Here is a 72,089-nt window from a genome sequence, read left to right on the forward strand (position 1 = left end):
TTAAAAAGAAAACGTTTCTACTATTTGCCTTTATTTTGGATATTATCTATTGGCATTCCTGCTTCCTGCTCTGCACTATATAATTGTTAGACATGTTTGTGCAAAATGTGCTCATTTGAAGCTATTTTCATTAGAGATGAGCTTCGTTTTTTTCTACTGGGTCGTTTTTTGAGTCGGATGCTTCGGGGTAAAGTTCGTTTTCCCTCGGTTAGTTTTTTGGGAAAACTAAATGGGGAAAAACGAAACAGGCCCAAAAAATGACGCGGGAAAACGAAACTCAAAAAAACCCACTCCAAGCATTAAAATTCACTTTAAATCATTAAATACAACCCCCCCCCCCCCCACCACCACCACCACCACCACCATCCCGATCCCTCCCCAAGACTTACTAACATCCCTGGTGGTCCAGCGGGGTCCCGTGAGGGATTTCTCTCTCCATGCCATCTGACTTTTGGGCCTGCCTCGATCAAAATGGTGCCGATAGCCTTTGCCCATACATGTCACAGGGGCTACCGGTGCCATTGGTCAGCCCCTGTCACATGGCCATTGGCGCCATCTTGTGCTCCTACCATGTGACGGGGCTGACCAATGACACCGGTAGCCCCTGTGACATAGTATGGGCAAAGGCTATTGGCGCCATTTTGATCTGGCAGCTGAGGCCAGAGTGCAGGAGATCGCTCCTGGACCCTCCCCCCCCCCCCCCCACAAGACTTGCCAAAATCCAGCAGGGGTCTGGGAGCAACCTCCTGTACTTGGACCGTCGGCGCCTGTAATCACATGGTAGGAGCACAAGATGGCACTGGCCGTCCATTGCTCCTACCATGTGACAGGGGCTAACCAATGGCACCGGTAGCCCCTGTGACATAGTATGGGCAAAGGCTATCGGCGCCATTTTGATCGAGGCAGGCTCGAAAGTCAGACGGCACGGAGGGAGAAATCCCTCTGGGACCCCGGACCACCAGGGATGTTAGTAAGTCTTGGGGAGGGATCGAGATGGGGGGGGGGGGGGGGGTTGTATTACAATGAATTTTACTGCTTGGGGTGGTTTTTTGTACAAACCCGAAAAACTAATTTTCCTCGTAGTTCGGGGAAAATCAGTCTCGGGGTTCGGGGCCCCCGACCCATGACGAATTAGGTAATTTCGTTGTAATTGCCTAATTCGTGATAAACAAATGCACATCTCTAATTTTCATAATTAGATTTTGAAAGGCTATGAGTATTTAATTTATTATCAGAAGAGGATATATTGGTTTTCCTTGTTTCAGAATTAAAAAGCATTCCTAGAGGAGTTAATTACTAGTGTTAAAGTTTAGAACTTGAAAGGACACCAGCAGTTAAGGGTTAACAACAGAGAGAAAGGGGGGTGAGTGAGGGAATTCTACCAGGAGAAAACAAACTAAGGAGAAAAAAAACTCCAGTCAATGAATTAATCTTTTAGTTTAAATAGCAGATTGGTGAAGAATTTAAAGGTACTAAGAATAATAATAACCTTGATTTAGCAAGAATATTTAATTTTGTTTACAGTGAATAAAAATCTGCATCTTGTCAGTACAGGGAATACAGAATTGAATGAGCTTTTTCTTTTTGGAAAGAGTTTTGTTTGTTTGAACAGAGCGTTACTACTGTAAGTTGTTTTGAAGGTACGAGTAAGTGAATCTGATGGAGTAGGTTATGACATGGTAATGTTAATTAAAAGGAAATGACTACTGAGAGAATTGAGGTCCCGGGGACACTGAAAAAGTTACGAGCATTCCTTGGCATGGTATAATTGGTGGGGGATGGTCTCAGCAGTCAGGGTTCTGGCTATTATAAAGCTTCCAAAGATTTGATCATCACACTGGCACACCTAAAGCACCCCCTAAGGCCTTTTCTTGCAAATCCAAATTGATTTTATCAAATTGTTTATGAATTGCCTTTATGTCAAAAATTACAAGTATGCACTAATAATGATTTGCTGTTCCTCAGAGTAGAGGAGGCTTTCCCAGTAGTGAAGGCAGATATCTCTGTAACTAAGATTCTGCTGTGAGAATTTGTTCCAAGGTTAAAAACTAAAAGTGGTATTATTTCACACCACAACTTGTGGTAGTGCCTCCTAGAAGCATAACAATAGAAACAAGAAAGTAGCCTCTTGACCGCAAATTGCTGAATTAAGGCATATCAGAATGTTTAGTTTCAAGGAAAACTGTAATGTCACTTTAAAATTTCACTTTAACCATTACATTAATCGTGTCATATGCCAGATTTTATATTTTCCAGATTGATAGCCTTCCTGCCATGGGAGATGTAACGCTTGAAGATGACATTTTTCCGTTTGATTTCTTTTCATTTTTTTAACAGATCTATTTTTATTTCTGACTTTTGTTTTATTCTGGATCGATCCAAACACTTCCAAACACTTTTTGGTCTAATTCTCGAGCTCAAATGTGTTAATTGTTGTTTTGTCTTTTGTGTTTTTTATGTCATGACATCTGAAGGATGCAATGAATGAATTTATGTGTCAGTTCAGTGAAATATATGTTTCTATGTAATGTCTGAACACTTAAGTTGTTTGTGGTTCTGACTATTGCATGTTACCTAATAATAAAGAGGGAATATTATAGTAATAGTATATATGTAGGGATTAATAGATCAGGAAGTTATGGCCATGATGGAATCTTCTGTTTAATTTGAATTTGTTTTGCCCTTAATAATAGGTTTTGATTCGTAGCATACACATCTCACTTAAGAATGAATTAAGAGGCTCTGTGTCGATATCAAAGAAATGCACCATACTGAGAGAACTGATTACTCCATGTGTCATTGATTTCAGAAATCATCCCATCCTTTGCCACAGAAGCCATCTTGCACCCTTCATTATATGAACTGAAATATTCACACTTCTTGCCTGATTTTCTCTTTGTCTTGTTCTATACTTTACTTAGTTGCTGCTTTTCCTTTATTTTATGAGGCAGTGTACCCTTATTTGACATGTGATTACTGACTGTATTATTTGTACCCCTCATCCTAAGGCCATTTCCCATATCCCTGCTATCACTTTACCAGTGCTGCTATATCACATACTAGGATTTAATACCTGTGACCAACATAATATTTCCCAGGATCCATTAGCGGGAAAAACATGAACACAATATTTGGGTAATATTGCACATCCCCACACACTGCTGGTTTACCTAGAAATGGTTATCTTTGTCTTAGTAATGTTATTTCCCTGAGTCCAATTTCTTGCAACTATACCTGTTACATACACAATAGCACATGGGCTATACAGAAAGAAACCCCATCACTGACTTTCTAAAGAAATGTAATTGTTCAACCACCACTTCCTTTTCCATGACCTTTAGTCCACTCTGTGTAACGTGTATTGACTTTATCAGAAACTGCACACCTAGCTACAGAAACCCAGTACACCCATACCTTCAATTCCACATACATTGCTTGCACAATCTCTAGGCCTGAACTCAACTCCTCTCCCGTTCCCTGTATCCTACTAGGAGCATGATTTAATTCTCCATTTCTTTATGGTCCTTATAGCAGTATTAATTATTCTGTGATACAAAATTTTACGAATCTTTATGTTGGACATTATTGGTTATGTGATGGAATAGTTTTCCTCAAACTCCTCATGTCATATGATTTTTGTGTATTGGTTACATTTAATTACTTTACCAGAATTGTTCCACTATAGAAACCTACTCATAACTGCTCCCGTAGAAGTGTTCCCTCACATGTTCCTGAAGAACAAGCAATTCAGCTTTCATTAGATTATATTAACTCTACTTATCCCTTAACAAAAACTAGGTTAGATGCACTTATACTTCTTGGTACCCCTTGCTCAACCTGCAGTAGCTGCTGAATTAGGCATGGCTATTAGGCGATTACAATCAGTATTACTTGTACTGACACATGAGCTAAGAATTGCATTAAGAGCTTTGCAGCAAACTGTTGATGAACTTACCATTGTTTCTACATATAATCGAAATGGTTTAGATTATATGCTTGCAGCACAAGGTGGCTTATGCACTATTTTAAATAGTTTAGAATGTTGTACAATCGTAGTTACTCGTTTTAATATTGCTCATAATGCTATGCAAAAGATACAAGAGACCACTACTCCACTTCCAAAACTACCGTTCTGTCCTACAATCAATTATCTTCTCTAAAATTGACTATTGCAATTCACTTTTACTCGGCCTTCCAGCAAACACCATTAAACCGTTACAGATGCTTCAGAACGCATCGGCCCAGATTTTGACTAAAACCAACAAAAGAGATCATATTACTCCCATCCTGATGAACCTGCACTGGCTCCCAATTAAATTCAGAATCACTTACAAAGTACTAACAACTATTCACAAAACCATTCACAATCTCATGCCATTGGAGCTCAACATCCCGTTTCAGCCACATTTACCCTCCAAACCAGTGAGATCCGCTTACAAAAATACCCTCTTGGCCCCACCCATTAAAACTTCCTTAAGTAAACGAGCTCTGTCCACCTCAGGCCCGGCTCAATGGAACTCTCTTCCCCCTGATCTAAGACAGGAACATTGCCACTGGACCTTCAAAAAGAGACTCAAAACTTGGCTGTTCGGCCAAGCCTTTCATCTATGCACGGGTTCTTCTTAGTATGTTTTTTCCTTCATACCAACAGTATAGCGCTTTGGGCAGCACCCCAACCTTGCAGATGATTCTCCTATTGTGTTCATATCCCTCACCCTAAGTTATTTCGCTATGCCCTCAGATCTTCTGCCAGCGATTTTCTGGCATCATGAAAGACCTCACTATTTAAATGTTGTTTTGATACCTATTCCATTGCTCCAAGTTATTTATTCCTTGTTAAATGTAAAAGCACTCGTATATGCTAGTTATTGTTATATTGTAAACCAAAGTGATATGTAATTTCTTACATGAATATCGGTATATAAAAGTGTTAAATAAATAAATAAATAAATAAATAAGATTTAGCTAGACTTCAAGTTAGTGATTTTGAAGGAGGCTTATCAGTGCCATGGTGGAACACTCTCTTCCTGGTTCTCTAGTTTGAGCAGTCATTTGCGAGGCCTTGTCAGTTTTGCCATTGGATTTATTGCCCTATGCTTACTATTATGTTTCTTTCTCCCATGCATTTGCTCATGCCTGCAGTGACTCTGACCAAAGATGCCTTTTACTCACAAGATTATTGTTTCTCAGAGCAACATTGTGCAAACTGAATATGCAGAGCCACGCGCTCCTGAAACAGAATCCCTTATGTAAACCAATGGTAAAAACAGTATGCTAGGCAATTACGGGTAAGATTTGGTTAGCCCACCACTAGGATGGGCAATGCTGGACAACCTAAGACAGCCAGATACAGGCCATCCGGTGTGAACAATTAGCACTAATTCTTCAAGAGGGGAATGAGAATAACCTGGATTAAATAATAGAAATGCTTTGCACAAGAAAATAATGTATTTTGTCTTTATGAGCAAGTAAAACAACCTTGGGTGAGAAACAGAAGCAGTTTGTGTAGAAACTTGCCGACATCTCAAGGCCTAGCTACTGAACAGGGGAAGAAGGGAGTGTACCAGATAACGGCATTTGACATCATTAGTTTTAGTAAAGTTTCAGTAACTTTCCACTCCAAATATGGGAGCCATCCCAGAAAGAAAAAAAAAGAAAAACGTTGTCAGCCATACATGTGTATAAGACAATAATGTATCTTGTAAAAACTGAGATTTGGAGCATGTCACTGTTAGACTGCTGTGCTGCTACCAAGAAAAACTGTTGTATCTTTTCTTGTTCCTTTGCTAATAAAGATTATTCATTAAGACAAAAGGCTGTTAATTATTCTTGAGAGCCAGCCTTCTGCCCGAGATGCGTAGGCTTTGGGATGTGAACTCCCTGAGTGCCTGTAGCCCTCAGGTAATGATTCTGTGAACTCCCTGCAAAGTCAGGTAATGATTTGAACTCCCTGAGTAACGTAGCCCTCAGGTTATGAACAATACATTTCTAAAAGGTAGCAAGATCATTTAATATTTTGGCAATTTGGGGTTGTTGGCCCCCATGGTATAGCACCATATATAATAGAAGGGACCTCTTCAGTTCCTGCTTAATCAAGTGTTATTATTAACATCCCCCTTTCCCCCACCCCCCCCCCCCCAAGTCTCACACATGTGAAAAGATGCAACTAGGTTGGTGGGCAGTCTTGGCCTGGGCCGACCATTGTATCTAAAATGCTGCCATCTCTTTGGTGCCGCTTCTATTCCGCTGTAAGGTTCGTGCCAATGCTGGGGTCCATGCCCTCCTGGGGACTTGGCTCCACCTCCCAGTCTGTCACTGGGGTCCACACTCTCCTGGGGGACCCGACTCCACCTCCTAGAATGATGCTGGGGTCACACCCTCGTGAGGGACTGCTCAATCTGCAGCTGGGGTCCCCTTCCACCTAGGAAATTGCTCCATGTGCTGTTGGGGTCCACAATCTCCTAGAATACCATTCAATCTGTCATTGGGGTCCCCTTGCTCCAGGGGGAACCAGGGTCAGCTTCCTTGGTTGGAGAGGTTTTTTTCTTAGTTTGGTTTTACAACTCCATTAGGCCCATGGCTTATTTAACATTCAGTGATTCAGGCCCTCCAGTCTCAGCTTTCAGTGATTTTAGCTCTGCTATGCTTATGGCCAATCATTCACTGTTACCCAGCCTGGATGGGTCACCTTCTCTCAGCCAAGACCCAGGCAGGACCATGGGAAAGAGAATATGTGCACATTGTTCCATCCTGCCTGGCTTTTTTTTTTCTGTTGTCTGAGAACTGGGTACCCAAGGGTCTGATTCCCCTTGTTAATCAGGGTGAGAATCTGTTTGCTTCCTAAGACTACATTTTTCTCACAAATCTCTCTCTCATTCAGAATTCTCCAGTGTAGGCCTTTTCCTGTCATAGTTCTGTAATTTGGATTTTTTGTTATCCTTTGATTTAAAGTGATATTTCACTGCAAGATACCAACAATAGCCCAGGGGGCAGTGACATGTGAACTCTCTGAGGATGTAACTCATCTATACAATGGTCATTTAAGCACCTTCACAGTAAAGAGTCTGGCAACCTTTTCAATCTCATTCTGGGTTTCCTGGGCTGGCGGCTCATGTTACATAGCTGCATTGTCCTCTTTTTTTTCTTCTGCAGGGGGGGAGGGGAGGTTTTAGAGGCAGTGCAAGAAAATCTCTCATGAATATTCAAGGATTATCCTGAAATCCTCACTGGTGGCCCTCGAAGACCAGAGTTGCCCATCCCTGCATTAGAGTAACAGAACAGCAAAGCAGCATACAACAAAACTCACACTCTAGTTTCAAATAATATTGCCTTGGACCCAGTTCCTTCATGGAAGCTTCTCTTGCCGGTAATTACCTTTTCCTCAATGGTGACTTTCCCAACCACCCTTCTCTCAAATAAGTCTAGTCAGCAACTCACCCATGGCCAGCTCCCTTGCACTGCCTTCATCTGGTGGCCCTTTCAGCTGCTCCCTTGGTGATGTCCCGCCTACAATCTCATCCTCCATCTCATAGAATTTTTTGAATTACTAAAGTCTTCTGTGGGCTGTAGTCTTCGAGATTAATACATGCAGCTTGTTTTAATTTAAAAAAAAAAAAAAGGCTTCCAAAGGTTTTGCCTTCAGAATCCTAAAAAGCAGCAAATAAATCAGTGGCCACCCTGGTTCTCAGGATATACAGAATGAACATGCAAGAGAGATTTGCACATGAGGCAGTAGGGTGCAAACCTATTTTATGCATATTCATGGTGGAGATCCTGAAAACCTGACTGGTAGGGCGATCACCTAGGGCCGGGCTGAGGCTGTAAGATGTGAACATAGATTACACATAAGATGAAAAAGCACGCCGACAGCTTTATTACCCTTAGAGCTTGCATATTTATTGAACAAATCCTACTAAAATAGCTAAAATACACTGAGTACTAATAGTGCATTATTAAAGATCACATTGTTACAAAAGCCTGCATTTTTCAGCAGTACACACTTGCTACTATACGTAAATGCCACAACTGCATGAATACTGTTTCATTGCTCCATTATATACAGCACAGTTAGTAATTCTTACCTACCAAAAAAGAAGGGGGCAGGGGTGTAGGGGCGAGGGAGAGAGAGAGAGAGGAAAAGAAATACAAGCAAACACATACACGCACACACACGTCACACATTCACATGTATGTGTGTACAGCAAAGGAAAGCAAGCAGGGAGGGGAAGGAAGTAAAGAGGCACGGCGCATGCATTGGTATTTAACAGTCAAAAAAGCTAGAACAGTTCAGAACAAGGCCTGCCCTGTAAAAGAAGAGCTAAAGACAAAGTTATATAAAAAAATCAAGGTGGGCTTTCAGATTGTGTCCAACACAACAGCATTTCATGAGCAGATAATGCCGTTGGGTTAAGGCTTTTTTTTTGTTCACTGAGAGCAAGGACAAAAGTGTAAAATTGTATCTTTAGCAGAAAATAACCTAGAAATATTTTGACTTTCAGACTCTTTTTGTGTGTGTGTGTGTTAAAAAAATGTTTTAAAAAGGAAATAGTCCTATCACGCCTAAAAAAAAAAAAAAGTATATATATATATATTCTGGCACAGATTTGAAGCACATTGGAAAACTTGCCCCTTAAAGAAGTTAACCTGTTCTGTCCCATACAGCTCCCTCCCTCCTACAAGGCTGTTGAAAAATTATTGCTTTGTTTGCTTTGTCAAACTTAGGCAGGTATGGGTACAAAAAGAGAGAGTGTTTTAAGTAAATTACAGTTTTGCGATTGCTCCCACTTTGACAATTGCTCGTTTCAGTTTCTACCCAGATAAAAATGTACTAAAATTTCTCACTTACTCTGTTAGCACTTACTCACCCTACTATACTGGTTAAGAAAGCCACACTGAAGACACAAGGAAAACAAGTCAGTCCCGTCTAAAGAACAACAATCAGGAAAAACAAAAAAGTACCAACACCTTCTTAGAACATGGAAATAAAAAATAAACTCCCCATCAGAGCTACCTTACCAAGGAGCATATGTGTAAAATTCCAAAATAGCACCATTCATCAGTGTCTCATATCCCGTGGCAGCATCTCAATCACTTACCACAAGGAAACAATGCGGTTCAAACAGCTACTTCTAAACATCAAAAGTGTACATGGATAAAATATAGAGATATACACAGACAATTGATGGAAATAAAACTACCAGGCTCGTTACATCTAAATGAAAACAAAAAATACAAAGGAGGGGGAATGGGGGACTCTCAGCCTCTGCAATGATACTGTTAAAGGAAGCGATTAGGGATTGTGGAAGTGGAAAGGCAGACGTTTCCCAGTAGCGCATGGGCTGTCGAATTGGATTAGTGGAAGACATTGTTGCGGTAGAAAGAGGCCACAAGGCCCACCTGTAAATGTTTGTAAACATGGATTCACAGTATGAAACTCACTTTATGTTCGGTCTGGTAAAAACTGATTTATGGTACTTTTTTTTTTTTGACCAACTGTAAATTCTCTAAAGCAAGGCTCAGAGTCCCATAGTTTTCTTACACTTCATGATTTACACTGAAACAAAATCTCAATATCTGATACCATGACCTCATCAACACCCATACACCAAATGCAATACAAATGGAAGAGTAATGATTAAAAAAAGGAGAGGTAATTGATTGTCAAGACATGGTGTCCATAGCCATTTTCCGGAGCCAGGGATGCAACTTCAGTCTCATTGTTCATCTTGTGATTCATCTCGGTGGAGATACGAAAAAGCTCCTATATGACAAAAAGACCAAAAAGGAAAGATGTTAAAAAGACTGCATGATTAGCAAACACAATATCACTTTGCATGACAGCGGCTCCAATAAACACTCATGGAGAAATGTTAGGAGTAAAGTAGAAAAGAGTAGAACTGAGACAAAAAAAAAAATTCTTATGTCTGTCTGGCAAGCTATGCAGGGGGATCATCTGGGGGGCTCACCAATAATGATAGGCATTTAGATCAGGCTGTGATGAAAGAATCAAACTAGCCTGGCTGCCAGGCTGCAAGTTCTGCATTAACTGCAGGTCCTCGTATAGCCAGGGATCTAGAAGGCTGGACGTTCAGCTCTTTGGACTGTTGCAGTTAGGTATGGAAGAGGTGGGAGCAGGAAAGAAATGAGTGAGGACCTTGAATGCTCTGCTACCCAAGGTAGTGGCGTCCAAAGGGAGAAAGCTGAAGAATGTCTTGGATAGGGAAAATCTTGCAGGGGGGGGGGGGGGGGTGTCCCTCTCTGTGGCTGGTGGCTGGGATGTAGCGTTAGCAGAGTGGACAGAATAACCGTGCAGACAAGATGAACCAGACGGCTTTTCCTTGCATCCATTTACTATGTTACTCGATGTTGTGTAACAATTTTTTGGTTAAATTTCGTCTTTTGCCTGAAAATGAAAGTCGGCCCTTAGTGAATTATTACATCAATACATACATTTAGGTCTGAGCAAGTTTAAACTTCCAGCAATTCTTTACTTCAGCCTTTTTACCTATATTGATACATTAGGTTTCATGTACTGAAAATGTGCAACGGAATAACCTGTTAGCACAACTTGCTCTTAGGAAGGGTCACTTTTCAAAGAGGGTCTGCGGGTAAGGGAATGCTTTACTTGCAGAAATGGCCCTTTAGAAAATTGTGCGACGGAAACACAAGTGACGTTACGCATGTACACACAGCATGCGTGCACTTTCATGTGCAGAGGGGAGAGGCGTTGCAGGGGCTAGGGTCTGGGCAGGGTTGCGACATCTGGATACACTTTCCGATTTTAAAAAAAGGATGTGTGCACTAAATAACAGTAACTGTGCGCGTGTGCACTAAATAACTGTAACTGTGTGCGTGTAGTTACGCTGGAATCATTTTCAACCGACTTGTGGGCTGTACGTTCGCTTTGAAAATTTGTGCAACTTGTGCCCACACATTTGCTGGCTAATTCATGCACGACATTACAAAATTACCCCAAAGAGGTGACATTAGTTACAATCCAAAAATATTGTTCTTGGCTGGTTTCTTGATTACAAAACTGCTTAATTTCTCATGTTATTTTTTTTAAATGTTTTCTCTCCCCACTATTTATGCTATTCACCTTCAGCAATGGGCTGCAAAGCAGATTTGAAATCCCACTTCACACCAACACTCCTTGTGACTTTGGGCAAGTCCCTTTATCTCCTGTTACCTCCGGTACCCACTTAGATTTTAAGCTCTTTTGGGAAGGGACTTACTGAACCAGAAAAAAAGAGTGTTGTAAACCGTCTTGCACTAAAATTGGAAAGGTGGTCTAGAAATACAAATCTATCTAATACTATTGTAGTCTAAAGGGGACATTTTCATAGCCATAGCTGTGATTTACAGGCATAAGTTTGCTGTATGCACGGAAGTGGATTTTCAGTTTCCTAAAAATACTCATGTAAGTTCGCAACATGCATAAATTTGGTTGTATAAAATAGGCGTTTCTGGGGGCAGGGGTGACTGTTTTGAATTTATAAAAGCAACCCAAATTTTCAAAAATTATGCATGAAAACATCATGTCCTTTACAGGGCTAATTTTGTTATGGCATGCATAAATTTGTGGGTTGTTATTCGCACAAATGACAGCAATTTTCAAAGCGAACTTAAGCATGTACATTCGCTTTAAAAACTATCCCGGCAAAGTTCCCTGCATAAGCTATATCTGCTAATTTGTCTGGGGAGTTTCTCCGAGAAAACCTATACCCACTCTCTTCAAAACTGAAAAGAAAGCATGTCAATCCAAATCCCGCCGAGACGCTGGCCCTCAGAGCCCCCCTCTCTACTATACACTTAAAATGACTCACATGCAGGGTGTATGCTTGTAAATGTTCCATGCCTATTGGGTGGGCAATTTTCAGAAAGGGTTATTTCTACAGGTATAGCACAATTTTACCTGCATAAGTCCCTTTGAAAATTACCCTCAAAGGAGTGAATTTTCAAAGCCAGTTTGTTCTGCATACACAATTCATCTTATAGGTTTTCCTGGTTTCTCTTAAGTCTCTCTGCAGGCATATAATCTTTGCTCTAATGGTCATCAGAGCTGCAGTGTGATTATTCTGAATTTCCTGACTGCATATTGCCTGTTTTGACTTTCCTTTAGTGTTCTCACTTCCCAATTGGTCCCTTTAATCCAAGGCTGGGACAGTTTGTTCCTTTGGAAGGACTTCTGCAGTTTCACAAAGGCTCTCAGCTAAGCTAGCTGCATCTTCTGATTTCACTGTCACAAACCCTGAAAGAAGTATTGCTCCTTATGAGTTGCAGTTACCAACTATCGATTCTCGTCATATTATAAATTCAACTAGATCGCACCAGAGAAACTCATCACAACTGTGATAATTCCAGAGAATCTGTGTAGTTACCCTGGACTCCATTTCATTGCAGTGAATGCTATGTTTATTCATTGTCATATTGAATATTTTGTAAGAACAGAGTCTATCTGGTTATTTAAGCTGGATCAAAAGTTATCTAGGTGTCTAGCAGCACAACAAAGAAAGAACTGTTGCGAGATCGGCACGTGTTTAAATGCTTAAAACATGGGTTCATGTGTGTTCATGGCTCATTATAAAACTGCTTGGGGTTTGTGCACATAAGTTCCTGATTTCGCACGTACTTTTATATGCACAAAAAGAGGCATTTCGTGGGTTGGAGTTGGGATTTATGTGCATACTTTTGATTTTAAACAAGCACACATGCAGATTCACATGGACACACTACAAAAAAGCAGATATAACTATATGTAGGTTGACTTTCTGCACATGCATAATTTTCATAGCAAACGTGCATAAATTTGCTTTGAAAATTGGTATAATGTATGCACATAGCAGCCACATAAGTTACCTGCTAAGATATAAATTTATGCTCCCCATTATATCCATTTTGTAGTGGGCAATGTTATGTGCTTGTATTTATCTACCCAACCCCCTGACATTCAAATTTATGCATGTATCTTGCTTGTATTTGAAAATCAGGCTGTATGCAGTTAGAACCACTGTTGAAAATACAGCTCTAGATGCACTGGAGTGATACCAGCTCTAGAGCTTGATGCTGATCAGCACAAAAGCTACTTACATTTTTAACAGTGAAGGTGGCTAGAGATGAGGAGCTTAAAAAAAATAAATTCTTAATGTCATTTTCAGGAATGAATATAGGAATAGAAAATAATCCTGTAATGATAATTTAAACATGTTGATAGACCAAGAACAGCTTTATTTAGGACAGTTCAAAAATAGCAACTTGCTCATTTTTTGATTTGAATGGTTCTTGCTTTGGTCCTGTTCCCAGATAGCCTCTTTTCTTCCCCTCCCCCCAATATAGGGGTAGATTTTAAAAAGAGCGTGCACGGCGTACATGTGCTCGCGCTACCCAGCATGCATACATGTATGCCCGATTTTATAACAGGTGTGCGTAGGCATGCGCATGTTATAAAATTTGGGGTCGGCGTGCGCAAGGGGGTGCACAATTGTGCACCTTGCGAGCGCCGAGCCTGCTCCGAGCCGCGCTGCCTCCCCCAGTTCCCTACCCCCCCACCCCACCTTCCCTTCCCCTACCTCCCCCCCCTACCTATTCATTTTTCTCTCCTTTATCACAAAACTTCCTTCAGCCCTGGGGCTGAAGGAAGTTGCACGTGCCGGCCAACTGCCGGCGCGTGATCCCCGACACGGCAGCAAATGGCCACAGTGCCAGGAGCCTCTGACCCCGCCCCTAGACCTCCCCACCCCTTTAGTAAAGCACCGGGACTTACACGCATCCCGGGGGTTTATGCGCGTCATCGGGCCTTTTGATAATAGGCTCGGCACGCGTAACCTTTTGAAAATCTGGCCCATATTGAATATCATACTGTGATAATTCTCTTACTTGTATTAACCTCATACTTACGTTGTGTCAAGGTAACACCTGTTTAAGCAGAACTAGCACAACAGCATCTAGATTTACTTAGACTCATAATGGTATGACTGGTCAAGGAGGAACATTCAAAACCTTCAAACACACAAAAATCTCAACCAGAAAAGGGAGAATTCTACTGATTTTAACTGCTAGCTGAAAGGATTTTTTTGTTTTGTCAGGGCTGCCAAGTGGTTCAGCAACCCTTTCTTTTACCAGGTATTCTTTAAAGCTAACATATAATACTGATTTTGAGATGATGCAGGTAAAAATATACATCCAATTTCTTTTAACAAAGATTTATTCTGGGCAATAAGATGTGTTACTGAAAAACAGAGCAGCCAGGGCACTGATGACATTTACATTTGCCCCATACAAACTGCAAGGTTTCCAGAAGTTTCTCTTTTTTTATGTGCATGGAAATAGCATTGAGATAAAAAAAAAATAGGGCCAGGGAGGCTTTTTAAGTTCTCTGTAGTCTTGAAACTGTGCATATAACAGCATCTTAGGACAGTTTTTATGTAGGGCCAAAAAAAGTTATTACAACTAACAAATTCAATTTTTCTCCAGGACCAATACAGCAACTAGAACTCCACATTAACAAAACAGGGCTCCAAATGCTTTAAGAGAAGTACACATTGTATGTAGGATATGAAAAAGTCTTGTTTTCTTTTCTCTGTCAAATAGGTCAGAACTGAAAAAAGGAACAAAGGCCAGATTAGCAAGTCATTTTGACTTTCAGCAAACACTGCATAAAATCAAATTGCATTCATGTGTTTAAAAACCACACTCATGAAATGAGGGTCTGTTGTTACTTTAGTTTCATTTATTTCAATGTTTTGGAAGTGGAGAAGAGGAGGAAAAATCTCTCTCCACTAATGTGATAAAATGGATTACAGTCCCCTGATAAAAGACAGTCACAAGGAGAATTGAAGTTTTCCTGGCATGAAGAGCAGGAATGATGTGATTTATGTGAGACTTTCCTATGAACTGTGCTTAAATAATTTTTTCTAAGAGCCATCCATTCCATAGCTTTCCCAATCTCTGTTCTGAGCAAACCCTGAGCCAGCTGTGTCAGTAGGCTTACACCAACACACATTCACACACCTACACAAGGCCTCTTCAAACTAAGAAAACTCAACGCAAAGTCAATGAGACGCTGATTTGTAGCTTGTGCATAGTTACAGAGTACAGGAGGGAAAACAGAAACCTACGCATGCATACAACACACACACAAGTTAAGATCTGGGCAAATCTTTCAAGGCATTGTGTTGAGCCATTCGTTTCAGCTGTAAAAACAATCATGCGATAAAAATCCCATGTGGCCCTACTAGCAGAGGAAATAGATTTTCCACAGAGGCTTGTATCTAAAATACTTCATTATTTGAAAATGCTCTAGAGCTGAAAACAGAATAAATTTGCTTACCTGTAAACAGGGTTCTCCACAGAGAGCAGGATGAATCAGTCATAATGTGAGGGCGACATCATCCAAGAGCGCCGACACAGACCCAAAATTCAGAACTCAGTAAAGACTTTAATGAGAATGCTTGAATGTTCCTGCTTGCACATACTGCCTTGTGGCCATACTATGTAAGAAAATTTCCTTCATCTTTTAAAGGAGGGGTTCTAATCTCCCTCCCCATTCTTCAGAGCTTAAGGAGGTAAAGAAATTTGTTTATAACTGGGCTCCCAATGTTATGGCTGCTGGCCGTAGCTTTCTGTGACTGGCGCCCGTCGTGGGGCCGCTTCCCTGGGCTCGGGCACGCTGGCTGTGGTGGCCAGCCGCCTCCAGGGCTCCTCTTCGCGGCCGCCCCAGCCGCCATGTGGGTAGGCCACATTCCAGGGCCCGCCGATAAGCTATCTGCTTCCTGTGCGGGCCCCTCCCCCGCTGGGCCTCCTTAAGCCCGCGTATCTCCCTGTCAAATTTAAAGGGTCCGTGGCAGGAAATTGCTGCGGCCCCTCCTGCTCACCGTACCTGTTCCTATTTAAGGCAAGGTCTGCCCCCCAGATCTTGCCTTGGCTTCTCGGCTTTCTGGTCTTGAATCCTGTTCCTCCGTGGAGGATATCTCCTGCACTCTGACCTGTCTGACGTTACCCAGAACCTAACCTTCGCTTAGAACCTTGACTCCGAAGACTGCCGCCTGTCCCTACTCTGTGCCTGGAAGTTCATCTAGGAGAATTGCCTCCTGTTCTGACCCATGCCTGGTCTCCTACTTCAAGTGTTGCGGCCTGCACCAGCTCTCGCTCTTCTCTGCACTCCAGCCTTTCATCCACTTCTGGCCCCAGGCCTGGTATCAATCCCAGCATCTCCTCTTCATTCAGAGACCCCACGAAAGTCCAGCCGGCCCCGGTACCCAAGGGCTCAACCTGAGGGGAACGTGGGCTGGTAGTAGTGAAGCTCCTGTGGGGTCTCTGCTTCATCCCAGCCTCGCCTTCCGACGGTGGGAACCTATGGGGGTTTCCTCCACAGATGGCGCCAACTCCACCTCGGGCTAGGGGTCCACCTTTCAGAATCATAACACCCAATAGGGGTGATCCTCTGTGCTGGAATTAGAGAGACATTCTCTTCAAAAGTCCAGATCAACTCATCCTCACTAAGGGCTACCTGAAAAGTCAAGGAGGAGCTTGGCTTTGTGACAGCTGCATCTACTATGGCAATGTTCTGCTCTGAGGTGCTCTGTGGCGCTTTCAAAAACTCCTGTCAAATGGTGCCTTAGTCCTGGATGGCACTGGTTGTGCCTCCTTCTGTACCATAGTGCCAGCAGCAAGACTTTTGGATTTATATGCCGAGATGCTCCACACTGACGCCACTGATGGTGCCTTGACATGCTGCGCCTACTGTGTAGATTGTGCCCTGGAATGTAAGCTCTATGCTGATGGAATGGGTATTACCCTTGTTGACCACAGGTCCGAGTAAATTAAATTGCTTGGCACAATGGGGATCTTTTGCACCATGAATAATGATGGTACCTCTGCCATTGAGGCTATCTCACCCCTTGGTGGAGCCCACTCTGGTGTAGCCATGCACCAATAGAACTGTTCTTTTCTTTGGCTCCAAGGGAGATGGCCCCAAAGGGGGACCCTTGCATTGTTTACACACTTATTGGCACCACGAGCTTCCATGCCATGCTCGATCCCTGACCTGAGAAGAACCCAGGAACTGGCATCACATGAGGGGAGAACGTTTATATGTTTCTGAGAATGTGAGGGGGAGATTCCCATCTTGATTTCCTCTGCTGAGAGTCTGAAGATGCCTCACTCCTAGATGAAGAGTGGCTCTGCTGTTCAGCTATATGCTGAGGCTTCGGGTTCTTACCTGCCAACATCTTCCTTAGGGCCTCCATTTTCTGCCGTGCAGGGTTGCTGTACCCTAGGGAACATCCGATCACAGCTGCAGCAGTTGGAGTCATTGTTCCAGCTCAGGCAGTGATAACAGATGGAATGCATATCTGTCATGGCAAACCTTGAAAATGCTGACCATGGACATCGTGGCCTTGGGATTTTCCCCATAGTCATCTAATTCTTCTTCTTCTTAAAAAAAAAAAAAAAAACCAAAACGTAAACAAGTAAAAGTTCTGCTTGAGAGGCTGCTAAGGCAGCAGCAGAAAATTTTGAAGCATCAAGACAGTAAAATGGTACGAAGACCAAAACCCAAAAAATTCTGAGAGAGAGATTGTGACACGTCCGTATGACAGTTTAGATGAAGGAAGACCAAGAGGCTTATGAGGCATTGTGCACGTGTAGGAATTCCTGTGTATGCTCCACCAAGTCTTTACTGAAATCTGGGAACTGGGTCCATGTCCGTGCCGACAGATGACATCACTCGTGTTATGGCTAATTCATGCCTATTTGTCAACAGAGAAACAGAATTCTCTTGCTGTCTAGAGAGATGAAGAACAGAGGCATTATATCAACCACAGATAAGCTTCTTGAGTAAAGGGAACAGATTAAAAATAAAGCCCTTTTCCCCAAAGTTGCCTCACCTTGAAGTATTCTACAGGATAAAGGTCAGGTCTTAAGAAGAAGCATTTGAATCTAATTGATGAAATTAGCTGCAACTTACAAATGCTCCCAGCAGACATACATACATAAACTATATAGTCTATACCTTCTGAAAAAAGAAAATATGTTAAAAAGAGACTTTTCCTGAAGTTTCTTTAGGTAGTGGGCAGCCAGCTGCCCTCCAGGTTCTCTTAGAAAGCTTTTAAATAGACAAGTCCCACCAAACGGTGAGAAGGCAACTAGGGAGTTAAAGAATTATCCTTATACTGCATCCAAACTTCAAAATCTGAGAAAACAATGAACCAAATGGATAGATTTTCTCTTTCTCAGTGCTACGCTTTGGTGTAATATCCCCATGGAGAACATTTCAATCAGGCTAGGCTAAAATGCCCTCTCTTATTTTTAACTTTGTTTATTAATATATTTTAAAGCATTAGAAATCTAGATGGCTTACATCCAATACAGGGACTTCTTCAAAAAAGGACATTTTCTCCATTCTGTGCCTATGGAAACAAAACTCTTTACTGAACAAGCACCAAAACCTCTTATAAAGAAAAACAAAAAAGTAGAACAGAACCTTAATAAGGATTTCCAAAAATTTGATACTTCCAAAGAGCCTACAAACTCTTGCGCATCCCGTCCGTGCTCGGCCCGCGCCCAGGCATGCTCACCTCACCAAGTCCTCCACGGATGCTGGGTCGTCCTCCCCTGCTACAGCGGCGAGCGCAACTAGAACTCGGCGTCCTGCGGCAGCGGTCAATGGGCCTTCCACTTCCAGCCAGGCCTCACGGCGGGGCTCGGCATCCTCCGTGGTGTCGGCCCCGCCCTTAGGCACGCGTGGACTGCCCAGCTCCTTAAAGGGCCGGGGCAGATCACAGCTCTGCAGCGCGCCCTGATTGAACGCTGCTTAAAAGGAAGTGCCTGCCTGCACTTCCTTGCCTTGGCAATCGGGTCAATCATGCTGTGATTTCTAGTTTGCCTCTGCGTTTCCAGTATTTGTTCCAGTCTCATTCCAGTCCTGTTCCAGCTTCCTTCTGTTCCAGCGTCCTTCTGTTCCTTTGTCTCCAGTACCTCTCGAACTGTCTTCTCGGTACTGACCTCTGCCTGTTCTTGACTACGTTGATCGCCGCCTGGATTTGACCTTTGCCTGTTTCCTCGACCACGTCTGCACGCTGCCTGGAACCGACCTCTGCCTGATCACTGACCACGTCTGACTGCTGCCTAGAACCTGACCTCTGCTTTGGCTGACTACGCTATCTTATCTCTGGGCTTGATCCTTGCTATACATTCAGAGACTCCTTTCTGGCCCTCTCTGGCACCCCGGATTCTAGCCTGAACATCGACCGCACAACCTTGATCGTGGTGGGCACACCCCTGAACTTTCTCTCAAGGAGATCCTGCAAGGCCCACCTAAGTTCTCCACACTAACGCCAGTGTCAGGGTAGGCGGTAAATTAGTAGGTTAAAGACGCGGCAAGATAGCAGGTTAAAAAGGCGATAGTCGGGGCGCACGTTACTGTATGGGAGGGAATAGCTAATCCGATCGTTTACATATCATATACATGCCGCGGGCGGAAAGGGAAACACGTCGAGTTAAAGAAGCGGTAAGGATCGGTAAAAACAGATAGTGAATCGCGGGTTAGACTTACGCGGCCAAATTGTGAGTACACAGCGGGTTAGAAACGGGGTAACTGCGGCCGCGCTTTACTGTATCGGCCTGATAGTAAATGATGGCAGACCCAAATGGTCTATCTAGTCAGGCCAGCAAGTTGCTTTGGATAGTAACTGCCGCTCAGTGCAAGTTACCCCATGCCTTCTCTTACGGGTAGTAACTGCTGCTCCGTGCAGTTACTTCCCTTACTGCTGTGAAGAAATGTTACACCTAAAGTTAACACAATTAATCCCATGTTTTCATTTCCATCCTCTAGCCACTGAGAGTTCTCTGTGTTTAGCCCATCCCATTTTGAATTCCATGATCTTTCTTGTCTTCACCACCTCTTTCAGGAGGGCATTCCATGCATCCACCACCCTTTCTGTAAAGAAATGCTTCCCGAAGTTGTTCCGAAGTCTTCCCCCTTGGAATGACTTTTGTATTATAATTGTCATTTTTTAAAGTAGATGCAACATAAGTTTATTATGAGCTTGGTACCTGACTACATGTATTCCCACATTCTTTGAAAAGCCTCCTTTTACCAATAAAGAGCATGTTACACATATTTACATAGGTGGAAAATGCCTGGCTGCCTAGGTGACTAAACTTTTATTCCTAGCATCTGCTGGTAGTTTCTCAACTACCAAACCACAGAGAGTAGAGCTTGGAAGGTGAGGTTACATTTATAGAAAGGAAAGAAGAAATCTAGAGAGAAGGCAAACAAATTGGAAGTACAAGAGAAAAAGAAGTTGAGGGAGGGACAAGAAGAAAAACTGATTAGTGAAAGGGGAACTTAAAGCAGTCAAAAATGAAAGAAAAAAAAAAAAAAAAAAGCAAAGTTCCGCTACACCCCTCCCACCTAAAAAACGCCAAAAAAAATCCCCATGCAAAATAAAAAAGCAAATAAAGAAAAAAAAATCCTAGTAAATTATATTTCATCAGAGCTGCTAAATATTCTCAAGCGCTTAAGTTTTCTAAATATTTTCACACCCCTGAACAGAATAGCAACAAAAATCTGCTTTAAAATCATCACCAATAACGATTTTCCATTAACATCTTGTGTTGCTCATGAAACATCTGGAAATTGATGAACCCTACTTCCTTCACACATCAAAACCCACTTTTTCAAGAAATTTAAAATACTCTCTTTAGTAGATAACACCAGAAATGTGATCCTGCTACAGGATTTAAAATGATCCATGGAATTCTTTTTGTTACTGGGGCCACATTTAATATTTCAAGATGCTCATGGCTCAAAATCATACACAAAAAAAAAGAGACGTGATTTTCTCATTTGAATGGCCGGAAAGATCCTCCTCCATATTTAAAAGGCAATCCAAGTTGCTACATCACAAGCAGATTGTGAGAAATTGCAAGACTGGAAGACTGGGCATCCAAACGGCAGATGAAATTTAATGTGGATAAGTGCAACGTGATGCACGTAAGGAAAAATAATCCAAACTGTAGTCACACATTAGGTCCCATATTAGGAGTCATCATCCAGGAAACAGATCTAAGCATTATCATGAATATATTGAAGTCCTCAGCTCTATCAGGCCGATAGAGTAAGGCGCGCTCGGCCGAGCACACCGTTTAATCTGCAATTGGCCGCGCATTTTCGACACGCGCCTATTACCCCTTATACAGAAAGGGGTTTAGCGCAACGAAAACATGCAACCAATCCCTTGCTCACTTTACGCTCAGAAATTAACGCCTACCCAACTCGGTAAAGTGTTCAGAAAAGCAGAAAATACTCACAAAGAGACAGAAACCCCAAACCACACAGGCAAGGAGACACAGACATACCACACCTATGCAGAAAAACATAAACACTGCACCCCTAGACAGAAGAGGAGGACCGGAAGGGCAGTAGCACCTCCTTATTAGCGCACCGCCTCATTTAAATACAGAATCACATGCCCAGGAGAAGTGCCCGGGTGCACGCCAGGAGAGCAGGTGCTCAACACGGCGTGCCTGCTCTCTCTCGTTTTTTATTGTATCGGCCCGAGTGTGTGATGGTAGTCAAAAAAGCAAACTCCATGCTAGGAATTACTAGGAGAATGTCATAATGCCTTTGTATTGCTCCATGGCGCAACCACACCTAGAATATTACTGTATGTGCTATTCTGGGTGCTGCATCACAAAAAAGGTTAGCAGAACTAGAAATGGTACAGCGAAGGGTGACCAAAATTATAAAGAGGGTGGAATGGCTTCCCTATGGGCAAATGCTAAAGAGGTTAGGGCTCTTCATCTTGGAGAAGAAATGACTGAGGGGAGATTTGATAGAAGACTCAATTGTTTCACTGAATTTGTTTTACAATTACATTTTTGGATGATAAAGTGGCATTACAGTGACTGAAGCATCAAGGAACAAGAGTCGCAAGAGATTCCAGTGCTACTCTTGAACTACAAATTTCATGTATTACAAGGAAACAGGTTTACTTCATAACACGCTCAATGCTGGAGGGAGCAATGCAACTTCTGCTTTCATGTTGCAGTAAAAAAAAAACCAGTTTTCAGGAATATAATATACAGTAATGATCCTCAAAATAAGTGCTGAGAAAAGTGAAGATATCCTTATCCCATCATAGAATACAGATCTCCTTCAGTATTAAGAACACAAAAGTGTTGCGCTTCTTGGCTGCGTATGCTCCGTGGCCTGGTCTGCTCACCTCTCCTGACCGTCCACGAGCTCAGGATTCCCTTCCCCTGCCAGTCCCGGCCATCCCTGTCACTCTCCTCGGCTCGCTCCGACTCTGGCAACGTCGCAGGCCTCACAGCGGAGCTCTCGCCAGGGCTCCACGTCCAGCGTCTCCTTGGCCCCGCCCATAGGCATGCATGTGGCCGACCTCCTTCAATTTAAAGGGCCAAGTGCGGGAAACCCGGCCGGGTCACTCAGTGATCACATCATCTCCGCCTAGTATATAGGCGATGCCCTGTCTCCCAGGACCTCGCCTTGGCAATTGGGTCGATCACTTTGTGATAGCAAGTTTGCCTTCCTGCGTTTCCTGTGTCTCCTCTTCCAGTTTCTTTGTTTCAACGTCTCCTGTGTCTTCTGTCCCAGCGTCTCCTGCTCCTTCGTCTCTCCATCCCTGGTAGTACCCTTCAGACTGATCTCACAGTACTGACCTCTGCTTGTTCTTCACTACTCCTTGATCGCTGCCTGCCCTGACCTCTGCCTGGTACACCATCTACTCTCGTCTGACACCTTGAACCCGACCTCCTGCTTGAGTTGAGTACGTCTGATCTGACCTCTGCTACCGACCCTGCCAGGCTGACCACTCTACTCCAAGACTCTGGCCTTGATTCTCGCTATACGCTCGGACACTCTGTTTTGGCCTCCTGCGACCTCTGGACTTCCTTGTCTGAGCACCGACCGCACACCCTTGTTGATGGTGGGCACTCCCTTGAACTTTCTCTCTAGGAGACCCTGCGAGGCCCACCTAAGACCAGGCGGCCCGGTAACCAAGGGTTCAACCTGAGGGATCCCCGGGTTGCTATTGGTGAAGCTCCAGCTAGCCTCTGTGTCCTCCTGTGCTCCGCCTCCTGGTGGCAGGCGCTCTCCGGGTCCAACCGGAGGGCCGTACCAATCCTGCACCAGGCCAGGGGTCCACCTCCAGCGCAACAAAAAGGAGTACACGTGCATATGTAGGTTTTAGAAATGTAAAAACTGAAAGCACCGACAAATGGAAAGGTGTCAATGCCAGAATATTTGTAGCCTGGCACACTACAGGAGCCTTCTGCACAGCACTGTACCATGAATCCCCCCCACCCCCAAAAAAAAAACCCAAACTCAAATCTTGATCTACATAAAATCCTTTGCTCTACTGTCCAGATGTGAGCAAGCAAGCCTTTACCTGGGGCTTCTTCCAGAATAGTATAAACTCGGGACAATGTACACAAAAATAGATGAAAAGAAATGCTTCACAGACATTCCCAGCGTAAGTGTACACACATTTCTCAATGGTTAGGCTGAATTAAAACGCCTCCAGCATTGCATCGGTATCTGTCCAGTTAACCCTTACTGGATCATTAGGAGTGGGGGGGGGGGGGGGGGCTTTCACTTCTAATCCTGGACATCTTTCATGACAAACTGTGACAATCTAAATATAACTGGGAGGTAATAGGGGATGATGACTCCCCCAATAAGAACAGAGCTAAAGTAATCAGTTTTATTTCATAAATCAAAAAGTTTCTACAATGAAAGAATTTAGATACCATTTCCACAATTTTAGCAGTATCTGCAGCAATAACCAAAATATGCTCTCTTTTTTTTGTTTTTAGTCAAACAGATGTGAGGCTTCAGTATCTGCAGCCTAGCTATTTTCTGGAAACAAAAGGCAGGTAAAATTAAGAGGAGAACATTAAAGGCAATGCTCATGTTTGTGAGGGTAACACTGCACTCAGGGAGTCTTCATTACAACGCAAACGCTTACAGAGGGGACATGAGGTCCGACAAGAATGCTGTGTTTTGTTTTTTTTTGATCCACACATATGCACAGACTGCAGAAGCTTGCTTTCATTCTGGGAGGAACTTCTCATTTGGACTTGGACATGCATTCATTTACATTTATTAAAATTTGTGAATCGCCTAACACAAAAAGGTCTAGGCTTGAATTCCATTCAAGCTTAGAAGGGCAGGTGGCTAACACACATGCAACATGAATGTGTTTCGAGGCTCAGGATTCCTCTGCCTCAAATCTCAGCTACAGCAGCCAGGTTATCAAATATGCACGGGAGGCTCCATATGTTAGCTGCCCTCACCTGGAATGTAACTGCAAATACAAAATGTAATACACATAATATACAGGTCATCTAAAATACCGAGACTAAAGATTCCCAGACTGAGCGCTACATGTATAAGTACACTTTAATCATGTAAATGGGCTTTTGAAAATTGCTACAATATACACTAATGAATTGTCAATGGGGCGGATTTTCAGACTCCGCGAATAGGCCTACTTTTGTTTGCGCTCCAGGCGCAAACAAAAGTACGCTGGATTTTAGTAGATACGCGCGGAGCCGCGCGTATCTGCTAAAAACCTGGATCGGCGCGCGCAAGGCTATCGATTTTGTATAGCCGGCGCGCGCCGAGCCGCGCAGCCTACTCCCGTTCCCTCCGAGGCCGCTCCGAAATCGGAGCGGCCTCGGAGGGAACTTCCTTTTGCCCTCCCCTCACCTTCCCCTCCCTAACCCACCCACCCGGCCCTGTCTAAGCCCCCCCCTTACCTTTGTCGGGGGATTTACGCCTCCCTCCCCGCGCGTCAGCGGGCCTCCTGCGCGCCGGGACGCGTCCTGGGGGCGGGTCCGGAGGGCGCGGCCACGCCCCCGGGCCGCCCTGGACCGTAACCACGCCTCCGGGTCCGCCCCCGAAACGCTCCCGGCACGCCCCCTAAACGCCGCGCGGTTCGGGCCCGCCCCCGACACGCCCCCCTCGGAGAACCCCGGGACTTACGCGAGTCCCGGGGCTCTGCGCGCGCCGGTGAGCCTATGTAAAATAGGCTCACCGGCGCGCAGGGCCCTGCTCGCCTAAATCCGCCCAGTTTTGGGCGGATTTAGGCGAGCAGGGCTCTGAAAATCCGCCCCAATATGTTTTACCAGTGTTAAGGGCACTTGATGCGGGTAAATGACTTTTCAAAATTACGATATGTTACATTTACATGTATAACTCCTTTGAAAATTCACCTATGATGCGCACAGCAGTTTCCTGTTCCCGCCTCCAGAGCCTCCTCTTTAGTCATTCTAGCCTCTGTAAAATCCCCAGGCTGAGTGAGACAGGGAGAGCGTGCACTGAGCACTGGATGTGACTTACTCTTGAGTGGTGGGAGCAGCAACAAGTGGAGGAGCTCTGGCAGCCAAGTTAATTAACTGAGCCACCTGCCCGCATCACACCAACTTCTCCCATCTCCTCCACTTGTTATTGGAGGGAGCAGGTCCACTGTGATGAGTTCATATGCATCTCTGTCCCCTAACTCTCTTTATTTTAAAAGTTGAAAGAGGGACTGATGGGGATTTCAGTGCTTCCCTAGCTCTGCTTTTGGCTATATGAGTCCTCTCTCTGTGTCCTCTCTGCCTGCTCTGTGGAGAGTGATGTGCCACCCAACATTTTTGATAAAGCAGGTGTATCTTGGGCTTGAAAAGTTGGGAAACATTGACTGGATAGCAGAAAAAGAAACACCTACAATCACAGGTCACAACGGTGCTACTTCTTGGCCACAACCTGCTCGTGGTCCATCGGCACCTCCCTTGTCTTCAGCCGCGAACGGGATGGGCTCCGTTCATGGCCTGCCATGTCTCCCTCCACTTCAACTGTAAGGGGGATGAGCTCCACTGGCGGCCCACCGGGGCCTTCCTCAACTTTGGCTGCAAACAGGATGCGCTCCGCTCGTGGCCCACCGGCACTTCCCTCATCTTCAGCTGCGAACGGGATGCGCTCCACTTGTGGCCTGCCTGGTAACTTAAAATTCTGTGCAAAAAACATACTGCACAAGAGGGGAATTCTGTGCCCCACAGTACTGCAGAATTCCTTCAGGATTAGGGGCTGGAGAAACTGCAGAGGTAGCATGCAGGGACTCAGGTGGGAAGAGAGTCCCAGTCATCATAAAACAATGACATAAAACCCCTGAGTGCAGGATTCTACAGGAAGCCATGGTTTGTTGTGCATTGCTGCAGTGACTGAATTGGAATGGAGACAGACAGAGGGAAAAAAAACCTCAGATAGTTGAGAATGAAGGCTCAGTGTACTATAGGCTAAAAGAGCAAGACAAAAAACCATCAAATCAAAAATAATGAATGTGGTTGCTATATGACAAACAGGCTGCTGATACTCCCTCAATGGTATGCGTACTTCAGTACTCTCACCTTGCGCCATCTACCATGTCGAAGTACTGGCATGTGTTAGCCTAGCATTCAGCTTTTTTGACTCCTCCTCTGATTGCCAATAAAAGAGGTAGGACTATCAGAGACTTTGTGGTGCAATCAGAACTACCTCCGCTCATTGCTCCTACCTTGCCTCTCCCCCAAGGCCACGGTCAGTGCGGCCAGTGGGGGGTTTGTGCTTTGAGCATTGCATGGGACCAGTGGGATCCATCCAGGCTCTGGGAAATTCATCAAGTTCATGAGTGCTACAAACTGCTTGTCTTTTTTTGTCATCTATTTCATACAATGTCCATGACAGTTGATTTACATTGGGACGTACAGAACAAAGTATAAAAACCAGGCTCACTGAACATAAAAGCTGTATCAAAACAAGCAAGATGCAAGCCCCTATGGTGACCCACTGTTTAGAAAATAATCACTCCTTTACAGATCTCAGATGGGGCATCCTCGAACAAACTGATGTTTTATCCAGGGGTACTAGGTTGAACCTACTTGAGCAATTTTGGATTTTCCATCTGAACTCTGTTTTCCCCCATGGACTGAACTTGGAAATTGAATGGAAGACATTAATTTAAAAATCTATTAACTAATTAAATCACGCCGGATTCTCCTTCCCTTTATATACAGCTTATATTACGTCTTTCAGGGACTTCCGGTTTGAATTTTGCGCCAAAATCACAGCGTTTTTGGTAAGGCTTGTTTTCCACTCCTGTGGGCATGAACATTGGACTCCTGTGTCTTTTCACTTTGTTAAATGATTAGAAAAGATATCTTTAGGCATTTCTTTTTGCAAACACAATAATTCGATAAGCTATTTTAAATTTATTTGAAATGATGACATTTTTACGGGATGTTTGTTTTCATTTTAGTAACGGACTTATGCTTACGATAATAATCATGTGAAAGAAGCAGGTTTTGAAACACAGCTCTGTGTCGGGGACTGTAGTTACTGTATAAGAGAAGCTAAGTATAAGCGCATTTTAACTTGCATTTAAAAAAGATAAAAATATGATGAAATTGTCTGCTGGCCTATGATTAATTATAAGGCAAATTAAAGTATAATTTGTTACTGGAAGTGCCTATTATAATTGGCCACTATTGATGGCATTAGAGTTGTGGTAAGGACTTCGTTGCTTTGTTTGAAATCAAAAATAAACACACAAGCCTTCTGCCCTATATCACAAAAAAACTCTTTCCTCTGACTATACTTTTCACATTTCTCTGCACGAACTGATTTATTTGCAAAACCAGGTCAATATTTGTAAGTTTTATGAAAGTGTCACCTATTTTTTAATCAGTACTAGTAATCCAATGACATTAGATTAAATGAGGAATGTTAATAAATACCACATATATTGTGCATACCTCAGGAAATCTTCCATCTCCTTGGCTGGTTACATATGGATCCTGATGGGACCAGATGGTTAACCATGGTTGACACGCCTATAGGAATATAAAAAGACTTGAATGGTTCCTGTGAGTAACCATGAAAAAGAAACTGCATATATCTTTTATCAAAGTTTTACAAACTGCACCCATCAAAAAAAACAAAAACCTCACACTAAACAAATTTTAAAAATGAATTGCCACTGCTGTTTTAATATTCAATATATTCAAGTATACTATTTAAAATAAGTTACAAAAAGCCCCAAGTCACTATAAAAAATATCTTTGGAGTGTGTCTTATAGTAACAGAAGAACCAACTATACATTTTGGAAACTAGTTTTATTTATAAGAATGCTTGATATGTCAAGATGAATTTCCATTCTTCAGCCTTTTTCTTCTGTTAAGTTTTGTGTTAACTTTCTCAGTATCTGACTTCACACTTTAAATTAAATGTTTTGAGGAAATATAAACATAACTTGAAGTTACATCCCAGTTTAGTTCTGTGCTTAATTTTTGGTACAGACAAATTTTTATAGAATTGAAGCCAGACACAATGAGTACTTTGGTGTATGTGAGCCAGAAACTCATAAAACATAATAAATCATCAATCATTCAAAAGAAATCAATATGCTTCATTTCAATGGACTAGAACAGGAGTTGGCAACTCCAGCACACAGGCCACATGGTGGCATGTGAACACATTTCTCCTGGCATGCTGTTCTGATGGAGCTACAAGGCTAATACCACAAGCATTTTGAAAATTAGCAGGCCAGCTGTGCTTGATCTCGTGATACACAAGATCGGCACAGCTGACTCAGGAGTTTTGAAAATGTTTGCGGTCAAAGCATCGGTGCCAGGCAGATGGCGCACCACAGAAGCAGGAGTTATTCAAAGGTGGGTGGAGAGGAAGAAATCCCTTTTATTAGGATATATTTGGAAGAGGGGCAGGGAGGGAATTCTCCAAGCCCCCGGCAGTAGGATTTGTTTGCTACCCCCTCCCCTCAAATCAATATCTCTTTGCCGATCCCTACACTAGAAGGTAATACATAAATCTACCCAAAAAAAAAGACTACCGTATCAATGCACTACATTTAGCATTTTACCATCGCTGAATGATGAATCCAGCGAAAACAGGGGGCGGGCCTGCGAAAGCCCGCAGCCTTCGCACCACCGCGGTGTCTTCGCTGCCAGCTTTCGCACCGAATAGCACCACCGTGAAAGGTGGTGCTATTGGGCGCGCCACTGGTGACGATAACGTTACTAATCTTATCACCGCCAGTGAAGACACTGCCGAGTCTGCCCCCTCGCCACCCCGACTCGAATTTGCATGCTATCGCACATGATACGGCTGTATCACGAGCGACAAGTTTTAGAAAATAATCCCGATAGTTAGATATAGATCACTCTGCAATTAAGGCTTTATAAAATGTACTACAGGAAAGGCCAAGGCACACTACCAGAAACCAGCCATACTAAGGAAAGCACTAACATTTAACAGATGCATTATAAACATTTTCTCAATGTACTATATATTTTTTTTAACACAACAGCAGAAAGCTGTACCAGAATCAAGAAGTATTAAGCATGGAAAGTTACATTAGCTATCATTTCAATAAAACAAATGTTCCTCGATAAATTAAAATCTGGCAGGCGATTTACAAAAACCTATGGTGGTTATATAGTGTGGTACAAATGAAGTTGCCTCAATATTTACTCAAATGCCTATTTTCTTATGAGCTCTATGGTGGAAAAAGCCCAAAGCACACCCTCTACTAATATGTGGCCAGGCACCAAATATGCTCTGCTTATCCAAATTACCAAGAAACAACATAAGCATGGAGAGTAGTCTTTTTTCGTAAAAGAAATTTAATTACAGTAGGGTAGCAATGGATCTTTTAACCCATAAAGTCTATCTAGGTGTGCCTACCTATTGTGTCATGGCAGAGCACAGTATCTCCAGTTTTCTCCTTCCCTTGATCTTACCACTGCCTTCTGTATCTGTCCCAAAAATTTTCTGTATGTCATTGTTTTAACTATCATCCTGGTAGGTGATTACAGGTGTATACAACCCTGAATAAAGTATTTCCTCCGAGCCTCTCTTCTTTCATACCATGGCCTTTTGTCTTTGAGCTCCTTTCTTATACCTCTTATCTGAAGGTTTTTCTCTATTATATTACTGTTATGGGTGTTTGGGAACATTATTGTATGGTTCTTCTTGGGATTATTTTGTTGCATTTTTTAAATTTTGTTACTTCATTACTTAAAACATATACACATACAATCTATTTTATACATACAACTATGATTTTACACGCACTAAAAATTTATGTGCGAAAAGTGATGAAATTAAACAAAATAAGTGCACATTCCTTCTACATTATTAGCCATCTTCCCTTTTCTCTTCTTTCTTCCAGAGAGTAGATTTTGGGCCCCTGGTTTGATTTTGAGAGTATAGTTTTTTATTGTATTTTTATTCTTTGTGTTATGTGATGTCTGATGAGTTACTGTCATATGTCTGCTTTTATTGTATTTTATTTCTTGGTTTTTAAAGAAATTGTATTATTGTTTAACTGTGTAAGCCATTTTGTGCTGACTTCGAAAGATGGGGGTATAAAATTCATCAAATAAAGCTTCTGTGTAGGGTTTAATTTGCAGGCCCTGTATTATTTTCATAGTCCTCTTCTGAACTGCTTCCATCCTTTCAATGCCCTTATAAATATGTAATCACTAGAATGAAATACTGAGATCTTATCATACAAGGGAAATATTACCCCCTTCTTGTTATTGATACCTTACCTTATGCATCCAAGGTGGCAAGTTTTACAATTTCTTGTTTGATACCTGTCAGGTCTTCTTCTCTTAACTTATAAGTGACTAATGGGTTTTTGCACTCCAAATGCATGATTTTTCTCTATTTTCCTCTGAAACACAGCTTCCAAGGTTTTGCCTATTCTTTACATTTTATCAAACCACTTTTAATTTTTTTTCTCCATCCCTCTCAATAGGTCTATTATGCTACAGAATGTGTGTCATCTACATACAGGCAAACTTCTCTCCTTGAAATAAAAAAGGATATTAGACACTCTATTTCAAAGAACTAACAAGGAGTACAGACTGTATGCTTAGACAGTATTGCAATTTCACAGACTTATCTTACAAGCAATCCTTTAAATAAAACTGCTGTGCCGATGATGCTGAAGAGCAGACATCCAAATGCATCAGCATATGAAAGTTTCACACGGGACCTGTGAAGAGACTGCATGTTCAATTTAATACACAGGGAACTCTTTATTGTTGCATAAAATACAGTAACATAGTAGACGATAGCAGATCAGGACCAGCTGGGCCATCCCGTGGGCCCACTTGTCTTCTTTTTTTTTGGTTTTCCATCACTTTGGGTTGATCAGCCCTTAAAATCGCCATACTTAAACCAATGCCAGATCCCAGCTCTCTGTGTCTTCTAATCACTCTCTCAACCCTGCTCCTATCACTGCCTCCAGCATGTTTACATTCCATTACAGCGCTGGCCTCCACCATCTCCACTGGTAAGCTATTACTCGCAGTTAAATTGCAAATCAAGGAGTCTTGTCTGTATATCAATCTGGCTACAGCCACTTCACAGATTCCTATATTAATTCACCTTGAGAAGAATTCAAGGGCAAGAAGACTGTTTGCTCAAAGTGTTTATCGACATAGCCTACAACACTAGAGAAAAAGAAAAGATGTGCTTACTGGTTGATGGATGCCAGTACCAGCATCCTGGCCCAATCATTCCTAAATGTCAGCTTCAAATCCCCAGCTAACTCCACTGTCAAATTCATATTCAGGCACCTTGTTGAGCAGCGTATTTTGGGTCGGGTAAATAAAAACTTTTAACTAAATACAAATAAATAAGAGTGAACCCTACCGAAAGTGTTCAGTATTCCATACTAGGCTGGCAAGGAAACACGACATTATTAGCATAAGTGGCAGAAATCCAGTCCTTAAAAACTGGTTAAAATACCATCTCCAGAACAGAAAGCAATGTCTAGAAGTGCCAAAATAACGTGAAGTCCAGTTTGGTACCTGGGACTCTACAAAGGTACATCAATCTGTGGCAGCAACTTTCCTCGAATCTACAAACCCACTAGACAACTCCAATCCGCAGACAAAAATTCATTCTCAATTGCAGGCCCTATCCTCTGGAATGAATACCAGAGTCGAAAGAATTTAAAAGAAATCTAAAAATATTCCTGTTTAAAAAGGCCTTTGATAATCCAAGGTAGAAGTCTGCTCCCTCTAAATATTGACGATCCAGGATATCGCAATGCCCTCTCACTCTCTTTTTAACCAATAGGCAGTGCTGTATATTTTTCTTGTATAGTATCTTTTAATTTGTGATGTATAATCTGCTGATTTTGTTTTACTTTGAATGTTATCTTGTGAACCACCCTGAGCAATTTTATTGTAGGGTGTGGCGTGGAAGACTTTTTAAATAAACAACTAAATAAATATTACTTTGGCATCACAGGTACACATGTTGTCCTGACAAAATTTCTTGAATCTAAATCTCAGATAAGGGCTAGCAGGGGTGGGAGAGGAAAACAGAGAGAAGCAGCGAAGAGAGTGAGAGAGAGAGAAATAAACATCAGAGATGCCTCTCTCTTTCAGACTCCTTCCTCCTCTGGAGCTTTTCCCATGCCATGACAGTGACAGAGGAGGCACCCAGTGGGAGGAAGGATGGGAAGGGACATGTCATGCTGTGGGCTGAGCCCTGCAGTCAGCTGCAGGGTTTGGAGCTACTGGAGGGGCGGGGTGAGGGGGGAATGCAGGGCAGGGCACTGGATGGTTGCCCCGATTCCTCCCTCCTCCCCCAAGGATGGCTCTGCATCCCTAGAGGGGGAAGAAAAAAAAAAAGCATTGGATAGAGGACTGTACCCAAAGACCATTTAAAAGTAGGAATTCTGCATAGTGGCTACATGCACAGGAGCTGTGCAAAGCAGGAATATCACTGCCAGTATCTAAATGGGGCAGTCTTCCTCTTAATAAAGCACTGTGGCAATCTTGAACATAAAATTAATAGATTAAGGCTACTTGTTTATTACAGACAGCAACAAGAGGAACGTTAAAGCAGCCAATATCATCCATGCACAAACTACTTCTGGGCATCAAAATGCATTCGTAATGCTTATACTTAAAAAAAAAATGCTTCAGATTATGAATAAGAACAAAAACCCCCCCAAAAAACAACTTTAATGGTCATCAGAAGAAAAACAAGGCTCCTACAACAAGAACAGAAGTGTTGTTCTTATAGCCCAATGCGCCTTTACATACAAGTGTCATGGATACATTTTAACCCTGAAGCCCATACACATAAACAAAAGGTGGAGCTGCCAGTCTCAAAGGGCCCCTTGTTGCTGTCTGTATGCACTTGGAGTCTTATCTCTACCTCGTATGTTTACGAACTTCTGAAAAACAGACTGCCTCTTGCTAGACAAAACATGCAAGCTCAAGAAAATTAGTATGAAGGCACTGTAAGAGCGGGGAGCAGGGGCGTATGCATCCTCGTGATGATTGTGAATTTGGACTCAGTTCAGTCACTAATGCACAGCTACACACAGAATATTTGACTACTGGAGCAAATTCTTAAACTTCAGAACTCAGAGTTGGGTCCGGTATACACTACTAGTATGGTCTCTGAACATATTGTACTGCAGTTAGTACTATCTGTGCTAATCTTTACTGTAGCAGTGTAACTTAGTACGTAAAGCTTTCGTTGTTTGGCCCTTTTTCAAGGATTACACCAATGCAATAGATAGGTCTCACTGCATTGAACATTAAAATGTTGCCTGATTAAGGGAAGCTTACTGTTTTGTGAAACCTAAAGCAAACTAAAGTAAAATGAAAAGCGCCAGTTACTTTATCAGGTCGGACCCATCCACTGGGGCATCCAAAATTGGTGCAAAGGGTCTTGCCAGAGAATTAGTGCTGCACATGACTTCCCAACATTGGCGTGATACACAGTGACAGTATGTTTCACTGTCATCTTTAGTACTTAATTGACACACTAGGTTATGGTCATCAAGAAGCCAAGGTGAATTTTCACTTCCTGGCCAAACTAGCACCACTCTCTTTTCTGGGTCAGCCATGTCAAAACTGCAAACTTGCTACCCGCCATGAAAATCAGCCCACTGCCACTCTGGCATCACCGCTGGTTACACCTTGCCATTTCATCAAGATGGGTGCCCCAGGTGATATATCATAATCACAAAGGTGAAGGCCAGGGTAAAGCAATTGCACTTTAAGTAGGAGACATGGGCAACAAACAACGCAGCTGTTTTATAATGTGACAGAGCGCTTGTTCCCCCCACAAGAGAAACTGGGAAGTGTATGAACTGTACCATTTCTGAAGAGCTGCAAAGATGCAATGTTTGGGTTAAAAAAAAAAAGAAGTTGTGAGGAACGGGTTAATCCTGTATCTTGATTAAAAGTATTCATCCAATAGAAAGCTCACAGCCACTACAGGGATATGGCCAAATTTCCCTTTATATTAATGGAATGTCAGTAGTGTTATCTGGTGAGAACTGCATAGATGTTCTCTATTACAAATGCAGAATTTAGAGGATCACAGAAATGCTGCATGGCTTATGTCGCTCATCAAGCTGGAAGCTGCCTGCCTCAAAGCGCCCACTCTGCCTGCTTCCGGGATGTCGACATCACAGGAACTTAAGAGATAGGAAATAAATGTCTGGCAGCGTGTACTAAAAGCCTGTTTCTTAGAAAGCAAGTTGGCAGTAGTGAGCAGCTAGAACTGCAGGAAGGTGGCAAGTTCTGTTCTGCTACCTTCTTCATAGTTTTCTCCCGGTCAAACACTAACTAGCCTCTCATGTTTTACCTTGGAATGGCTTGACAACTTTAACTTGTAATCCCCAGCCACAATGTGCTGTAATCTCCAGGTCTAGTACGGTCCAGTGGCTGTCACACCACTCGAAGCAATACAGGCAGGCAGTAACTTTATCACTCTTACAAGGTAGCATAGAAAGGTCTGGAAGGAGTCATCTTCCAGACCTAACTTGGCTAAGACTGCTATTGCATCAGCACGCTATCTTATGCAGCTGGATGTGCAGTAGGGTTCCAGGGCGGATGTGCTTAACAGGAGTCGCAGTCACTGCTGGGGTTATCATCTGCTGCTGCTCAGCCAAATGCACAACTGAAAGGCCTTCTGCCTGCCACTTTGGTAAATCTTCCACCTCCATTATCCTGCATCAGCTTTATTCTAGCACTGTCCAAGGGACTGGGATAGTCTCTCTGACATCATGTGTAACAAGGTCAGGAGTGATAATAATATCAACCAAATCCTGGCTACTTAAAAAAAAACAAACCAACTTTAGCCACTACTGACACGCAGGGCCATCCACAAGGGGTGGACAAGAAAGGCATGAGCCCAAGAAGGAAGCTGGGTGCTAAAACCAACGCTTGCCCAGGCCAAATCTGTCTAGCAACTGCCCTACTGACAGGCTCTGCCCTGTCATTTCACACACAGTGACTCCTTGAAGAAGGTGGCAATTATTTGTTTAAATCAGTACTATTCATATATTTAACAATCTGTATGCACCTCCGCACACTATTCTAAACTGGACCCCAGAGATAAAGATGCCAATCAAGTGATAACCTACTTGTCATTGTTTACAATGCGCACAGTTTCATCTTGCTAAATATCTAACAGCAGAAACCAAGTGTTACATTCACAGAATCAATTTCACCTCCATTTTAAAGTGCAGGAAGTGCGCTGAGATAGCATCAAAACATGGAGAGCAAAAGCCCTGACCCCTTTTGAGGTCAACGAAGTGGAAAGAGACCCGAGTGGCCCGAAATGTGGCAAAGCTGCCAATTATAACAACAAACCAAATTTCTTAAAACCATTTGGACCTTATGACATCATATGGATGACCTAGTTCTACATACAAGAATCATCAATTCAAGGTCAGTCCTGAAGAAGTGGCATACAGCAAACGTTACTGCCATTCCAAAGCCTAGTCGTTGACCAACTGCACTACTCTCAGGATACTATAAGTTGAGTGCATTATTCTACAACGTGTATTCCTGGAAGTAGAAGCCACCCTCAGCACTGACCAAGCTGGGTTTCTTAAGGGCCAGAGTGAATGTGATCAAGTTCTGGCACTTACAAACTGAAAATGGTCTTCAGAAGAAACAGATGACAGGTGTAGTGCTACTGGATCTCATCAGTATCTTCGATACCGTATGGCCTGCTGGCCTTCTTCTAAAGCTGGTCAAGACTACTTCCAGGCAGAGTTGTTATAGTCACTGAAACATTTCTCAATTGATTTCCACAGGGCTCAGCTATCACTTCACTACCACTCATCTGGAAGTCATCCCTGTTTAACTACACTGATGGCATCTGCTGTGCTACTCAAGCTTTATCATTTTGCTCTGTAGATCAAACACTGAATGAAAATATGACAAAGGAGATTATTACTGCACCTCATGGCAGCCCACCAAAGGTGTATCCACTGTTATCCACTTTCACTTTTTCCTGCTGAGTCATTTATTTGGTTTTGCCAACTGAACAAGGTTGTAGAGACCAGAAAGATGTTCTTTCCTTTGTTACTGTCAGTAGGAGAAAAGATGGATTTGAATCTTAATCTTCTAGTTCTAGGTAATACCTCTAAGTGTTTTGACACAGCATGTGAGAATTTTGTTAAACTTGCATCACGAGCAATGCTCAATCCTTGGTGAGGGTAATATTTTGTTGGAGAACATCCTTTGTACAATCACTGGTGTTGTCCATTTCTTATCAACTGGCTCTCACCAGGCCTCCACCACTTCCTGAGGACGGATGTGTGAACTGTTGCAGAAGAGGTTTGCAACTAATTCAATGAACTCTTGTGAGAAGTGAAACTATGTCAAATCTGTCCTTGATTTTTTTTTTCTTTATTTTATTAAGATTAGGACAGTGCTTCTCAACCCATTACTCGGGAAACAGCAAGTCAGTCTGGTTTTCAGGATACCCACAATGAATATGCATGAGATAGATTTGTATACAATAGAAGCAGTTCGTGCAAATCTATCCCATGTCTGTTCATTATGGATATCTTGAAAAAAATAAAATAACCAAAAAAAAAAAGAGAAAAGCAACAAAAAATAAAACTTTTTTTTTAATGGGTCCTAAAAGTTTTTCATTGGCACTTAAGTTTCCTAGTACATTTCCATTCCAGTTTAATTTCCATGGCTAATACCTTTTTTAAAAAGGTATTAAACAGGATAACTAAAATATGCAGCTCTTAACCCTGAAGGGTACAGCTTATGAAAGGTATAATATCCCACTTTTTTTTTTTTAAGAGGCTAGTGTACACGGCAGCTTAAAAATTTTATTTTTAGAGGTATGTGTGCTAGCACCTACGATCACTTGAAAGGGTGCAACAGAGACTGAGGCCAGATAAGGTCAGGCCAGGAGAGTTCCAGGCATAACTCTGGGAAAGGCAGACTAGAAAGAGGGTGTGGAGAAAAAGGAAAGGGGAGAGAGAGAAGTAGAACAAACAGGTTTGCTGACTGCTTTACTATATTGACTTTTTCTTGTTTCCTGAAATTTGAACATTGTGTCGACAAAAAAGGGGCACAAATGAAATATGGCAAGTTATAAAATCACCACCGGATTTGCCAGTGTGCTCTCCAGAGAAGTCAGAAAATGCCAGATTAATTACATTTGTATTACCTCTTAATTTGCTGAAGTCTGCACACCTGGAAGAAAGTAAACATTTTTCTAATTTTTGTTTCTAATTTTTTTTTTAACTGGGTGATTTATCTGGAGTGTGTACAATATACCATACTAGAACAGGGCAATCTGGGCTATCTCAGCCTCCTTTTTTCTTTTATCCATAACTTCTGTCACATACACTTTCCTGTTACTTTCCTCTTCTTCTTTACACATACCTGGTGGTTCTCTCTTGTGCAGCTGCAGGCCTCTTTGTCCCTTCCACTGGCGAGGGATGGAGGTCCTGCCAGCACTCTGGTTTCTCCAGTACTGCTGCAGGTGTCTCTGTCCTCTGCCATCAGGGGGTTGCAGCTCCGCCATCATCTGCAGCACCACTGCGGGTGTCTCCATCCATCATGCTGGCCTCTCCAGCGCCACTGCAGGTGCCTGTCTATCCTCTGCCAGTGTGGGGTATGGTCTCCACTGGCACTCTGGCATCTCCAGCGCCACCCTAGATCTCTCTCTCTCTCTCTCCTCTGCTGGCTGAGAGCAGGGGCCTGCCGGCACTGTGGCCTCTCCTCAGCTGCAGCTCCTAGGACTGTTCTCCTTCCCACTGTCAATCATAGCAATGCAGGGGTGAGGCACATTTCAGGGGTGGAGAGCAGAGGAGCTCATTCACCAATCACAGTGATGCAGAGGTGCTCATTTGCTTACCGGCAATGTGGACGCAGGGCAACAATCCTCTTTATTAGATTAGGTTGTAATTGTTTCCCCTCTCAGGGTGTCAACAGTTCAGATCGCTCTTTCCTCCTTCTGCTCCTCCCAAAAAATCAACAGTTGACTTGCATTCCACCTCCACACAATGCTGCTTCCTGGCTTGCATTACATAAACATTCTTTTCAAAGTGAAATGTAAAAAATAGCAGCATACAAACTATGGTTTCCACTGACATGTTCCAGTTTATATCAAGTGTTCCAGGATTGTCCCCTTTTCTGTTGCAACATAGTCAGTGCCCGGATTGATTCAAAGGGTGGTCACAGTACTGTTTATTACACCAAAATGGCATAAAGCAAAAGGTGTAAATGCAGGAATCTTCTTTTTTCATTAGGTGCCTGAAGAAAGCATCTTAAAGTGTATCTAGAACTTCTCTATGCCTAGCAGATATTATAGTAGATAGGCTCTAGCCACTTCCAACCAAGATATCCTAGTGATGCCTCTCGTGACTGAATCCACCTTCTTCCCTGTGCTGGAGCGTTCCATAATACTCCCATGTATGCTGAATTCCTCTCTCTTTTTCTTCAGGGGGTAACCCACAGTAATTCAGCTTCTCCTTGATCTCCCTAGATTTCAGTGGCTACTACTGTGTTCCTCCCAGCCCTTCCCCTGTCTCTTTTGAAGAGGTTCTAGTCTGGGATGGGCATATACCAATCCTGGCTTCCATTATACCAAGTCTTGATGAAAGTAACTACATGCAAGTCTGTCTCTGCCATAGCAGCCTTCGAGTCTGTGATTTTAATAAGACGAGCATTAATAGAGGCCGATGTAATAAGACCCGTGGCAAAATAGGCGGTAGTTTTGAGCGCGGGTTTTGATCACCACGCGCGGTTGAAGCTGCTGCTCCGCGGGATGTAAAAAAAAAAAATTATGCAAATGATTTCTGCACAGAAATCAGCACAGTCATGAAGAAATGCATGTACCTAAGCAGGGTAAGGGTCTATGTAATAAGCGGCTGCATCCGCACTGAAAAGCCACGCCAATAATCCACGCATAAAAGCGAACTTTCATATGTGGGTGACAACTGCATGGCAGCTAGATAGGTGCTCAGCTGGGCACCAATTGGGATGATCTGGTACCAACATAGGTGCTCAGCCGGCCATGAATCTGGACACTTGGGTGCTGAGATAGGCGCTTTGATGGCCATGTATCTGGCCATTCGGTTGCAGACAGGCGTTAATCTGGATGCTCGGGGTGCTGAGATGGATGCTCCCAATGGCCGCATATGTGGCCGCTCAGTTGCGGAGATAGGCGGTCAGCTGGGTGCAAATCTGGGGGCTTGGGCTCCCAGAAAGTTGCCTACATAATTGCCAGTATGGATGCTCAGGCACCCAGAAAAGCGCCTAGCTAATCACGAATCTGGCCGCGAACACGTGTCCCTATTCAGTAAAAGTATGACCCTGGAACTTATTTTTATTAATTTGAATAACTGTGTTACAGAAAAAAATGGCAAATAAATCACACCGCACGTCACCTGCCAAACCTTCTGCTGCTGTCATCATTTGGGGAACCCGCAGCATCAGGAACAGCTGGACACAATCCAAAATCTCCATCATCAAAATCACACCAGAGCTGCATGGACACACAACCACACCACACTAGTGCAAGCAATGGAATAAAATCCCCCCCCCCCCCCCCCCCGAGTCGGCGCTGACACTCAACTCGTACCCTGACCGTGCACTAAAATACCCATTCTAGCGTTTCTGCGTTGACTATGATTAGGTAATTGCCTCCTTTGCATGCCATTAGCATAAATCTGTGCAGGAAAAACCACGGGTCTGTAAGCACGTTCATATGCGGTTTTTCCCCCGAGCACAAAACCGTTACTACATTCCCGTATAGTGCTTTGCTTGGGAAATGCGCACACAAACGCACGTTCAGGTGCGCACAAACCCGCGACAGCTTCAGCGCACCTTATTACATCAGCCCCATAGAGTTTACTCTCCAAAATGATGCTCCTCCTCCCTATTTCCTTTTGTTATTTATTTATTTTTTATCTTTCCACTTACTATTTTGGCAACCATCTCTCGTCTACTTTTGCTTGCTCTCTAGTTAACTTTGGTGGTAATTAACTTTACAGCATTGGGTGGTGTACATGAACCCAATAACTCTCAAAGGTATTACCACAGGGTAATACAGGGGGGACATTTCAATAAACGATGCACTTTTTAAAAATTTGCATGTGGGTTAGCATTACTGTTGGGGGAATGCGGCAATATTACTAATTCACATGCAATTACTATATGTGTTAACAACTGTGGTACTTGGGCCTTATCCAGCACACGTGACAAGCCAAAGCCCATTAATACACAGGTGCCTTTGTCAGAGTGGATCAGTACAAGTGAGAAAAATAACTAACATCCTGGATCCTGCCGCCACTCAATCACAAAAGAAATTTCCACAATTTAATGACGGTACACCACAGCTGTACTCCACTATAATGTCTGAAGAGGAGCTAGGAGATGAACAACCTGCTGGAGAAGAAGAAAGGGGGTTATCTCCAGTCTCCCGCAAAAATAAAAGCACTGAAGTAGGTGTATGATTTCAATCAGCTCTAGGAAAAAGAAGAAAGACCATGCAAGATGAAGTTCCTTCCATGCCCCCTTGAACAGGTAACCATAAAATGGAGTAATGTATCTACACAGCCACATGCACATATAATTTAAATGATACTAAAGAAGTTTATTATGCATGTACTCATAAAAATGTAAAAAATTTTAAAATTACATTTTTAAAATACAATTTTTGGAATATTTTGTCGCTGCTGGCTCGTTAAGTTCTACATCTTTACCATTCTTGGGTTTTTTTTCTTGCTTCCCGTCTTCTTTTCAGTATTTATTTTGTTTGTCTCTTCATCTGATCTCTTTCATCCTCATTTTTCTTTTCCCCTTTCCATCCTCTCCCTCCTCTGGGAACCTTCCCTGGGGAATATGCTCTTTTGTTTTTCTCACTCTCCAACTCGCAAAACTATCACAACTTAGATGCTGTCATGCTTACTATACACACAATCCGTTTCTCGCCTTCAGAAACATGGTAAGTTCCATTATAGATTAAAAAAGAAAAAAAATGCACTTTCTGAGAACAGGAGACAGATTCTCTCCCTTACCACACACTGGGGCCCCTCCCCCTCCCTGCCCATGCTGCCACAGATCTCCAAGCCAGCATAACATAGAAATGCCATCTCCCAGACAAAATAACTATTCATCCTGCAACAAAACCACTCCGCCTCGAAAAAAAATCTCCAAAATCAAACACATTTTCAGTTTCTTCCCCGCGCCTCAGGACCATCACCCTCTAACCTACAGCTAAAACAGCCTTCATCCACTTAATGAGAAAAGGAGCCTGTGCAGGGTCCCACTGTAGCAGGAATGAGAGGGATTTCCTTGCTTTTTTTGGCTAAGATCGAGTGTAGTGATAAACACGGGGTTTTGAGCTACAAGCCAAGGTCGGTCCCTTTTTTGGCTGTTTTCCTGAGATTGAATGCTGTTGAATATGGGGAGAACTGGTGAATGCCTTGCCACCTAACCCTACTGGGGAAATGATGACCATAACAACTGACAAGGCAGGAAGACTACGAAAATGAATTTTTTAAAAAATTCCCTTTCCTACTCCATTAGAAGAGGTCTGTGCATGGCACCACAGATGTTCACGAACACTGGGGGACTGGTATTCCCCCCCCTGCCCCCACCCTTACAGACTAAGAACATGTCTTATTTCTTGGCCTCCATCACTTAAGTGCCATCTAGAACTGAGGACGGGTGAGAGAGAACTGCAGCAGTCTTCCTGGGGCCTGGCAATATTAAGGGGCCCACAGGGATGAGGTTTTGAGCATTTGGGAGGTCAAAATGTTTTGTTTAATCTTTAGGCTCCCCTTTGCAAGAGCTCCATCGACTTACCCACTGGAAGCTACATTGTTTATAACCGGCTGTTTTGACATTCAAGGCCTTCTGATGGGGAATTCCCATATATCTTCTTCTGGTTATGTACCAATCCCATGAGAATGTTGTGTTCCTCTCAAATGGAACTGCTTAGACTCCCATCTCCAACAGAAATTCGCCCAGAACACACTAGAGAAATGTGCCTCCCTTATCTGGGGCCTTGTTTTTGGAACTCTCTACCACTATCTTTATGGGCAGAAAATAATACAGGAAGTTCAGAAAGGGCCTGAAAACTTGGCTCAATGCCCAAGTCTTTGAGTTTTAATGGCTAAACTCATTGGTTTCACACTGCCAGGAAGTTTTCTGTGCTCCTAATTTCTATTGCAGTTTTATTTGATAAAGTAGTTTTATTGTTGCTTTGTTATTGAATATTTAATTATTTTATATTCTGTCTGCTGAAATTCGGTTCTAGTTTTAGGTCTTCGAATTCTACTATTCAATTTTACTAGTTTTGCATTGCCAAAAATTTTTGTTTTATATTTTTAATTTTATTATTCTTTGATTTATATTGCATTTTTTATTCTTTTTATCAATTTCTATGTAATGTACTTTTTATTGTAATTCACTTTGATTAACTTTAATGAAAGGTGTTTACATAAGAACATAAGACTTGCCATAATGGGTCAGGCCAAAGGTCCATCAAGCTCAGTATCCTATTTCCAACAGTGGGCAATCCAGGTCAAAAATACCTGGCAGGAATCCAAGGGGTGGATAGATTCCATGCTGCTTATCCTAGGGACAAATAGTGAATTTTCCCAAGTCCACCTTAATAATTGTTTATGGATTTTTCCTCCAGTAATTTGTCCAAACCTTTTTTAAATGCAGCTACACTAACAGCTTTCACCACATCCTCTGATAACAAAATCCAGAGCTTAATTATGCATTGAATAAAAATATATTTTCTCTTATTAGGTTTAAATGTATCACCTAATAACTTAATTGCATGTCCCCCTAGTCTTTTTCTCTTTGAAAGAGTAAACAACTGAGTAACATTTACTCATTCCATTCCACTCATTATTTTATAGACCTCTATCATATCTCCCCTCAACCATCTCTTTTCCAAGATAAATAGTCCTAAACTCTTCTTCCTTTCCCCATTGGGAAATTGTCAATCCCCTTTGTCACTTTTGTTGCCCTTCTTTGTACCTTTTCTAATCCTGTTATATCTTTTTTGAGATGTGGTGACCAGAACTGCACACAACATTCAAGATGAGGTCGTACCATGCAGCAATACAAAAGATATTCTCTGTTTTATTGTCCATTCCTTTCCTAATTCCTAGCATTCTAGTTGCTTTCTTGGCTACTGCTGCACACTGAGTGGAAGATTTTAATGTGTTATCAATGATGACACCTAGATCCTTTTTCTGAATGGTGACTCCTAATGTAGAACCTTGCATTGCGCAGCTAATATTTGAATTACTGATCCCTAAGTGCATCACACTTTGTACTTCTTGACATTAAATTTAATTTGCCATTTGCATGCCCAGTCTTCCAGCTTTGCAATGTCGTCTTGTAGTTTCTCATAATCCTCTTGTGATTTAACTAATTTGAATAATCTGGTGTCATCGACAAATTTGATCACCTCACTCGTTCCCATTACCAGGTTGTTTATAAATATATTAAAAAGCAGTGATCCTAGAACAGATCCCTGGAGCACTCCACTATTCCCCTTTCTTCTTTGGGAAAATTTACCAGCCTACTCTGTTTTTTATCTTTTAACCAGTTTCCAATCTACAATAGGACACTGCCTCCTATCCCATGACTTTTTTATTTCCTAATAAGTCTCTCATGAAGGACTTTGTCAAATGCTTTCTGGAAATCCAGATAACCTATATCGATTTGCTCATTTTTATCCAAAACATGTAGCAGATTGGTGAGACAAGACTTCCCTTGGCTAAATCCAGGTTGGCCTTATCCCATTAAACTAAGCTTATATCTGTATTTTCAGCAATTTTGTTCTTTATGATAGTTTCTACCATTTTGCCTGGCACAGATGTCAGATTCACTGTCTGTAGTTTTCAGGTTCATTCCTTGAGCCCTTTTTAAAGACTGGCATTACACCATCCAGTCAATAGAAGATTTTAATGATAGTTTACAAATTACTAATAGCAGGTCTGCAATCTCATTTTTCATTTTATTCAGCACATTGGGATGCATGCCATCTGGTCCAGGTGATTTGCTACTCTTTAGTTTGTCGATTTGTCCCAGTACATCTTCCAGGTTTACTGAGATTTGATTAAGCTCTGCAGAATCATGAATATCTCTTACTTCTTCCTCAGTGAAAACTGAAGCAAAGAATTAATTTAGTCTCCCTGCTATAGCTTTGTCTTCCCTGAGTGCTCCTTTTACCCCTTGATCATCTTAATACCCTTAATACCCTTACCCTTAATACCCTGACTCCAATCAGACCTAAACCCCCTCCACTGCCACTTCCAATTCCCTTACCCCTTCTAATCCGTTGATGCATCCTAGGGAATTGCTGATTTTGTAAATTTGTTAATTTTTTATTCTCAGTTTTTTAACACAGTTCCTATCAATTTCTCTCTCCCCTAGCACTTCACTACCTTTCTCCTTCCCGCAACTTATGCGCTTACTGTCACCTGACCCCCATCCTCTCCTTTTTCCTTCACTGCTCCACCTCCCCCCTCCCTGTTATTTGTAATTTCCTCTTCCTCCTTTGCAATGTTGATTGTGAACCGGCATGATGTGTCCTATGAATGTCGGTATATTTTAAAAGCATTTAAATAAATAAATAAATAAATAAATTGTCCAACTGACTCCCTCACAGGCTTTTCACTTTGAATGTACCTGAAAAAGTTTTTATTATGGAATGCAACCCCTTTATTTTTGGAATGCATTACCAAGACAGCTGATATTTAGTCAGGACAAAGTTTTTTAGGAAGCAAGTGAAAGCATTTTTTTAAAAAATGCATATATTGTTTTATGCATTTTATTTTTGTATTTTGTCTTGTCATTTTATATTATTATATATGTAACTATGTAACTCATGTTGATAATGTGGAGACAACAGTCTATAAGAATTCCCAAATAAATAAATAATTGAATAAATAAATATATTTCCACTGCAATCTTCTTTTCAAATTCTCTCTTTGCCTTCCTTATCAATGATTTGCATCTAACCTGACAGTGCTTATGCTGTTTCCTTCATTTGGATCCATTTTCCATTTCTTGAAAGATGTTCTTTTAGCCATTATAGCCTCTCACTTCACCTTTTAACCATGCTGGTAGTCATTTAGCTTTCCTTCCACAGTTTTCAATGGGTGGAATACATTTGGTCTGGGCTTCCAAGATGGATTTTTAAACAATGTCTATGCCTGATGGAAACTCTTAACTTTTGCAGCTGCTCCTTTCAGTTTTTCCTATTTTCCTCATTTTATCAGTCACCTTTTTGAAAAAAGTTAAATTTTTTGCAGTAGATTTCTTTAGTGTTCTCCCTCCAGTTTTATCAAATACATTAACAACTTTTGGTGGCCCTCTTAGCATTTGCCTTTACCACTTGCCGACACTAGGTTAAAACAATTTTGAGCATGAAAAAATCCAGATATCCAAAGGGAGCAGGGATTAATTTTTTTAAATTTTATACCTGCCCCAGCTGGCAGCCAGCTATGCTACACACACCTTAAAAGACTAGTGTAAATGTCAAGCGGTGCTACAAATCTAGCAATACATTAAAAATAATATTTTTATTTTTTTTTTTTATTTTATTTTTATATTTTATTATTATATTTTATTATTTTTTTTTATTTATTTATTTATTTATTTATTTATTTATTATTATTATAGTTCTGAAAAGAATTAGACCACTCTTCCACACTCAAGATTTCAGAACCATCCTTCAAGCTGTCATTTTCTCTAAGATCGACTACTGTAACTCTATCCTTCTGGGCCTACCCTCCTCCTACACTAAACCCCTACAGATGTTACAAAACGCTACGGCAAGATTACTGACAAATTCCAGGAGGAAGGACCATATTACTCCAATCCTAAAAGATCTCCATTGGTTGCCGATTCATTTTAGAATCCTCTTCAAATCTCTTTCCATAATACATAAAACCATTCATCAACACTCCCCACTCGACTTACAAATCCCTTTCCAAAAGTATAACTCCGCCAGACCAACCAGAGACGCACTCAGAGGATCCCTCCAAGTACCCCCAGCCAAAACTACTAAACACATCACTCTAAGAGATCGGGCCTTCTCAACAGCCGGCCCCCTTTTATGGAACTCCATCCCACCAGACCTCAGACAAGAACCCAGCCTCCCAATCTTCAGGAAAAGACTTAAGACCTGGCTGTTCAAAAAAGCATTCCCGGACACTGATTAACCCTTGCAGCCTGTTGAACTACCTCCCATTGTAAAAATGTTAATTTAATGTAAATATCTTTATCTAATGTTATCCTCTCCCTTTCTTCTCTACTCCCAGTTCTAGTACCTTGTTATTTGTAACTGCTTCCTCCTCACTAAAAGGTTACTCATTTGTTCTTTGTACACCCCTGTTCTATGTAAACCGGCATGATGTGATTGTATCATGAATGCCGGTATATAAAAATTTTAAATAAAATAAATAAATAAATAAAATATTTGTTTTTTGTAACAGAACTGATAAACTTCCTCCAGATTTTTTGCTTTCAAAACACTGAATTTACTCCCTGTTACAAAAGCTGTAGCTTGACTTATCTAACCAGCTACTGCCAATCAGAGGCCATTTATTTCCAGCTAAATTTGGAATCTGACTTTGTAGAATGCATGATGAAATTCATCTCAGATATCCCTGGGGTGTGTGGGGGGAGAGTGCGATATCTTTGTACTTACATCTACATTTACTGACTGTACAGAAGCTCTTTCTCTAGATTGCAAAATGATCTGCATTACTGAAAATGTGCCAATGGACAATATTTTAATTTTTATTTGTACCTTTTGAGGCTCTCTTTTTAAGATCATATTTTGATTTTAAATAAAATCCTTGTTTCTATTACAAGTGAAGTTCATTCACAATTAAACTAATTAAAATGAATTTAATCAGTCTTGGGGCTTGATCTATTCAGCTTTCTTCTCCCCCTCCCCCATAAACTCAGATTATGAGAAAAAAAAATCCTTAATAAAATAAAGCCCTTGGTTTCTCAATTGACTTGATTATCACTTTCAGACCATACAAAAATCAGAACTGATCTTAAGGTATGTAAAGCACTATCTTGTTTCACTACATACAGACCTCAGAACAGTCAAATAAATGGTAGATGTAGAGAAAGGACTGTGAGGAGACTAGGAGCTAAGGCACAGTAAATCAGTTCTGACTTTGAAGCAAGTCTAAGAAACAAAAACAACATTTATGTCTCTTTTCATTTAAAAGTGACACTGTGCACACCAATTACACAACTGCTGTACAAGTACTATATACAGCATGCACACAATGTAAGAGTGGTGGTTATATCAGAATACTTGTGCATTTACACACATTTATTAAATAGTTTTACTTTGCATTATTACCATCCTTATTAAAATGTGCGACATAAAATAAAACTTTCCCCCTCTCATTTTGAATAATATGGTCCTAATTTTTAAGTAAAATGTTGCCATTATGCTTTTGTTTAAGTCTGAGGTCAGAGTTTCTCCTTTCTGGTTTCTCTTCATCATGCACTAAACCTGGCATTTGTTCTTCAATGTAACTATACCTTTCTGTGTGGAAGATGATTTTCAAGTTACAGTTCAAAATGCCTGATAACCTATCGTGCAACAGAAAAAGGATGTTATAATACTTTTTATGGCAAATCTCCAGCCCCCTGATTTGTTTTATAGGTCAAGCTTCATGAACTTGTTTGTCTCTTTCTGTTGCTCTTACATGTGATCGTAATTTAAGGAGAACTAGTAAAGGTTTTTTTTTTTCTGTTTTTTTGCTTAAGAATCCACATTCTTACCATGGTGATATCTTGGTAGTCACGTACTTGCATGCTTGCCAGAAACACAAGAAGAACAATCTGCAAAATACATTTCAAAGAGAAATAAAAGTTATACCACTTTAAATAAGTCGGAGGAGGCAACCGACTCTATGACTCACGGCACAAACTCAAAAAGGAGCAGTTAGGTAATCTTCAGCGGTTTATGGATTGGAGTACATGCAAATTGTTCTAACCGCAGCAACGATAAAGCCAGACTTCTTGGCTGTACTTCACTGGTCTGCACGCTTGCATGCAAGACAAAGGAATCCCTGGTACCTTGTCTCTGCAAAGCGCGGTGCTATTCTTAGTACAGCTCTGGAGTACACCAGACCCACGATTCCCCCCACTTAATCAGACGAGGGGATAAAAATAGATGCATTTTCAGTCACACAAAGGACAGACTTCACTATTCTCAAGCAACCTACCGGCTGCATTTTTACAATCAAGGCTAGACATCAGAACAAAGGCTCACGTTCACTCAACCGCTCCAGAGTGTATTTTTGGAACTAGTAGTATATTACGTAATCTTTCAAGAAAAAAAACAACCCTATTATTGAGAACAAGGGAAATAAGAAATATCAAACGTTAACTCTGTTTATGCTAAACCTACCATGATCAGATTAGGTGACATTGACAAAATTCTTATTAATCGCACATTTTAACCCAAAGTTATTACTACAAAAGCATAAACAATTTTTAACCAAATTTTGTTCTCCGGATAAGATTGCTATAGCATGCATGAAAATGCATTACAAATATTTTGTGTTAGAAAGAGGAAAGTTTTACTATCGCATATTTAAAATTCAGAGAGCTACAAGAATGAATGCCTGCTGTCTAATCTAAGAGAAATCCAATGTCAGGGGTCTTACATATTTAAAAATAATCATAAAATGCATGTTGCAATAGTAAAAGCATTTAGAACAGTGATTCAATCTAAAAAAAAAAAAAGCAATACTTAGAAAATAGTCACAAAATCCGGAGCAAAACCCCTCTTCTGAACAATAAGACAACGCTAATAATACAATAATCAAATACTAAGCAAAATATTTTCAAACTGTGCAGAAAAATCACTGTGCAGAAAGGAAAGTACTGGCAGAGAACACGACACAAAGAAAAGCTCTGGGAGGCTGAGCATTTGAACTGCATACTTACAGACAAAAGCCCCCTGCTCCCTTTCCTCACTTTCTGCATTTTCTACATAGGTTACGCAAGTGTGGATCAAAGAGGAGCATGCTGATCGGATAGTACATGGGGAAAAATAATAATAGCAACTGCTGCACGTCCAAGAAGCACAGCCTTGGCAAAGAAGAGAGAGGTTGGGGCGGGGATGTCTCGTCTCGAAGTCCCTCTCAGAGCCCCTCTCTCTGTCTCTCTCCAAGGCTGGGTCTACGCTTGCCTGTGCTGTATATACTGAACAATGAGCTAATTCTGACGGTGGCTGGCCGACGTCCAGCACCTCAGCTCTCGCCGTTGCTGCTGCAGAGCCAGACTGCTTACTCTGCAATATCCTGCAACTCCCAAGTCCCACCTCCAGCGGCACCCACCATGCCGCCTAGCAGAATGAAGAGGAGCCAGCCAATCCGCAGAGCCGGCCACACCCCGAGGCCACGCCCCCCGCGCCCGCCTCGGTGCGGCCCGTGTCCTTAAATGATCCCTGCGGTTCCCATTTAAGGCAGTCGCCGGCTGGTCCTGGGAGGGAACTGAGGTTAGTGAGGGGGAGGCGAGAAGAGAGGGAGGGAAAGACCAGAAGGGGGGGGGAATGTGGATTGGTGGTGTGATCGGCCGCCGGTCACTAGGAGGCGGGACGTTGTATTACAAAAAAAAAAAAAAAATTATAAAGCTGAATAAATATATGGAGACTTAAAAAAAAAGAAGAAAGAAAAAAGAAGTAAAGGGCGATTGAGAGCAAGGCAAGACGTGAGCCCTGGCCAAAGTGGTGCACAGACATGGCAGGCTGCCAGGGAACACTGTGGGGAGCCACGCATTGTAATAATAAACCTGCAGCAAAGGGCGATCGAGGAGAAGGGGAAGAGGGGGATGGGCCCTGCTGCTGCTGCTCCTGCAGCAGTTTCCTGCCCTTTTTTGTGCATGTCTGGGAAAAGAAAATGGTGCAGACAGTCACAGCACAGCTTTGTTACCCGCCGTATCGAGAGCTTTATTTATTTTTTTGTTTGCTCAGACTCCCTTGCTCGCTGTATACCACCCACGTTTTCTCTCATATGCCTTTTCCCGTGTTGTGTATTTTCATGCCCGAAATTTCTTGTACCTTTCAGAAATTTATTTTTATGAAAGGAAGTTCTCAGAAAAAATAAATTACAATGGAGGACTAGGGGCTTCCATGATCATGTTTATTAAAGGTTCCTAAGTGACGAAACAATGAAGTGTGGGGGACGAAAGTAGCTTTTTTAAATTCAAAGGATAAAAAATTGAGAGGGAAATTAAATGCTTTCTGAATATTGAGATTTGTTGTTATAGGTTTTCAAATTTAGTCAGATTTCATGCTGGGCTTGGAAAACTAAAGTCCTTTATAAATAATAATCAATTGGGTGGGTGAAGTATAATTCCATGCTTCTTTAGCTGGCTTCTTCTCCTGAAAACTAATGTAGGTATATGGGAATATCTTCATCTCAGGAGCCCCTGGATTAGTGTAACCCTTAACAGTGTTGTAACCCAAGGGCACACAAACTAATGTTTCTCTTCAGGGGCTGCTCCAGCTAGCAAAGACCATCCCATGCTTAACTCTTAAAACCTGGGGCGAGGGTGGATTCCTTTTTATGGGGGTAAGGCTCTCTTGCTTGTGGCCCAGACGATGCTGTGCTACTCCCAGTGTGTGTGTAGACTGTAGATGCATCTCATGAGGTGAGAGGCTATGAAAAATCAGACGGGACCAGGATCTGGATGTTAAATAGACGTTTATTGAGTGGTAATCATAAATTAAAGTCCATTAGTCAATAATGTTGAAGTTACATCTGACATGCTGGTACAAGTGTAGTTCTAGGTAGGTAGGTGCCCTTTATTCAGATCTCTGGGTAGAGCCCCATGGTGATTTTAATTGTGCAAAGCTCTCCCAGCCTCTGTCCGGGAATCCTAATAGAGGGATCCCCCAACTTCACAGCAAAAATCCTACCTTAAGTTCACCTTCTTCTCGGACACCCAGTCTGTCCTGGTCCCATAATTGTGGAGGTCCAGTTGGGGGTCTCCCGATCTTGTTCTTCCATCCTTGCTTGTTGCTTCTTGGGGGACTTCTCGTGGGGAAAAGTCAAATGGGATCAGGCTAGTTCTCAGCACTGCAATCCCAGTGGAGAGGGTGGGGGAATGCAGAAACCTCCCCATACTATTCAAGTCCAATAAAAATACTTCTGAAGCTTAAACTGGATACATCTTCTGCTCTCACTGTCTCTCGCAGCAGGATCCATCACTGGTGCTTGCCCACCTAGGGTTTAGAGTGGGCTCGCAGATCTTTGATCCTCCGGTGAGAGCCCTTTCACCCCAAAAAAAGGTATCGGGCATAAAAATATATCTCTTCTGTAAATTAGTAGGAGAAGGGCCTGCTGGCAGGCAGTGCTCTGTGAGGTGGCGCCTCTAAATGAAACTCCATCTGGGTGAAGCTAGGAGGCATCACCAGGTGTAAAATTTAAACATTATTGTTGTTCAAAGGCTTCCTCAAACCGATCCCAATGTGTTCTAAAATGGCTGGACTAAACAGTGCTCGGCATCTAATCCAGGGACTGAGGGGTGTGGATGGCTCCTAGATAACGTGTTCTAAACAGGGACGGTGATATCTGGTGGCCAAACTGGGGGGTTGCCACAGTAGGATAGGGCTTGGTTCTCACATCTATGACAAAGAGAATATTGGTGTACAGCAGAGAAGTTATGGTCTGTCATCAGCAGAACACAAATGCAAAAGTGGCATCAGAAGTTGTAATAAAAGCTCCTCTGAGCCCCAGTTCAACAAACCCGCATATAAAGTAGAGGGTCAAAGAAAGAAGGTTCCTTGGAATCTGAGAGATGGAAAAGAGCCCTCAGCCCTGCTCTAATTCCATGAATTCCTGTTAAGCAGAGTACATTGAATGTGGAAAATTTGTCAATCAATCCAAATCTTACGGGGGGGGGGGGGGGGGTGAGAAGGACTTAGGACATTTAGAACTAATTGATAAAGTAAGAGGCTAGTCAGCTGTAATAATCTTATTCCCAACCAGTGTTATAACACACTGATGTGTCTTCAGATGTGATCGGGTGTTCCGGGGAAAAGTCACCACTTTCTGATGTTTTCATCCTGCACTGTTGCTCTGCTCTTAGCCCTTGCAGCAGCAAGCAACGCCAGCGGTGGCTCTTAAATGTATAGTGACTTCTTTCTGATATCATGTGTAATCATGCAGGAGCCCGGAGTGTGGTAATTAATGGGCGGTATGCAAGGCATGGATAACAGAGGCCCACCTTGTGTGGCATTCATTGCGCACAGCTCCTCCTCCTGACCGTCCCCATTCTGGGCCTCCTCCTTCTAGCTGCTCTCCTATCCCCAGGCTGAGTGAGATGGGGTGAGCCTGCACTGATTGTGACTTACTCTTGAGTGCTGAGGGTAGCAGCAGTGAAAGTGTTCTGGTAGCCACATGCTGACTGCAGTGAAAAAGCAATACACCAATTTCTCCCTTGTCCTTCATTTGTATATAGAGGGAGCTGGTCTTTTGTGATGGGCTCATTATATGTAACTATACCCCCTCTCTCACTTTGTTTTAAAATTTGGAAGAATGAGTGGTGGGGCTTCCAGTGCTTCTCTAGCTCTTCTTTTGGCTATGTGAGTCCTCTCTCCATGTCTGCACTGCCTGCTCCATGGAGGTTGATGTGCCACACAATTTTGTTTACATAGGTGGGACGATCCTTTGGGATTATCACCACTAGGCCCTAGTTCTCACCCTTTTGAGCTAGTATATGAGAGGTAGAAGAAGGGAAAGGGGAGGCACCATTCTGAACAGCTCCTTCCTTGAGGTTGCTGGAATGACAGGCCCCTGGGCTTATAAAAGTATCTTTCAGCATTGTAAGAGTGGGTGGTAGGAGATTTTTCTCTTGGTTGAGTTTTGGGCCTATTTGGGATCCAGGCAACCCTGTCTGGGATCCCTGAAGGGTGGGAGGAATTTCACCTTTCCAGTCAGTCCTTGTCTAGCAGGGTGTCCTCCAAAGTATCCTTTGAGACTTTTGTTAAATTTTTTGGAGTTTTTTGTGAGACTCCTGGTTTGGGCCGGAGAGAAGATTAAAAGGAAATCTTTTTTCCTGGAGGGACCAGTATAGGGAAGACTCTGCCCCTCCATTCCTCAAACTTGAGGGTGGTGGTATGGTGGTGACCTGCCGCAGCAAATTCTTGGGTTTGGATTCAGTTAAAGCAGAGTTTGATTTTGAGAAGATCTGGGATGAAGGTTTTTTGCTGCCATCGTTACTGCCCTGAAGGTGAGACATCTGGAGAGCTGTAGTGTTCCGTGCTGGACTTTTCCTAGGCAAAACCCTGTTGATACATTTGAAGAGGAGAATTGTGAGTAATACCATTTGAAACATTCTGAGGACCCCATCAGGAGTCTTCACCTTGGGAGAGAGTGAGATTGTGGGGAGACTGTGCAGAGACAGAGTTTTACATTTTCCACCAGGTTTTGGAAGTGTTTATTTCTGCATAGACTTTCTATATAATATCGATTAACCCTGTCATCCAATAGAACAAGAAATACATCAAAAACAAGGTCCCTATTTTTGCTCACCAAATGAAATTATACTCGTATTAAATCTTTTAATTATCAATTTATTATTGTTTCTTCAACTATATAAATATATCTTCAATCAATAATGTTCATATTTCTATAAAACCCCCATTCATTCATTCTCCCGATTCATACTGAAACTCACACAGACCACATACCTATAATCCCTATAAAACATTAACCCCTATACCTTAACCTTTATTTTCAAGGAAAAACCCTTTCACTAAAGGGTGATCTAATATCTTAAATAAACCCTTTTGCTTTAACAATATCACTGTACAACTGATCACTTAAACATCATTATCTCTTTCATTTGTTGGAACCCTCACAGTAGTGGAGCGATTCAATACTTTACTGCCGTGAAATCTCCACAGTCCCAAATGCTTTCTATTGCAAGGTATCCAAATCACCATCAGCGTTTCAGCTCCATCCGTATCACCTGTGTAGGCAATACAATCCTTCCTTATGAGATGTGCAAACCGCCTTGATTTCAAACAAACATGGAAGTTGGAACGTTGAAAGTTTCATATATCAAGCTGGGCCCTGAGTGGTTACTGTGAGATTTTCTTACTACAGATATGTTTCAATTGATATCTTTCCAGCAGTGCATAGACCAAATTGCTTTCTAGATATCAGATTATTTGCTGTATCTTCACATTAAACACTTTTACAAACATCTTATGCAGACTACAAGCCTACCACTTTTGTCACCTTCATTTGTGGCTTTATTATGTTTATTTAAATCTCCCAAGGGGTTGTTGTTTTATTTATACATGCTTCTATATCTTCAAGATTAGATATAATGTTGGACACAAAAATTCCCATGGATTCTCGCTCCCACTTGTTTGCCGCTATAATGAATAAAGAGCTGCAATGTACAATAGTGCATAGAATGCTGATTTCACCGGTCCAGCCATGTCGTATGGGAGTTATCAATTCTTCGTAGTGGCTTAAAAACAAAGAAAGACTGTGAGTACCAACACACAAACATCACTCATACCAACACTAAGACCTACAGCAGTTACATAGCACTATCATTCCTATTATTTAATGCACAATCCATAATAAAGAAAATACCCATCATCACCGACCTACTTGATTACAAACCGGATTTCATAGCCATCACAGAAACATGGATAAAAAACACTGACCCAGTCTTAATCAACCAAATCAATAACCCTATCTACAAAACATTTTCAATCCCCAGACCAAAAAAGAAAGGTGGAGGTCTAATGCTAATCATAAAAAAAAAACCCTACAGATGAAATTACTTCCAACTAACACCCACACACCACTGGAAATTGCACTATTCAACTCACCAAAACTACAAATCTGTCTTGTATACTGCCCCCCCAATTCACTGTATCGGAACTGCTCACCACTTATTGAATTTTTCTTGACCAGACTATCAACAAACCCATCATCATCTTAGGTGACTTTAACATCCACATAGATACCATCCCCCACTCACCCACATGTACCTCAATTATAGACGCTCTCTCATCCCTAGCCCTAAGTCAAATCATCAATGGCCCAACGCACAAAGCAGGTCATACACTAGACCTCATCTTTATCAATACTGACATATGGACTACCTACCAAACAAGGATCACGAATATGCCCTGGTCAGACCATTCTATAATCCACTCCACTCTGACTTCCAACTTTAAATTTACTACAATAAAAAGCCCACCTAAATCCTTCTCCTACCAGCCACCCTTTAGCATTGAGACACTTCAAGATAATCTACAAGCAGAACTAACAAACATAGACATAGACCTATCTTACGCAGAAAATGCCACTTCCTCCTGACTCACCATCACTAAAACAATAGCAGAAAAGATAAACCCCATGATAAAGAAAACAATAAAAAAAATCAAAACACCAGAACCAATGGTACAACGACAACATCAGATCAGCCAAACGTGAACTCAGAAAAAAAGAGAAAACATGGAGGAACAACAAAACAACCACACTACTTAACACCTACCGATCAAACTTAGCAGACTACAAAAAACTTATCCACAATGCAAAAAAAAGACTTCTCAAACAATAAACAAATACCAACATAACCCAAGAATGCTTTTCAATATTGTACAAAGCCTAACCAAATCCTCCAATGACCAAATATCATCCACCTCCGAGATCACAAGCAACGATTTCGCAGATTTCTTTAATGAAAAAAATCAAAAAGCTCATTAATAACAACCTCAACAACACGCATGACCCGAAAATACAAATCAATCAAACAACAAGCTGGTCCAACTTTGATGCAGCATCTTCACTGAAAATCCAAAAGATCATCAAAAAATGAACCCAGCTAAACACCCTATCGATTGCATACCCATACCGACGATCAAAGACATCGAACCATCAATAACCAAAACGTTAACTGACATCGTAAACCTATCCTTCACAGAAGGAAACTACCCCGACTGCCTAAAATCAGCAATTATCAAACCCATACTGATAAAGACCAACCTTGATCCAGAAAACCCACTAAACTACCGAACCATATCAAACTTACCATTCATTGCCAAAATTATCGAAAAAATCATCCACTCCCAACTCAGCGACTACCTGGAAGAAAACAACATCCTACTCCCCATGCAATTTGGCTTCAGGAAACACCTGAACATTGAGTCACTACTACTATCATTAAACAACACCGTGCTCAAAGGCTTTGAAAATGGTCACAGCTACCTTTTAGTCCTACTTGACCTATCAGCAGCCTTCGACATGGTAAACCACTCAATCATGATTGACCGTCTCTCCAATATTGGTGCAAAAGAAAAACCCTACAATGGTTCTCATCCTATCTATCACAAAGAACTCACCAGGTGTCGATCAACGACACCATCCTATCTATCACAAAGAACTTACCAGGTGTTGATCAACGACACCCTCTCAAAGAAAATAAACCTTGACACCGAAGTTCCCCAATGCTCCGCTCTATCTGTGACACTCTTCAACATTTATCTGCTCCCAATATGCCACTTCCTCTCAAACCTTAAACTGACCTACTTCATATATGCGGATGATATCCAACTATTAATCCCAATACACAACACTCTGGAAGACATCTACAAAAAAACAGCCATTTACCTCACCAAAATAAAGCAACTACTATCCAACGTGAAACTCATCCTAAACTTCGATAAGACAGAAATAATCATACTGGATAGAAAGAACAACGCTCCTCAACTACCACCACTCAACTTAATGAACCAAAAAGCTGCAATCTCCCCTGTCACTCATGCCTGCAACCTAGGAGTCATAATTGACAATGAACTATCCTTCAAGAACCACATCACTACTAAAATTAAAGACAGCTATCACAAACTCCTAACCCTATGTCATCTAAAACCTTTCCTTTCCCCCAATGACTTCAGAACAGTCCTTCAACTACTCATCTTCTCCAACCTGGACTACTGCAACTCCCTGCTATTCAACTTACCTCTCACTACCATCCGACCACTCCAAATCCTCCAAAATACAGCCGCCAGAATACTCACTGGAACTAAAAAAACATGATCACATTACTCCTACAGTTATATCACTACACTGGCTCCCAATAAAATTCAGGATAGAATACAAAATACTATCCATATTACACAAAATAATATACGAAAAACAAACAAACTGGCTAAGTACATCTATAAAACTACACTCTCCAAACAGAAACCTCCGCTCAGCTAACAAAGGTCTATTAAAGATTCCACCTGCTCATTCCAAACAACTTACCTCAACTCGGAAGAGAGCCATATCCCTAAGAAGTCCCAAACTCTGGAATACCCTCCCAACCGAACTTAGAACACAGCAAAATTTAAAAAACCTTCAAAAAAGATCTAAAAACCTGGATGTTTACCAAAGCCTACCAAAACACCCAATGACTCTGAGATATTACTTCCCTCCTACTGGCCCTATGCAAACATGTGGAACCAATGCAAGCACGTAATACAACACATAACCGAACCTGTATAGCTTGACATCCGAACTACGTTTATAAAGCCTACAATATCTATGTTAACAATCACATGAATCTTTTGGAAACTCTGTTAAACATCGAAACTTTGTAAACCGTTGTGATGGCGAAACCGAACGATGGTATATAAAACCCGAAAAATAAATAAATAAATGTACATCGGAAGGGGGTTACAATTTTTCATTGTTTATGGTCGTGTCCCAACATCTCACGATTTTGGGATAGTTTATCTCATGCATTACTGTTAATGTCAAACAAATCTCTATTTTTGACCCCTACTCTTGCTTTATTGGGTTATAAACCAGGGCAGTTTTTGGGAAATATTATCAATTTCTAATTAAAGCTAGCTGTATTACTCAGTGGTATATTACAATATGCTGCATATCATAAGATCCTCCTATGCTTGAGATGTGGAAATTACAAATGTTCGACTTGTTCAAAATAGACTTTCAGAGTATTTGGGGTCCTTTTTGCGAATCATTGTCAGAGGAAATTCAATCTTTGTATCCTTTGACATAATCCCGGATGCCACATGTCTTTGTTATTAAGGTTTATTACATCTTAGAGCGATTGTCTCGGAATAGCTGATCCTAGCACCTGTTGAAGTTATTGTATCCTGGGTTGGCGTGTTTGTTACACATTTCATTTTGTTGTCTATAGGGTTGGGAGGGTTGGTGGTTTGAGGAGGTCTAGTGGTTTGGGTGAAAAGATATGAAAAATTTGGTGTTTTATATCCTGCATTTGTATAAGTGCTTATTTCTAATAAAAATGTTTGGGAAAAGATCTATGATGGCAAACTTTGGCATAGGTATTAGAATTATCTGAAATCCTTTCCATTAAGGGCTGTGTGCCACCTTTTTATCTGTTTCCCAGGATATGTTCAATTGATTGTGAGCTGAAAACCAACATTGTAGTCCTTGCTGCTAGTTGCATCTTGCATACAACAAAGCGGTCATTATTTAAAAGATTTATCCTGTTAAATTTAGCAGTTAGCCAGACAAATCTTCAGGGTTTAAATCCCCCACAGTGAAATGGGTAAATTTAGTCTGGGCAAATTATTACCTGCTGTCATTAAAGGTTATCTCCAAGTCATCTCTGGGGTTAGAATCAATTATTTGATGGTAGACTCTTCACAGCAGGAATCAAACACCAGCTTTAGACCAAGCTCTCCCATCCAACACAGCTCACAAATATTCTACTCCAAATGCAACTAGCAAACAGTTATAGTTCACACCTTTCAATGTTTAAATCAAATCCACATGTGTATGTCCACCCAAGATGTAGTTTCAATCCCCCCACACAAAAACAAAAAGGAATCTCCAGGCAATAACTTCCTTATAATATTGAAGTCTTGTAGGCCTTTAAATATAGTTTGAGTCCAGCTTTTGGCCAGCTTCAAAGGTTTTCTACAGTCTATTCACATTTAAACTAAAATTCCTCACAAGATTTGTTTTTTTTTTAATTTATTAAGACATCTTATATACCGTTGACTTTTCTTTGGCCTAAGCCAGTTACACCACCCAGCATAGCTTAAATTAAGACCAGGTTCCAATCACCTGAGAATCTGGAACTGAGTTTACAATCACCTACTGTTGCCTTTGAACAAATGGACAGAATTCTCTTATTCTCATGTTTGTGGGATTTAAAGCCCAGGCAGATCAACAAACCACCCCACTCAGTTTAACAAACTGCAGAGTCCTGTGCGCCTCCAGAGCACATTTGGGTTTTTTAAAGCACACAAATGATATATCTAAACTCTTTGTTATCAGAGCATCTGTTGTTCAGAACTCTCCATAGTTTGTTCAGAAACTCGCTTCCATGTCCGTCACTTGATCCAGAAACCTCTGGGCATTTTCCCTTTTCAACTCCTGCTCTTCTACCTCCATTTCAGTTTCTTCCCCTTCTAAGAATCCTAGGGGGGGTGGAGATTCCCCTTTCCCTACTCCCAGGGTTTCCTGCCACAGAGTCCCATTTGGTCTTTCCAATTGCTATGGGATCTGGGAAATGTAGTTTTCCTGAGGATATTCCTTTTTCTGGAGTTTTATTCCTCCTTGAGGCTCCTCTGAATTGATGTGATCACTAAGAACTGTACACTTATCTTTTCCCTCCCTTTTTACTGCCTTAGATCTTTTGAATAGATAAAGCAAGAACCTCTCTTTGAACCTTTAAAGTTAGGCCTAGCTTTTGTCCAGAAAGATCCTTTTTGTTCCCTAGTCCAAACAACATCCTTATCATCCCACACAAAAAGAGGTGAGGTTGTAGGCATTCCTGGGATTCAGTAAAACTTTAGCCAGTCCTGCATTCAGCACTATCTGGCTACACTTATGTGGTAAATATGGTCAGGAGAAAGACTATGCAAAAGTTATCCAGATAAAGTTATGTGGATATATTCAGTGGCAGACTTATCACAATAAATTATCCGGATAACTTAGCCACTTGCTGGTTATTTGAATATGGATGTCTCGGTATACATCTAACAAGAACCATACTCCACTGACTTCTTTATTATTTTTGGCGCTACAAAATCCCTATCAGGTATCTCTTGCATCTTGAGAGCTACCTGGGTATATGATAAAAGTATACTTGTAACCCTTCCTGATAGTTGGTTGGCTTTATTCTGTCCTGAGGTTAGCACTCTTTATGCAAGGTCTCTTTTCTACATATCTCTGCTTTGTTCTCTGGGTGTTGCTTTTACAAGGTCAGTATTGAAGTTGTCACCAGTCCCCACTGGGACACAAATAGTGAGGTTATCATTAGGACATGTTCTAGTCACCCCACTCCAAATCTTGTAGAATAATGCTGCTGTTTTCTCTTTCGCTTATGCCGCTAGTACCATGAAACCCCTTTCTTGCACAACCTTCACTGGCTTCAAGTAAAGCAGAAATTTAATGACTTCTACTTACCTTGGGCCAGACATACTAAAGGGTTTCCCATTTTATGTCTATGGGAAAAAATGCTTAGTACATATCTACCTAATGATATTCAAAATGCTTTCTGCCTATCACTTTTTTCACACTTTCCTAAAAACTCTTTGTGTAAAATTAGTCTTTCCTACTCATCAACACATCAGTTGTTCAACCATGTTCTTACTTTTACTCTCCACCTAACCCTTATTATATATGAAGCATGTTTGCTGTTATGCATTGTAAAATGTCCTAGTTAGGCTGCCATTTAATAATATAACCATTTATCCAGCTATGTTTTTTCACTCTCTTTGCTTAGATTTTTTGTCCATGGAAATATTTTTCTAAAATAGCTGTGGTATTTGCAGCATCATTAAATTCAATTACCAGCCTCTGAATCTTTTGTTGCGAAAGTAGACCCTTAGGCCGAGGAGGAGTTGATGAAATCCGCAGGGAGGAGCCTTGCAGGTCTCCACTGTCAGCAAGCAGAGTTGGCTGGATCAGAAGCCCAGCTGGAGCTTCACCAATACCAGCCCTAGTTCCCCTTAGGTTGAGTCCTCGGGTGCCGGGGCCGGCTGGATTTAGGTGTGGGCCTCTGTGGAGGTGAAGATCCGTTGCATAGAAGAGGTTACAAGCCAGCACAATGGAGAAAGCGGAGTCAGGACGAGCAACGGTCTGGACAGGCAGCGGGCAAATAGACAGGTTCAGACTGTGGTCAGAGGAGGGCGGAATTTACTCAGTGTCATGGTTTAGGCAGTGGTCAGGGCATACAGAGTTCGAGCTGTAATGGTAAGCAGGCAATGGTCAGAGGCAGGCAGAATTCAGGCAGAGTCGAGGTTCAATCCAAGGTCAAGGCAGAAGTCCAATCCAAAGTCAAGCCGGAAGTTCAGTCCGAGATCAAAGACTGAAGTCCAATCCAATGAGATGAGGAACCACAGGAGCAATATGAGATGCTGAAGATAGACGAAGGGCTGGGCAGACTGGATGGGCCATTTGGTCTTCTTCTGCCGTCATTTCTATGTTTCTATGGAAGACTGACCATGAAGACAAAACCTCAGAAGACAAACCAGACTGCCAAGGAACAACAGGACACACAGCGGAAGCAGGAACCAGGAAGCAAGGATCCGGAACCAGGAATGCAGAGGCAAAGCATTTCTCCAATGTAGTCAACCTATTGCTGAGGCTTTGGAGGGGGTGTCCTGGCAGGCTCGTTGTACTGGAGGACCCATGATGTCATCAGAAGGCACCGCAGAGGATTTCCCACCATGGGCCAAAATCCTGGCAAGTTGGGCATTTGTGCACCTAGGGAGGCTCTGCAGCAGAACCCATGGCAGCGTCTGTGTTGGGCCAGCTTCGCCACAGCAGGCAGCCACATCTCAGCGAGAAGGTTCTGTTGTGCCGTGAGGAGACTGCCAGGATGGGCCTGGGCTGTAGGTAAGAGTGGCGAACCGCGGGACAGATATGCGGTCTGCCAAGTGCAACATCTTCACCTCTGTTGTTTTAAAAAAAATGTTCTGATCCTTTCATTTACTTAGTGACATAGAAACTGACAGCAATATAAGACCAAAATGGTCCATCCAGACTGTCCAGCAAGATTTTTAGGGTTGTATTGCTGTTCCATGCAGGATTCTCCCATGCATTCTGTTTAGGGTGGTAATTGCCACTCCATGCAGGTTACTCCCATACTCAAAAGTTAACATAGGTACTCCAGTACTTTCATTCCATCTGTTTGCCACTAAACAACTAAACTAATCCTCTATGTATATTCCCATGCCTTTTTGAATTTCGTCACCATTTTATCTTCACCATCTTCTTCAGGAGGGCATTCCAGACATCCATCAGTCTTTCCTTGAAAAACAATATTTCCTGAAGGTGTTGTCCACTCCCTTGGAGCTTCAAATTAGGAACCCTAGTTCTACAGCTTTTTGTCTACTGGAAAATTTATTTCTTATGCATTTGCAATACATTTCAGGTATTAAAAAGTCTGTATCATATCACCCATCTCACTTTCTCCTTTCGGGTATACATATTTAGGTTCTTAAGTCTCATTTCATATGTCTTTTGGAACTGACCCTGCCATGGGAACTTAAAAGACCCTGGGCAGAGGCCCATGGAACTCAGGCCTATGTAGCCTCCCTCCAAGATTTTGATAATTAAATTAAATAACCATGAGCAGCCCACCCCCCATCCCCGCAGCAAACTTCAAAAATGATCCTATAAAAACACCAGACACTAGTGTTCCTAAGATCCTGCCGAGCTTATGGGAACAATTTAAGATAATGGTACCAACCAAGGGGATACACTATACTGGCTGATTCTTACATGTTCAGCAGTGTGCTTCCAGGCTCTTATCAGTGGGTTTTCACCTGCTGTGTTCCACTTGGTGAGGCCTCCTTGTTTTCACAAAATTATTTAGCCCTCCACCTCCTTTCTCTATTTAACAAAAATACATTATATGTAGAGCATACAATAATTAAACACTAAAAATTAAATGCAGTCATGGGTTTCTAGGCAGATTCTGAAACCATTTACTGGATCAGCCTATGAAATTATCTAAAAATTAGTATACATGAGCTTTTGAAACCATAGAGATCCTTCAGATATCATATCAGAGCCATTATTCATATCTGAAGATGGGACCTAGTAGTCTCAATAGCTCATGTATAGCATTGTAGAGGTTAAATCATTGACCAATAAAAGCCAACCCAGCTTGCAGAGAGAATCCAGTTTGCTCCAAGGGCCAAACAGCTACTAGATTACTACCTTTTCTCTACCTTCAGGCCAATTCAGTATGGTGCGCTCAAGCCGAGCGCAGCTTAGCCCCCATTTGGACGCGCATTTTTGACGCACTATTATTACCCCTTATACAGTAAGGGGTAATAATAGCGCGCGGAAAAGGGCGGCCAACCCCCCCCCCCCCCCGAAACTAATAGCGCGCATCACATACAATGCATGTTGATGAGCCTATTAGTTAGTCACGCTCAATACAGAAAGTTAAATGTGCGGCCAAGTCGCACATTTTCTCTCAGAAATGAAACTCCTGCCCATTTTCTTTCCTTCATTTCTCTCTTCTCTGCTCTAAAATCTCAGCATAACCAAAGGCAGGATGTTAATTTCGGCCGGCAACCGGCAAGTGTACAGAAAAGCAGAAAAAACAGCTTTTCTGTACACCCCCCAACTTAATATCATAGGCGATATTAAGTCAGAGGCCCCCAAAATAAAAAAAAATAAAAAAATCTTAAAAAAAAAAGAAATCTGCCCGTCAGGTTGGAAGACGGACGCTCAATTTGCCGGCGACCCTGTTCCGAAACCCGTGGCTGTCAGCGGGGTTCGACAACTGACGCCAGTAAAATTAAGCGTCGGCTGTCAAACCCGCTGACAGCCGCCTCTTCCGCCAATAAGGAGGTGCTTAGGACGCGCTAGTGTCTCTAGCGCCTCCTTATTAGCGCGGGCCCTCATTTGAATATTGAATCGCGCACCCAGGAGAGTGGCATGGGCACGCGTTGGGAGAGCGGGGCGCTCACCTCGGAGCGCCGGCTCTCCCGTGCAGTTTACTGAATCGGCCTTGATCTCTTTTTCTTTCCTGATGTCTATCATTTTATTCCTTTCCAGCTCTCCTTTCTATTTTACTTTTTTCTTCTCCTTTTTATCATTTCCTTCCCTCCCTGACATTTTTCTTTCCTTCATTTCTCTCTTCTCTGCTCTAAATCTCAGCATCATTTTCACACTCACCATCCTCACACTCGAGGACCTTATCCATTCTTTCTCGCTCTCTCCTATCCTTCATCTCTCGGCCTCCAGTTCTCTTTGTCCCAACACTTCACTTCTCCAACTTTTCCCTCTATTGCTCTTCTCACCCTTCATTTCCCCCTCACTTGGTTGCTCCCATACGTCTCCTGCTATCTGACTCTTCTCTCTCAAAAGCCACCCCTCTCTCACAACCACGACTCATCAAGCCATCGTAATAGTAAATGATGGCAGAAAAAGATCCAAGTGCTCCACATAGTCTGCTCAAAGTTGCCTAGGGTAGTAACTGCCACTCTGTGTACTTTACTTTCATGCTTTCTGTTAAGGGTAATACTGCTGCTCATTAACTTTGTCATCCCTCTTTCAAATATTTTATTTTACTCACTTCACTCTCACATCCCTATACCCCTTCTCCCCATTTGATTCTCTTACCCATCATCCCAACTCTGACTACTCTTACCCCCAATTATCCATTCTCATACTTCTTCCCAAAAATCTCTGTCTGATTCAACTCCCCACCCCGAGTCATCCCGTTTCACATTCTCCCATCTCCCTTTCCCCCAATGCGCCAAATATTCCCTCTGGCTCTCTATCATCCATGCTCCCCCATCATCTCATATGGCTCTCACACACCAGCATTCTCACACATCAACCCCCCTCTTTTTCTCTCTTAAAACTTAAAACCCTTCCTCCTACAGTCTCTGGATCTGGTGCTGTCTTTCACCCCCTCCATGTCCATCATATTTTAGGCTCTCTCTTATCTCCCCCCCCCAACCTATCACATCTCTGGTTCTGCTTCCCCAGTCACCACTTCTGGCTCTCTCTGACACACACACACCATCACCGCTTCTACCCTATCGTCATTCCCATCCCATCTTTGGCTCTCTTCACCCCATCACCTCCTCTGGCTTTCCTTTACACGGATTGTCCCCCTCTGAATCTCTCTTCCACCCCACCACCACCAGCTCTTTTACATCCCCTTCCCAAGTATTGTGCCCTTACACTCCCCTTGGTTCATACCCCTTCTCCCACATGATTTTCATACCCTGGATCTCTTTCATCACTTCAGACAATCCAAGTTTGCATTGTTGATTTCAGGGAGATGAGGGAAGGTGATATATTCACCTCTCCTTCTCATGCTTCCCTCAACATTCAGTCCATTTATCCTCTTCCACCACCTCCCTCTGGCACCACTAACACTCACCCTCTTCACCTCCCCCCCATTCAGCATTTACGGTACCCTCCTCTCCCTTCCAATCAGCTGTGCTCTAGGATGCCTCCTTTCTCCTCCCCCACTCTGCCCCCTGCTGAAATCTGAGTCTTGGGCTCACAGGCAGCAGATGTGTCTGCATGTGCTCCAGCCCCTGCCTTCCCATCCTGTTGAAACAAGGGAACGGGAAATGAAAGGGAATAAGACTACAGCACAGGACACAACAAAACAAAAAACAAATTGTTCTGTTCCCATGTCCTCTGCCTCTGTTTCTCCCCAGGTGTTGTCTGCAGTGTCTTCTCAGTCTCCCTCCCTCCCTCTCCTGTGAGAACTGGAGGGAGAAGGGGGTGAGCTTGGAGCAGACATTGCAGAGAAGAAAACAATTAATCTGCTTCCTTTTCCAGCTTCTCTCTTCCTGTTCCCCCGCAGAGAAGTGAATGGAACAGCTGTATGAGATTCAGGGCACTGGCCAAAAGGTTCAGGGCATGAGTCCTGTGTGGTCATGGCTGGCAGTGCCCCTAGACCTTGTATCATTTAGTTTGCTTTTCTCTGGACTAGAGCACAGTTTTCCAGGTGAGGCCTCACCAGGGACCTGTATGGGGGGCATTATCACCTCTCTGTGCAGCCCAGTGTCCCTCTGGCCCTGGTCACTGCCTTGTCACACTGGTTTGCTGTCTTCAAATCATCGGATACTCTCATCCCGAGATCTCTCTCCTAGTCTGTGGTCATCAGTCTATCCCCCCCCCCCCGACCCCCATTTGTTTTGGGTTTATTGTTTTTTCTGCTTGATTTTCAGGGATAGTGTTTGTGTTAGGACTTTCTGAAAACAAACCTGATAATTTTTTTTTTCTTAAAATATATATATATTTTTTTTTACAGTTTATTCAATATTGCATCAAGGCTTTCCCTTGTGATTGTTGAGAGCATGAGGACGTGTTCCTTTGCTGCTTCAGGGCCCCACTCCCTGTATCCACTCACATCAGTTCTTTTAATGTGACAAATGTAAAAATTATCTTGCACCGTGCAGGTTAAGGGTGTTTGAACATTGGATATATAGTGCATTAGAGGTCTTTGAAACTACAGATGGCCACAAAAAATGATTCGCAAAGAAAAGGTCAAGCCAACAGTGAGTTAAATAGCTGACAATGCAAGTAACCCACCATTGCCACGATTCACGGGACATTGCGATGGCAATACTTTTGGTGATGGATGAGGAATTAAGTAAAATTCACTCACATTTTGATGATATTCAAACTTTACTGACAGATAATACAATGTGCATAGCAGAGGCCGAAACGCGCATTGTGAGGTTGGAGGAGCGTGTGCAGGCTTTGAAGAGAGAGCTGGAGAAAGTCAAAGCAGAAGCAGCAAAAAATGAAGCCAAATTGGAAGATCTGGAAAACTGTTCCCACAGGAGCAATTAAAGATTTATTGAGACTATTTCAGGAGCAAGATTTGCTGCTAGTTTGAAGCAATAGCTGCTGCAGGCTCTGAATTCAAAACTACCCACATTGTCGTAGTTGGAAAATGTGGATGGAAGTTTCTGCAGGTAATTTTCATTGGACAATTTTCAAAGTGAACGTCCTTGGATCCTTTTAACTTTGTACACTGGTGCAAAGAGTGTGGGTTACAAGTAACCATAGACTTTGCAGCTATGCAGGTAGCATAAAAATTGCACTCTATGGGGATAATTTTATAACATCCCATATACATTAGTCAGAATATATGTGCACAAATTACACTAAGTTTCATAGCAGATTTGTGTGTGCTTGTCTATTTTGAAAATTATCCCATCAAATCTACCTGCATCCCCTTATACCTTCTGCTATTTAGTGCACAGACATTTTTCAGGAAATTAATGTGCTTATTTTTGAATTTTCAAGTGTATGTAAGTACAAACTCCTCCTCAGTTCCACCCCCAGGAATGTCTTGGCTCAGTCTGGGTAACCTGACACGTAAACATGAGGGAGAGATTTTTAAAAAACCCATTTTAGCAGGTAAAATCATTGTACCCACAGAAATGCTTTTCAGAAGTACCCTCCCTTTGTAGAAGGATCAAGGTGTAGAAAATAAGGTACAAGGCACGATCACTGTGGTCTTGAAACCACATATACTAAAAGCTTGGCACCTCTGCTTTTTTGGCTACAACATACAATTCATGGAAAATAAGAGAGGCCTCACAAGACCAGTAATAATTTTCAAAAGAAACCCCCTCCCCCCCCCAAAAAAAAACAAAAAGGTACCGGATTGAATTCACCAGCGGCTTCCATTTTTTACCAATGGGGAAAAGGAAGAAGATAAAAAAGTTCCAGGCTGGTGACCTGGCAGAAAATCACCACTGCATAAGATAGTCCATAGGAAAGTTATTCAGCAGCAGTGAGAGAGACTGCAACACACAGTTCATACGCAAGTCAGTCTTGGAAAGAAGGCAGCCATGTCAGCCAGCACCTTCTGGGAACACAGCAGCCACTGCAGCCAGCAAATCCAGGGAACAGGTTAGTCAGCTCACAACTACATGGAGCACGGCAGCGACTCCAGCTATCGACTCCATAGCACACAGCAATGAGATCAGCCATCGCGCCCAAACGCGAAAGCTAGAGGGAAGGCAAGAGCAAGCAGAGGGAGAGCAGACATCTGGGCTGGACTCAAGTGAAAAATGAAGGCTCCAAGGGACAAGTAAACAAATCAAACAAGCTTTCCTGCTTTCTCAGTTATATACAATGCATGTAAAAATATTTATGCTGTGCTAGGTGCTTATTTAGTTGTGGGTGCTTTTGCTGATTATACGTTGTCATATGTAGTATTTTTCTTGTTTTAGAACAGATGAGAGAGTTTGAACATAATGGGAAAAATGGACTGAGAAATAATAATATGATGACTTCTAAAGAATGAGTGCTACATCAAATGCATAAAAACATAACTGTGAATGCCACCAGGTAAAGATCAAAATGGTCTGTACAGTCTGCCCAGCAGTTAGTTAGTTAGTTAGTTAGTTATTTATTTATCTATCTATCTATCTATCTATCTTGGATTTTTTTTTTTGGGGGGGGGGGAGGAGAGGGGTTTGTTTAGTTTCAGGGTAGTAGCAGCTGCTGCTCTGTGCAGGCCAGCCCCAAGCCTAAATGCAAACTGTACCTTTAAATAGAAAAGTTACTCCATTTCTTCATGTCCATTCTCAAGCCAAAAGGGCTGCTCCGTGTTTGTCCTATGCTCTTTTGCATTCTGTGCATCCACCACCCTTTCCATACAGAAATATTTCCTGACATTGGTTCTGAGTCTTCCGCCTCGGAGTTTCATACCTCTAGTTTTACAACTTCCTTTCCATCAGAAAAGATTTGATTTTTGCGCAATATTAATTGCTTTCAGGTATTTATTTGAAGGTCTGCATCATATCTCCCGTGTCTCTTATACACATGTGGCACTATTTGGGCAGTGCCACGAGTTACCAGAGTCCAAGTCCGATGGGGAGGGAGCAGGAAGTTATCTTCTTGAGCCCCTGGCTTGGTCGCTACAGATACTCCAGGTGGATGATGCCCACCAAAATGCACGAGGGTCCAAAACAGGAACAAGGAAACAAAAGGGTTAAGCAACATTTGACACCCAATTCATATAGCAAAAAGGGTACTAGGAAAAATAACCAGAGTCCGGGGTGGTGTTCAAAATGAACTATTTACCTTAACTTGAAATTGAGTATCCAGGCCAGAACTGAACAAATTAGAAATAGCTTAGAAAAGATTAAAGTACTGAAAATTATAGTGTCTTTGTCCATTCCAGATCTCTTTACAGGTCTCCTGTCTTCTGCACTACCATCCATGTTGGAGAACCCCTCCCTTTGAAGGGTAGGGTAACTAAAGCGTAGATCCAGCATGCATTGATCAAAAGTTGGAAAAGATCCCCAAGCTCAAAAAAATATTAATCAATGTCCAATTTATAAAAACTTCTTTTTTTTATCTGAAGAAGAAAGTGCTAAAACATGCCTACAGGACACTGCATTGACACTGTTCTGAGGAGAGGACGTCCCTGGTACTCTTCCAACTAACGTCACCTTGCCAGGCCTCATGGTCATCAACATACCAATGTGTGCCTGTTGGGACGTGCTCGGACATCTTAAAGTCGAAACAAGTGTTGCAAGTTGGACAGTGGGTGTCAATTTAGAAGCATCAAAACTGAATCATTGTAACTCGAAACACCTTATGTTGAAGGCTTCTTTTAGTGGGCAATAAGTTGTAGCTGGTTAGATTTAAGTTCATTTTCAGCTGCAATCTAGTTTAAGCCAGATATTTAATGTGTTGGAGACTTGCTGCAAATGGACCTCTCAGTATCTGTTTCAGGAGTCAGTGCACCATCATGAGCTCCATGTTCATAAGAGAAGTTTTCCTGTTGTATATGGCCTTCTATACATGCTGCAAACCTTCCAGGTAGCAAGGGTTTTTCTTACTTAACCTGCAGTAAACACCGCAGCATTTATCACACTTTGATAACTAGGGTACAAATGCCTAAGCATTGTCCTTCATTCGTATGCCTGTTTCCATATGAGCACACACAGCTGTAATAACACCTTGGCAATTCCATTTACTGTGATTTTAAAGCAGTGGTAAATGGTTGGGCTCATAGGGCAAAGTATTCAGTATGTGATAAACCCCTTCACTGCTTAGTAAGCACACTACCAAATTTTGTTACATGGGCTCCCTTAGTCTGGGTAGTCAGCGGTAGAACTGGAGTCATAAATGATTAGTCCTAGGTTCTTTCACTGTTACTACTAGCAAATTGATTCCCAAATGGATTTTCTGAAAAAAAAAAAAAAATGAAGCACAACAGCAGACTTAATTTATTTAAACTCACAATAGCAAGAAGTGTGGCTAAGTAGGAGGAGCATTAACAGACAAAATACTATCATCTCCTTAGGAATATAGTAAAACTTAGAAGAAAAACGTGTGACCTTCCTGCTTATGTGTAGTTTAACTGCAAACTGTACCGCCTAAAACATGGTTTTGCTTGTAATGCAGATTGTAGGGTTATGAGAAAGATCCCTGGCTGCTTTTCAGGAGAGTGAATATTTTGCATACCTATCAAGTGTCATGCCACTAAGTAATGCGAACTTGGCTGCAAAACTGCTCGGTCCTGCACAACTGCAAAGCCTGTTGCCAAATCATCTGAAGAATTATCTGTATGCTCAGAAAAAGGGAATCTTAGTTTAACAGAGAGTGTTCATCTGGACTTAACTGTAATTGGTATTAATTTAGCAATCATTAGAGAGCAGTTCTAAGAAGAGACCGCATGATGCTTTGAAACAGCTGTAGCATGTATGCTGCGCTCCCCCCGTACCAGCCTTATTATTTTTGTTATATTTTCTCAAGAATTTTCTCCCCCCAATGCCTAAAGAAGTGCCTAAAGGTTCCATAACCAACTTGTGGGCAGTGAAAGCCGCCAAGACACAGGGTGTTTCAGAAAAATTACCTACAGACCAGAGCAGTGACCCTTTATCAGAGAGGGAGGACTGGAATTCTGTTACTTCTCTGCCTGGATCGGCTGGGTCGGCTAGGGCGAGAGAACATTGAAGTAATCTCATCTTAGTCTGACTTTCCTCACTCCAAATGACGTCAAATCTTCACTGAGGTGTACTGTGCTGTTCGTACGTCTCACTCTGCATGTAAAGCTGGCCCCAAAATCTCACCTCAAGTTACTAGCTGGCCCTCCTATATTGATATAAATAGTTGACTACTATGAAGGACTTATAAAGAGTCTCTCTCTCTTTCTCTCATCATAGCCACAACCCTTTTTCTTATTGTGGGCATTATCCATGCGAAAATTATAGCATTTTGATGCATCTAGGGGTTGGTTAGGGATGTAGTGGGCAGACTTCACATTTCATCATCCTGTGGAGGACTATAGCCCTATACTCTGCTGGGAGACTTTAAAAACTTATCTGCAAGGCCGCATTATTTCTTATTTGACTCATCTCAATAAACATAGATTCCAAAAGCAACAAGATTTAATAATGAAGGTGAAGAATCTGGAGGCATAGCTCCAGCACAGTTGTCCCAAGAGAATTTACAAAGTGCGCATTTTAGCTAGAGAAGAATATAAGGTCCTTCAGCCTGACCAGGTTGAAACGTGTATGCATTTCTCTAGACAGATTTTATGAGCAGGGTAATAAACATGGCTCTCTGCTGGCCAGATTATTTAAGTCACAAGTGTTTGGTAATGTTATTGGAGGAATTCAGGATAGCAAGGGTAGGTTGCATCATTTTGTAGACACCCCCGGGCACAAAACTACTTCAAGCACTGTCACATTGGTAGCCAGATGGTCAGGCGATAG

General features: G+C 42.1%; 1 protein-coding gene across 1 annotated transcript; it reads right to left on the minus strand.

Moving 5' to 3' along the window:
* Positions 1-8,413: 8,413 nt before the first annotated feature.
* LOC115073374 (neuronal regeneration-related protein-like) lies at positions 8,414-49,672 on the minus strand. Its single transcript, XM_029571748.1, has 4 exons — positions 49,334-49,672; positions 48,161-48,220; positions 27,799-27,876; positions 8,414-9,760 (listed from the first exon to the last, which is right to left on the minus strand). The coding sequence occupies exons 1-4, from the start codon at positions 49,370-49,372 to the stop codon at positions 9,635-9,637; spliced, it is 303 nt and encodes a 100-aa protein (XP_029427608.1). The 5' UTR covers positions 49,373-49,672; the 3' UTR covers positions 8,414-9,634.
* Between the last annotated feature and the right edge of the window lie 22,417 nt (positions 49,673-72,089).

The sequence above is a fragment of the Rhinatrema bivittatum genome, chromosome 1, assembly GCF_901001135.1.
Source record: "Rhinatrema bivittatum chromosome 1, aRhiBiv1.1, whole genome shotgun sequence".
Lineage (NCBI taxonomy): Eukaryota > Metazoa > Chordata > Amphibia > Gymnophiona > Rhinatrematidae > Rhinatrema > Rhinatrema bivittatum.

Coding starts and splice junctions, on each gene's coding strand:
- LOC115073374 (XM_029571748.1), bottom strand. CDS start 49,372: ATGCAGAAAGTGAGGAAAGGGAGCAGGGGGCTTTTGTCT. Junction 48,221..49,333: donor GGAGCAGGGGGCTTTTGTCT/GTAAGTATGCAG, acceptor TGTATTTTGCAG/ATTGTTCTTCTTGTGTTTCT. Junction 9,761..27,798: donor GAGATGGAAGATTTCCTGAG/GTATGCACAATA, acceptor TTTGTCATATAG/GAGCTTTTTCGTATCTCCAC.